The sequence below is a fragment of the Achroia grisella genome, unplaced genomic scaffold, assembly GCF_030625045.1.
Source record: "Achroia grisella isolate CSIRO2021 unplaced genomic scaffold, CSIRO_AGI_Agris_v1 utg516, whole genome shotgun sequence".
In the NCBI taxonomy this organism is placed as follows: domain Eukaryota; kingdom Metazoa; phylum Arthropoda; class Insecta; order Lepidoptera; family Pyralidae; genus Achroia; species Achroia grisella.
Genome location: NW_026712909.1, coordinates 468,962 through 541,050, shown reverse-complemented (window position 1 = coordinate 541,050; position 72,089 = coordinate 468,962). Strand labels below are relative to the sequence as shown.

At 31.9% G+C, this 72,089-nt stretch overlaps 1 protein-coding gene across 1 annotated transcript; it reads right to left on the bottom strand.

Moving 5' to 3' along the window:
- Window positions 1-35,719: 35,719 nt before the first annotated feature.
- Window positions 35,720-61,466, bottom strand: LOC131847185 (runt-related transcription factor 3). The gene is made up of 5 exons (XM_059196667.1): window positions 60,707-61,466; window positions 50,447-50,560; window positions 41,672-41,788; window positions 38,040-38,225; window positions 35,720-36,609 (listed from the first exon to the last, which is right to left on the bottom strand). Exons 1-5 carry the CDS (start codon window positions 61,122-61,124, stop codon window positions 35,987-35,989), a joined length of 1,458 nt encoding a protein of 485 aa, XP_059052650.1. The 5' UTR covers window positions 61,125-61,466; the 3' UTR covers window positions 35,720-35,986.
- Between the last annotated feature and the right edge of the window lie 10,623 nt (window positions 61,467-72,089).

Sequence of the window (72,089 nt, the reverse complement as noted above, 5' to 3'; positions counted from 1 at the left end):
ATCGATTTTTTCAACCCATCACATAGGAAGACCCCCTTAAACTTCTCTAAATGCAGGCATTTTTTTAAAGACTGCAGATTTTGATTACGGTTTGAATATATTAATTAGTAGTTTTTGTTCTCTTTATTTTGCTGATAATGATGATGGTAGTTTTTGTTCTCTTTATTTATTAAGTAATAATTGGTTAATTTTTGGAATAATTACAATTTTAATTATGTTATTTTTAATTATGTTTTAACTCATATTGAAAAATTAGGCGACTACTGGGTTAAAATGTCTTAAATGCAAGTAATTATAAAATATCAATGCCGTACTCTTTTTTTTTTTAAGTTCAAATGACAGACAACCACGTTTTTTCTAATGCCCACAAAATTATTAGGCTCTGGCCTCTGACATTCCGTTTCAGTTTACTCTAAATGCCTTAGATAACGAAACATGAATCAATGATGTGTATTAACTTTACCATTTTAATAGATGTTGCCTCACACGATAGTTAATAGTAGCACAGATAACATAATATTACATAATAGTAGTTACTGCGTGAAAGAGTAACAAACATCCATCCGTTCATCCAAACAAACTTCCACGTTTATAATATGAATAGGATAGTAGGATTCATATACCACCTAAGATACGGGAAACATCCCTCACTAATCATAAACGACAAGGCCCTCGAAGTGCCCAAACTTGTCTCCAAGTTAGCAAGTTGGAGTTCTCGGATATATTGGCAATGTAAATATCCTGCACCGCCCCCAGCCCTTTCTCAGCCACTTAAGACATCCGCCGTGGTCCCTTGTCCTGCAACTACCTAAAGGGCACGCAACATCTATTTTGAGTTACAAGTTACTACTCGCGATAACCCCTTGAGAATTGATACGTGATAGAAATCTGTACCGTTTTATGGACGAGATAAATAAGGAATTCAAAATGATACCTTTATACAACCGTACCTGTTTATACTTGTAATCCGTGATGGATAATGTATGGAGCCAAATAGTAATAATTTATGTTGTCTCTGTTTATAATTTATAATTAATTTATTGTGTAAGGAGCAGTATCACCGTAATCCTGAGATATAGGCCTCGTGCTCAGTTTAGTTCCCAGGCTCAATCATAATTTTTTTACGAAAATGACTGAGACCGGTATACATGATTATGGCTTAATGAATTTATTATTAATTAATTACATATTAATCCTTTGTAATTTGAATAAATTACTAATCTTATAATTAGGTAAATTAATAACTTTTTCAGCCAAAATATAACATTAAATACAATATAGTTTTGATTTTGATAATAGTCTGTTAAAATAAAATAATTTAGATGAATGATTATTATTAGATATTTATAAAACAAAAATCTAAAACTGCGATTTGTTACAATTTTTGGTTTATGTGTTTGTATGTGCTAATCTCAGAAACGGCCTTATCGATTTCTTTACGCTTTCCGCTAACATATTCTGGTAAACTTTGCTGAAAATATTGAGTTTGTTTTATACCAAATAAACAAGTTATATAGGTATGAAGTCACGTGCTGAGCTTGTATATAATATTACGGTAATAAAAGAAGACAACGCGCATAACCTAGTTATACGTAACGTTATTTCTTATTTGCGCCATTGCATTTTCTAGTGATAGACATTAATTCTTTTATTCTTTTAGCTTCGATATTTATGTCCAGAGACCAGCGAAGTATTTAATTCAATAAGATCCATAGAGTAACGAAGAAAACTCCAAACGGTGAGCAAAAGTATTTTCTATAATAAATAGAGCAATTTACATTTTAGATACAATTCTTTTTTGTTTAGTTTCTGTTAATACTAATATGACATATTATTCTTAAGGGTTAATCATTATTATTCTTCAGTTTCCTGTATTATATCTGAGTAATCAATTAACAACATAACTTACAATTCATGTATGCTGAACATTGTCTAAAGTAATTATACGTTATTTTATAATGTAAACTATTCTACTTATTTATAATTGCTAATGAAATGATCACAAGATAAGTTCTGTGATGTATTTGTATGAAATTATAACAAATAGTATATGTACTATGTACTCCATTACGACGCAAGTGTAAATTTCTTAATTCAATCATTTTAACCATTCTAAACTACCAAAATATTTTTATAAATATATTCTATGTGACAAGAGTACTGGATTGATTTTTATAATTAACATGGAGACCCTACAGACTTTGTGTTATCTTAGTGAATACATAAACTGACACACTCGCGAAATTAAAATAGACGTAAAATTTTCCGAAATTTTCTAATTTACTGCACCATTTCTCGTTTCGTAAGAACCATTTACAAAGTATTAGAAAACGATAAAAAAAGATGAATGGAATGGGTTAAGTCATTTTCGAGTTATGGCGTGATCAATGAAAATATGGATGCTTTTTTATGTTGTTACATAGATTTATAATGGAATGAGTTTATTGCGTACCGTATTACTCCCAGATTATTTTTCTTATCAGTTTAGAACAACTAAATTACAATATGTTTTAACGAATTGGTACGATACCGTATCCAAATAATTTTCGTATAATTTTATTCTATTTGAGTGCGTGTGGAGTCCGGCCGGGAAATCGCTACTTACACTGATTGAACAAGTTTTTCCCATAACTCGAGGGGTCGTTGACGTGCGCTCTTGTGTGAAATTAGCAACGTCTGATGAGCGAATATCTTGAAGATTACTCATACTAACATACTTACGTATACTTATTAGAATATACCTACTCATTCATTACCAGAACATACCTATTATTACGGAACCTGATCAATATTAAGGTAATAAGAAAATATGATAATAATATAAAAATAATAAAATCAAAGCAAAATATAAAGTTACTTACAATTTTTTTTTTGTATTCATACTTTTGAATTTGACAATTATGACAGTTGTAAATACAAAAGTTGTAATACAACATAATGTATGTAAGTATAATAACTGCTTAACAAATAGGTATATACAAATATGATAGAAGGACCTAACGTGAATAAGTTCATTAATATAAAAAGGATAGTGATTACAACAATAATAATCACTCATGTTTATGTCTTTTTGAAATCGCATAGATAATACGCAACGCAAAATACGGATCAGTTGGCAACCTTCAATAAGCAGTGGGTTGTATAATAAGGCTTCATATATAATAGCAAGTTACATCCAACTATACTCTGAGGCTTCATAATATCGATTTCGGTATAAAGCACGAATTTGCGAAGCGTTCGACAGTCAATAATCGGGTGTAGGGGCGCACGTGTTTGGAATGCGAAGCGCCTGTGGAACTGTGACATATTTGTATATCACCTGTCGGATAGGGTTCGATGATGATGTTTGGGGTTAGCTTCCTGTCACTCATGTATTTATACGCATGTTATATATACGTAATATAAATATTGTATGGTAGTATTATTGTGTAACAAATAAATGTAGACGCCACGTCGATCGGAAGTGTTATTTTTTTATTAATTTTGAATTTTATAAAATGTAGATACTACATCAGTTAGACTATTCGACTCCTCAATCCTTAGTCAAAAATCTATAGATATTAAAAATAGATTTACTTGTATATCGATATGCTTGTTACTGGTATATATTAGCTATATTGCTCAAACTGTTCTTATTGAAGCTGGTTAACATATTATAGAGCATATAATTTTTTTTTTCCCATATTCGTCCATCTCCTTTTCAGTGATGGAACAGGCAAAGATCCTTAGAATCTGTCTAAACAATATTTTTTACTTCTGTAATTGTTTTAACGTCAGACGCAAAAACGGAATGTCATAAGTTTGATGTGTCCGTGTACCTATACGTGTGTCAGTCTGTGGCAGCATATCTTCTGAATTATTTCATGCGGTTTTTGTGTTAAAAAGCTGACGTAATCGATAGAAACCTACCTACCATTCACTACAGGTTTTTTATTCAAGAGTTACTTAACCTTTTTATTTTATAATTACATATTCTTAAATCTTATGGTTAATCAGAAAATCAATTCATGTATTATGTATGTTAATATACACATCACACGTCTATTGGACAACCGGATACGTGGAAGTTTTTGGCTGGTATCTTGTCGTATGTCGGACTCGTCGGCGAACTTTAGCTGTCGCCGCGTGACAAACTAGTGATCACGCTAATATAAATGCCCCTTCATCTTTATACGCATCCACAAGCTATATACGACCTTATTTCTTTAGATTTAAGAGCACAACAATGTGTGTGGTATTTGTTATATTACGAATGACGTGGTATTTGAAGGAGTGGACACAGGACAGCAAATTTTTAATGGCTTTGAATATATTTTCAACTAGCTGTATTCGCCACTTCGTTCGCGTGGAAATTAACTTTATTTTTCTAAAATAAAAGCATTTTTCAAAGATAAAAGTAACCTAAGTTACTTCTTATTACATCAGCTACCTGCCAAAAAAAAGGCATGTCGGTCCAACCATTTCAGAGATTAGCCAGAACAAACAGACAGACAGACACACAAACACTTTAAAAATGTTAATATTACGCATTTATATTCATATGCATGTAGTAAAAAATGGTTATTTCAATATTACATACACACACTCCAATTTTTAAATTAACGCTATCCAACTGACCTGCAATCAGGGCGCAGATGTCCGGATGGCAGAAAAACAGAGGAAATCTCTTGCGGAGTAGTTTATATACAGTAAGCACAGACGGTTTCTCCGTCTAGGAGTAATTTTCCGGAGCTGTTCTATAACCCGTGTAGGTATAAAGAAATATTTAATGTAGAAAAGCAAAGAACAAAAAGTCTGCTCTTGTAAATTTTTTTATTAAATAAGCCAAAAGAAAGTGTATATTTTCTTTTATTATTTAAAAAAATATTTAGTAGTTTTATCGTGAAATAGTAACAAAACTTCATCCATCCGCCTATCCATCACAAACATTCGTGTTTGTAATATTAATAATAAGTAAGATACCACATGTACGAAGACACAGGTTTGGATAGTGTTTAATGTAATATTAATGGTATATTAGTAAGTAAGCACGTATATAAGTAGGTAATATACATATTTCTGTGTAAAATAACAGAACTGAGTATCAGATATATCAAGATTGTGGACGGTAGATGTGTAATTATGTTTGCATAGCATTGCATGGTAATCGCTTCTGATGCCTTGTAATGCCGGTTAATGCTAGCTAAATACTACATCAATTAGGCGTAGCTAATTTATTCGAGTCAAGGTATAGTGTGTAATATGTAAACGCATTAGTAGTTTGTCGTATTATTAGTGGCTACTACAAAATTATTCAAACACGTCAATTTTTAGAGGTATGAAATGAAATGAAAACACTTTATTGTTCCTCTCACATAAAGATATAACAATTACATAAATTAATATGTACATTAAATATAAAGAAAAGAAAAAAAACATAATTATAATATAAGATGTAACAATAGGCGGCCTTATCGCTAAATAGCGATTTCTTCCAGGCAACCTTAGGATGGAGAGGAGTGATTAGACTGTGTCTGGGCAAGATATAACAATTAGTTATTGTTGTTGTTGTATATTACTTAATATACCATCCTGGTTATTAGGGTAACAGACGGTCCTCCATTTTTTGTTAAATGTAAGTATGCATTTATTGTTATTTTTTTTTTATTTGTCATGTTTTGTTTATGCAATTGCACATTACGCATATGTAGTATAGGTAACTACATACCAAATTCAATTAATATACCTAATAATCAACACATAAGGTGTCTGTGAACGGTAATCGGAACAGGACTGTTTGGATAGAAAAAATGTTTTGTGTTTCACAATCATGAAGGACCGCAGTGGTGTATCGGCGCTACCGTGGCAGTTAGCCGTCATCGGTGCCGTGAACACAGAGAAAATTGATTTTAGCCTGAAATAAATAAATTAAAAATATGTTTGTTTCAGTATCTGTCTTTATATTATGTATAAGTATTGGTACCTAAACCTTAGGAGCTATACGTATATAACTCTATGGTTACAATATTGGAATGTAATAATATTAATTGATGCAGCGGTGGTGCTGCAATTCGCACTGACCACGTGCCTTGCGTGCCTGAGTGACAGACACAAACATTTTAGTTATGCGCACCAGAGGTCAGTACTGCCGATGGAATGCATTTACTGGCTACTTAAATACAAATTTGGGATGTATGTATGTTATTCCTTAGACTAATTAAGTATATTAAGTCACTTTAAAGATAAAACAGAAAAGGAGTACGTACATGATTCGTTTTTTTTTATATTGCTGAAGTCTTCATTAAAATATAAACAGTTTTTGATACTTAGTATTTTTTATTCATAGAGTAGTTTGGTCAAGGCGGTTCCATAGGTGGGAAATATAAATTACAATTTTTTGTTTATTTCTTTTTAAATTTAGGGTTAAATTTGAAATAAGATTAAATTTTTAAATTTGAAATAAATAAACAATCCTATAGTAATTATAAAATGTGAAATAAAGTGGATTTTACTAATAGTCTCAATATATTGATGATGGTCATCATCAGGCTGACTATCAACATTACTGAAGAGAAAAAAGGAACAAAAATACCTAAAATATTGCCTTTTCGTGAATTATTTGAAACATCGTTATTTAAGACGAGAACATGTAACAAATAAGGCAGTCTAATCACGACAGCAGCCCCCCAGCCCTCGTCATGTCAAAGAAACCAAGTTTCACTCAAAAAGACGTTTTATACAACTTCGCTTATTAGCAAACTTGGACGGAGGTACTTTCATATCATCCCTAGTAATTAATCAGAAGACGGAATCGAACAACAAAGTATTAAATTAACAACCAAAACTCTCTTTTAATAGTATTAATTAAAAGACAAAGTTTGAGGTAATTTTGTACATGGGAAGTATAGCTGAAAGAAAATTACATAAGTATCTAATGGTGATTTAAACATATGATAGTTTTAAAGTAAACCATTTGGAAATAGCAAGTATAAAAAAAAGCGAATAAGAAAAAAAATGTTAAAATGGTAAAAACTTATAACTCTAAAAAATACACAGGTACAAAAGTGACGTACTGTTTAAAAATGATCAAGAGATATTCCTTAGATACCTATATTCCTTGATAGCTAGCATTATACTTTCAAAACACTATATTATGAAATAGTAGATATTCTTTCGTTTTTCATCACATCATCAAGTATGTATCTTCGACCAATTATTCTCATACTGTATACGTAAATAATAATTGGTTTATGAGTAGGTAAGTAGTTATAATAAATTTATTTCATTGTCTACTACTGATTAGCGGTTAGAAATATTATCTATACCTACATATAAATAAAATTGGAGTGTCTGTTTGTAATATTGAAATAACCGTTTTTTACTACATGCATATGAATATAAATACGGTACATACACAAAAAAACACTTTTTATAATTTTTGTCTGTCTGTTTGTTCCGGACTTTTATTGGCAGGTAGCTGATGTAATAAGGAGTAACTTAGGACAGTTAAATTCCAAGCGGATGAAGTCGCGGGTGTAGCTAGTTTTATATAAAAATAATTACACAACAAGTAAGTAGTTACTACCTATTTGTAATTAGTGTTTTTGGATATAAAATTTATTATATACTGAAAAATCTAATATTCATATACCGTATAGAGTTTTATAGAAAGAACATAAACAATACATACAATTGTTTTTATTTTATTCCTAGAGACAAGAAAAGTAATCATTGCAAAATAAAACATCTAAAGAATAGTAGATATATAATATACATAGTTCACAAATATTGGTGAGTACCATAGTGTGTATGTACCTACATACACACTATGGGTACCTCGGTAACAGGTATACCTATACCTGTTACCGACTTCGTAAAATGTTGTCTGTAGGTACCTACCCCTACCTCAGTCTCAATAGTATTTCGGTCACCAAGCAGCTTGCTCTATAAGTTGTGTTCAATAGAAAAATAGAGTGAGATAAGACAGTGAAATTTCCGTATAAGAGGCACAACCTCTTAGCCGTCCGAAATGGCAATGCCTGAGCAGTATCGCAGGTGCCACTTGATAACGACATGTCCATAGCGCTATCCATATATATAGATATCGGTTACCAATTCAAACGGGGAATAAAATTACGGCCTGAACAGAGTTTCGAACCCCCAGCGGTGCCCTCAGATTAAAGTCATACCCGTTAGGCGGGAGTTTGCTTTCAGACGCTCTATAAGTCCCTCCGCGAGTGCCATCTGCACTTGCGCCTATCGTCCGGTGAACTGTAACGGCCAGCTGCAGCCAACAGCATTTTTTTTTATTACGGATGATAATGTTATGGTGCACCCGCCTGCGCTAACGGTTTACGCTGGCGGGACACCAGTGGAGGATGATAAGATAAGCATGAGGTCAGGTTAGTTAGCCCGTCGTGACAAATTCACCAGGAATTTATCACGATAGTTTCCAAGGGGACCCGCGTGGAGGTCGACCTGATATGGTACATTGCTAGTAATGGGTCAATAGTCCACATTACTTGCAATCCCCTTCCCCCTAGCCAACAGCATTAGAGTAGTCCGAAAAAAAACTTTGTTGGGCCGTCAGCTTTTATTAGAAATAAAAATGTTGAACATCAATTATTTGAAGTTGGTTAAAAATAAGAAAATATTTACCTCGGAAAAGTGAAAAGTGTGTCTATGATTTGGCGAACTTCCCCGTGATGTGAGGGCAGGGTTCGCCCCCACCGCGCACTAAATCATACCACGCACATAACTCATACGCACACGAGGGCGTATATTTATCATTTCTTTGTCCACCCCGGAGATTTATGAAGTCACTACACATTGACGCGATCTGGCCTTTGGGAGTTATTTCAACAAGTTATTTATATCGTAGAGTATATTTTCAATTAGCGGATGAAGCCTATTATTGTATACAAGCATCTACACGCGAATTTGTCCGCGGAAACTAGCTGCTTTTATAATGGTTCGTTAAAAACTTTCTTTTTACATAATTTGAAAAATATTATTAAATAAATTGTAAGTTGTAAAGTTGGCGGCCCCTATTATGGTAACTGATAACCGTCGCCTATATATGTGAATAGCATGACGAACATTATGTTATCATGTGATGTCCGTGATACTACTTTTGCGTTGCCATTCCAAAAAAACACCGCGACTATCGGAAGTAAAGCGGTGTGCTAAGCCGTCAAAATTTTATTACATGTAATTTATATTGAATAACAATATAATAATAATCATTATCTCAGGGCGATTTATACATACAGTGCCATCTAGACCCAAGTTAAGCTAGCTAAAGCTTGTGTTATGAATACGAGAAGACTGATACAAATACATCGATATAGATATTTTTTGTAAATATGTACATACGTATTATACCTACTTACATAGAAAACAACCAGACTGATATACACAATCATACTCATCAATACAAATGTTTGTGCCGTTCGAGGAATCGAACCTGCGACCATCGGAAGAAAGGCGGTATGCTAAACCGCTGACCACCGAGGCCGCCAAATGAAAATGTTATTTACAATTGGTATCTAAAACAATCCTTAGTAAAGCTCAGATACCTATCTATTTATTATTATTACAACGTAACAACCTACCTATGTAAGTCCAGTTCTAAGGAGGGATTCTCTACCTAGTATCGCATGTAACATTAAGTTGCACTGCTGTCTCGATTGCTATTAAAGGATTAACGTCGCGTACAAAGCGTTGGCATTTTGTTCCCTTGCCCCTTGTCCAGCCGCCCTCTCCCGCCCCCTTGTTCACCCCTGACCCTTCTAGCCCCCGGCCTTCAAGACTTTCGTACATTTGCATAGCTTTAGAGCTTAGGTTTTTTTTGCTTTCACTAAGTTCTTAAAGGATAAAGGAAAGGAACAATTTCGTTTTTTATTCTCCGGCTTTATGGCAAGTATTGTGCCTATCTATTGTTTTATCTATACTAATATTATAAATGCGTAATATCTGTTTGTTACTATTTCTCATGTAAACGGCTAATAAATATATCTTAATAAAATTTAACGCGAAGATATCCAGACATCAAATACACGTTTTTTTTATATTATGATGATGTCCAAGCGTTCGGTCCATTTGATGGTAAACGGATAACGTAGCCTATAGACGCCGGAAACGCCAGCCTATCTTTAATACAGTCTAACTTCATGACTTTCATTAAAATTTTGTTCAGTCGTTTTGTAGAAAAAAGATAACAAACGGACACACATACTTTCTCATTTATAATATTAATATGGATTAAGAATGTTACAAAATATTATGGCATTAAAGTTTATAGAGAACATAAGACAAAAAAAATTAAACCTTGGTTTCATATCCCTACCATAAAAAATACCATCCACAATAATATTATGTATTGTATGGTTTATAATCATATTTTGGAATCACCTTCCAACAATGGCATTTCCGAACGATATTATATTGAAATCTTTAAGAAAAGAGCTTATTCCTTTATAAAAAGCAGGCAATGTACTTGCAATTCCCCTGGTGTTGCGGGTGCACATGGGCGGCGGAAATCATTCACCATTAGGTGAACTTATTTCTCCTAACTGGACTAAATGATATAACTTCAACCTCATTCTTTCATCCTCATTGATGTCCAACCAGAGTAATATTGGTGCAAACACTGTTTCTTATTCTTTAACCACTAAAATATCAAAACCCAGTTATTGAGTTAGCGGCACTAAACAACTTTCTTTACGAAGCGGGGGTCAAACTATGAAAGAAATTGTATATTAAATGAGTTCAATGGAAAATTCTAGATGCTCTAGAACTTTCCATTGAACTCATTTAGCTGTGGACATGTCTAGGGTAGTCGGGGGATCGTGAGCGCTTAATCCTGCTTGTGCTTTTAATTATTAATTCAGAACAGTTCTCCGTATACCACTCGGACTGCATGTCGTATTCATGTGCATATTAATATACATTTAACTAATGAATACGAGTATTACTATAGAATATAACTATGTATTTATTAGGGTATCATAAAGTTGGTGACAAGTCAACACATGTAAATAATGTCAGTACCCGAATGACATACGAGAAAAACTATTAAAATATATATGTATTGTATATACATATGATACTATATATATAAGAAATAAAGTTTTTGCAAGGTAATGAATTCTGGTAAGATTTATTTAAATATTCGAATAGGGCTACAGTTAAAAAATAAATAATAATAATTCAAAATACGGCAAAATATATTAAATATAGTAACTATTAAATATTCTATAGTTATTTAAGAATTGTTCGTTTTCGTCATGTTGAATGTTTTTTTGTTACATTATTGTATTGTCAATAGTCTATGAAACTAGTACTCTACAGAACGATTAGGTAAAGTAGTAATAACATTTATTTTAGTTATTTCATTTGTTATATCTAAAAATACATAACAATAAAGTGATTTATCAAATTCAGAGAAATTGTAAAGATAAGGCATGTTCACACTGGCATGTCCCGTGTTATCGGCGGCAAGACGAATCGCGCGCGCGACGGCGGCGAGGCTCGATGGTCAGCTGGCATAAATCATACCTTAGTAGGGTAACCATGTTAAAAGATATTTGACAAAGATTAATTTAGTCTTCAAATATCTTCAAAAGAAGAAATATTCTATCAAGACTTTCAAGAATTATTACACAATCACAATAAATCAGCTTTTTAAAACTGCTGTAACAAAGAGGTCGACATAAATAGTTTTTAAAACAAACGTACCTAATTTTAATCAGTGCTAATTAGTTGTGCTAGTAGTCAATATACGATTGATGAGTTAAGTAATATGTTTTGTAGGCTATAAACTACAAATTAAGGAATTTGCAAGAGAATAAAAGTTATCAGGTTGTTTTAACAAAGCGAGTTGAATTATCAGGAAATTGATCAAATTTGATTTAAAAGCAATAGGTAATTGGTGGAAGTAGATATATTATAGGGTATAGCCCATCAATCAACAAAAAAGAAATGCATAAATTATTTTATATGAATGACATAAAATATCATTTATTGGCAATTCGTTAAATTTCCATCAGAACTTTCTGAATAGAAAACAATACATTTCGGTCTGCAGTTTTGTTGTAATAAAAAGTGTTTCTACGTGATTTTAATTAAAAAGCTTAATTTCTAAAATATATTTGTTTTGTACATTACATTACTTTAAGTATATTAAGACAATTTATAAATTATCTACATAATATTTATTCCTGGCGTTAAAAATATTACTGTCTCAAAAATATGTTTACCCTATTTGCAACCCGTGCTTGCTAGGGGAACTTGTTCCGTCTTAATATACTATGGGAAAAAGTAACCCAAACTGAACAGGGAAAATCACTTTACACGGACCCACACACACACACACACACACACACACACACACACACACTTACATCAATATTAGGCTATTATATTCAACTATTTTACTGTATAAAATTATGTTACTGTAGTTTTAGTATTATATTGTATTATATAACTTATACACTATATAATTATTGTTTAATTTTCAGTCTACTGGTTTTAATAGGTAATAATTAGAATTGAAATTAAATTAGAAGCAACTTGTTTAGGGCAACTTGTTAGTAAATAGTAAACTTTGCTTATATACATGAACAGATCGATATCACGTTACCATACGACACCCGCGACACTCATGCGTTTCCTTTCCAGTGGACTAAGAAATATATCATGCCTCTTATTAATAAATAATTGTATGTTTTTTAATTTATATTAATTACAATAATAAAAATAATAAGCTCAAATCCTGAGCATTAAGTTAGTATCTAATTATAAGTAGGTACTAGTGGTCACTCAGTAGTCGAAATTCGACCATAATAAAAAATACAAATAGATCTTTGAACCAGCCATAACAATGAACGACAGAGTATATATACAGGTATGCGTGTGTGAGTCAAATACATGGTATTGTCTGTAACGTTTTTTATTATAAAAGGGTATAAAGTTTTTTTTTCACATTTTAATATTATGATGATGGAAAACAAGTAGTTCTTAAACAAGAAAAACCTAAACAATCCTTTATCGTGCAATGCGTCAAAGGTCGCAGGCGGCACCTCGCGCGGTAGGCGACAATAAATCAACTTGCAAGGAAATTGGCGACGACGTAGGGCTCACCCGTGTGTTGCCAGTACCTATAAATTTACCCATAAATAAATATATTATATTATTGAAATAATAATAAAAAATAAGGAATGTGTGCTGGGACACAGCCGAAGTGGAACCACAACGGACAATGCGATATATCGTCTACCGCCTCCAGGAGACGGTAACGCTTTTTCGTGATCGAAATAAAAGTCTACATTGAAGTTATATACTGTTTTAAACTTGACGCGGTTATTATTTATACGTATAATTAGTAAAAATCACGGGATCTTACCACGTTTTATATTTATTTGCTGACTTCCAGGGAACGTTCCAGGGAAGTTCCAGGGAACTCAGCAAATAAATATAATACGTGGTAAGATCCCGTGATTTTTGCTAATTATACGTATACATTGAAGTTTATATATATAGTAAATACTTAAAATACTTGACGTCCTAATTTTTTTTTTCACTTCAGTATCTAACATAGGGTCTATTTCTCTACAAATCCACAATAGTTTCATCTATGGCTAAAAACCATGTAAAGTAGTGTTATTATTTATGTTAATTGCCAATAATAAATTATATAATGGTATTAGTAGGTAGTATATAGTAGAGTTATTTAGGTTTTATAAGTTTAATTTGTTAATTTTAATTATTTAAGAACTGGTAGAGAACAATGTTAATTGAATATCAGCATTCAGTTTATATACACCCCAACCAGATTCCACCCCAAATCCATAAAAAAAATCTAAACTTGTACATTTAGATTTTTTTTAAATGGATGATTATGGAATGACACATCCGCCTGCGCTAACGGCTTATGCTGGCGTGGCATCAGTGGAGGATGATAATCCTAATGATATCCATGATAATCCTGGTTATCCGAGCATCAAGTCAGATTAGTTAGCCCATCGTGACAAATTCACTAGGAATTTATCATGAAGGTTTCCAGGCAACGGCGTCGAGGTTAAGCTGATATGGTACATCGCTAGCAATGGGGTCATCAGTCCATATCTATTACTAGAGATCCCATTCCCCCCTCCCCCCTTCAACATTCTGAACCTGTAGTGAGTAATATTCCCGCAGATATAATGAATCTCGTTATTTTGAACATATCCTACATAAATTTTGTAGGAAAAAACAGGGAAAGGAACTAAATATAATTTCACATCATGTCACCCTACAGCAAAATTATTACACAAGACTTGCAACACTGCTCTGTGCTCGATGGCGGGGTGCGAGTTGACTTCCCGGGGTGGCGATTTAATTAAATCTTGCATCGAACTCCTGAGGCTTGCCTAACGAACGGCCATTGTATTTAAATAATGTGTATGTCGACTTTTTTAGAGAAATACACGAATATATATAGATTTCATCGGTAGGCAGACAAAATTTATTAAGTCTCTTGTAAAACTTCTGATGTAATGAAGGTATAAATAATACATATAAATAAAAATTGAAGTATAATTAAGTTATGAAACTACTATGATAACTAATAACTAATAGCGTAGGTACCTATTGCAAAATGATGTTCATCCATCCATTAGATTACTTTGCTTTCATAAGTAAACGATCCATCGAATATAAATTTGATCATTATTAATAAAATAATGTCTAGGTATACTACCTAATATTTAATTCTATATCATTCCAAAAATTCTAAAAATAAATGTTTAATATGTACGTATATACCTATCTCGTTGCCTGTCTTCACCTCAAAGTTAACGGGCGTGCTAAGCACTTACTCTCCTCAATTGCTCATATTTCATTTGGGGGGCACTAAATAAGGCTTTATTACGTAAATATTATCCCCCAAAATATTCTTGCTAATTAATATAAGGGCTCTCGGTTAAAGGGGATGTAGAAATTAATGGCGGCTTGTTAACTGTTTAAGGCCTTTACTTTTATATTTATTATTGTAATTAGATGATTTATAGACTTAAAAATGTATTCATTTTCATTCAGTATAAAGCTCCTTTACTACTAGCTAATTATATATTATTATAAGAAATTGATTTGGCTAATAATCTGAAATCTACTCTTCATAAAACACAAACACTGAAACAAAATGACAGAGGTATCTGTATTTATTATATTATTCGTTACAATATTATCAGTGATTTCTTAATACTCACTGACGGCTGATTAAAGATTTCATGAATGATAATAATGTTTTTGTAGAAACAAAACTAACAATGTAAGCGTAACGGTTTTTTGTCGCATGCCTCCTCCTGGTTAATATGTATTCTGTGAATACAACGACTGTCACATAGTATATTAGTTGTGACGTGGTCGAGTGTGATGAGTCAGTCATGACTTAAATGCTCAGATAAGTGGTAGAGTGGGACGGGTCATTGGGCTCCCTAAAATATGGTTCAGCGTAATGATGGTAGCACCCTTCTAGAGACTGCTCCGCTCTGATAACTATGACTGTTTTCTATTTCTATTCACCTAAATGATATGATTTTTTTATATATACTCATTAATGCACTAATAACGTTAAATTGAACAAAGAAAGTTAATAGTAAATGTACATTAACTTCTACAAAAGGCGGTCTTATCGCTAAGCAATCTCTTCCTACCTTTGGGTGGATAGAGAGAGTAAAAATTATAAAATGGAAATGTGGACGCTAATTGTATTCACATTTTAAATAGTAATCTGTTTTATTAATGTATAAATATATATAAGATGTGATTCATTTGATACGAAAAGGCATAGAGCTGAGTTTCTTGTCAGTTTCGACTCAAATTACATTCTGATCTAAAGACGGCTTATCATTCACTGTCTGTAATAGACGTTGATTATGAAATTAATTAAAAACGAAATATTTATGATGAAATACATTCGGTATTTGGAATAAGGCAGATAATTCTACGACTAATTACACGGTATCTAAATACTACAAAGAATTTATTCGAACTGACGACAACAAACGTAAGAAATATCTTGATTGTATAATTTCCTTAGTTATAGACATACCTACCTGTAGGTATGTGAGTATATATTAAGTACTTCCATCCCCAGCCTCTGTTGACATGTCCTCTGATGAATTGTTAATGTGCACTCAAATCACAATAAGAATACGAGTTTCAAAGGAAATACTCCTGAATATAACATGAGGAGGTAAAACGTCATATTTAACAATACATAACAAATTGTTCCTTAGCTGTTAATGTATCGACAAAATATATAAAGTAGCCCGCTTGACGTCACAATATGCCATGGATGATCATTATCAGTAATATAAATATAAATGCAACATTTGTACACGAGTATGACTACAGAAACTTTGTTTCGCTACTTTGTTGTCCGATTTAATATTTGACATTATTTCAAATTACAGTTAGTTTCATAATGTATAGATTGATGGTGGTGGATGGTGGATGGTGATTATTAGTAGGAAATGGAATGGAAAATATGTTCCAGTTGAGTTTCTCTCTCAATTGAAATAGCTTGACAAATTGAACAGTAGTGATAATGATAAAAACATGTGCGGAAGTGTCAAAAATATCTTATATGAATAAATAACTTATAATTTGATTTTAAATCTTGTCATACCTCTATATGATATAGGAACTTAATATACCTAAGTGTAGTTATTTTCACTGAGTTAATACTCATCCTAACATCTTATTATAAGTGTCCCACTAATGCAATAGGTGTACATACATAGTGCAGGCGGGAGTACCACTCCATCATTATCCATAAGAATCAACTATGTCAATAGATTGGTCTTATAATTACGAAATAAGTCAGCCTGTAGGTTGTTACCTATTACAAATGAACAGCTAAAGGGATCTTAATGATATTTGTCTTTAAGACATATTGTACTATGAAGATGGTACATAGGCTACCGTTTATCTGGAACAAGTAGACGAAGTCGCGGATAACAGCAAGTTTCTCTATTTTATAATAAGTATCTAGTATTAACATCGATGTTAAGGATTAAATTAAATATCAAATTTATACAATAACTATTAGCAATTTTATTTAGCGTTTATATTATTAATCCACTTAGGATTATTAAATAAATATTGTCTACTTATTGAGATTGTCCTCATTATGAGAAAACTAAACAATGGGTGTAATCAGGATTTACACTGTCTGCAGATTTTTTATCAGGTGGCCAAGTTCCATCGATCCACTGCGGTTTCAGGCGCGCCACCTAATGAAATAGAAATTGGCGACCTCTCGAAGACAAACTCCTAACCCTCACCCGTCCCTCTCCCTCGGGGGGGAATAGCTCGCTCAAGTGCCGCAGGAAAGGGACAAAATATATTTATACAAAGTCAAAGACGAGCGGCGAGTGGGATAGCTGTATTCATTATGAATATAATGCGGTCGCGGTTGTGTCCGTGCGTCTGAACGTGGTGTTGCGCGTGTGTGCGTAATGCCTTTCTCAACAAACGCGGTGAATCAATAAATTCATCTTTGTGATGAACGGCGATGACCAGTTTAGGGTTAAGTTGTTATCTCCAGTAATAAGTTAATCCTACTCAAAAGTGATGGATGATCATTTAGTAATCTTTGTTGCAGATTCTTTTAACAGTTTCACGCTACTGCACGAGGGTTGAATATATGAATAAATCAAGTACTGTGTAGCTGGCCGTAAATAAGCAACCGAGAGTCGTAATTCGAAAAAAGAACGTCGCCGTTACTTTGATCGATAACGAGACGTCTATCTCGCGTTGTGGTTGGTTTGCGGTTAAATGGGCGTGGCTTGTGGTTATATTTACGGTGTCCTATTGGCCGATAACCTGACCTTTGCGGTTAGCCCTGCGGTTTCTAAGATTTTCACCCCTGGAAAAATAGATAGATGGAAAATATATGGCGGGGAAAGCTGTGATTGGCTGGATGAGGTAATTTTGCGGTTAACCGCGAAATGCTATTCGTTAAGATGATAATGTGGACGCAATTGGAAGGATTTGTCACGGGGTGTCGTTTCCCGCGAACTCGTAACTGGATGTTGCGGTTAACTACGGGTTTGATTCGTGTTTCGACGATCGACTAATCGACAGTGGGGCTTTTAATGTCCCGTCAATTTCATTATATACCTACCTAATCAGTTACAATAGATATTTGAGGGTTACTATCTAGAGTGCATATGTTGCGGTATATATGTTAATATTAACTCTTGTTTTATAATCTCTCATTCTCAATATATGATATTACTAATGACATCAGACATGTAGAGTTTATGTAACAAATATCTAATTGACAAAGAGTAATAATTAGAAGATCTTAACCTGTTAAGTACATATATAATTTAACATATGTACTTGCCAATATGCAAGTAATAACTTGCATATTGGCAAGTACATATGTTAATCTTTAGTTAGAGCCTATCTACCATTGATTAAAATAGCTCTACCTACTCTATGTCACCTGTTTTGTAATGGTTGTTATATTTCTATCTACTTAATGTTTAATCAATAAATACTTAATATTAAAAACGAAAGTTATTTGTTTTTAAAATGTGTACAGTGCGCCCTCTCTTGGCGCTACAGTGAATCGCTTCGCCAGTATTTTTACAAAACGCCCTCAAGTGCAAACCTTTCCGTTTTCTTCGCGTTCATAAGAAAGCAAACTCCTTGTAAGAAAGTTCACGACACTCGCCTAACGCACACAGCCATCCACTAACCCTATTCTACAAGAATGGGGGACCTCTTTGGACTTAGCTTGTAAGTAAAAGTCTTATACGACACTTAACTCTACTAAACATAAGCCGTTCTGCTCCTGTTTTCTAAATCAGAAGGTTTAAATTTTGAAACTGTTGCAAGAATATCGGTTGAATATTGTACTTACGCTATTTCGTTTTGCAACTCTGACTTTGCCTCTTTTCACTACCAACGAAAACAGTCTATGTTATTGGTTGCAATAAACAAAAATGAACTCTATTTGTTGGGGTATAGTATTGAATTTCGTTTACTCTGTTGCAAGTGACTTCCAATAATGCCTTGTTCCAATATTTTTGATGACTTTTTCATTCTCATGTGTGGGTGAATGTGCGTACAAAGGTATAAAAATGTGTGTTGTCATTGGCGCTAGTGTGCTGTTGGTTTGGGGAAACTCCAACAGATGGCGGTAAGTGTAGTTGTGGTTTTGATGTGAAGAAGGTACCTACCTACCTATCTATTGCTCTTGAAAACTTATTAGAAAGACGAGCTTAGAATCGCTTTTAGAAGATTACACTAGTTTGTGAATGGGTTTAAGTTACCCAAATATATAGACAGTTATTGGTATGTATAAACACATCGGTAAACTTATAGAAATAGAAGTATACAAGCACTTTTGAATAGGCATAATACTTAATAATATTTTTTATTTTGTTACTATATCATTTTTATTACACTCATATTATTTATAAATCATAATACTTTGCCCATTACATTTAAACAGGACATAAGACAACTGAAAATTAATAATTAAAAAAATAATAATGAGATATAAAGTCGCTTATTACCTTCTATGATTAATCATAGTAGAGATGATTTTAAAAAAGAAGTCTACTCTTAAAAAACACAAAATCTCAAACCATTTAATACCAGCCAGCTGTCATCGAGACTTAGTTAGGTTTATTTTGAGATAAGGTAGGCGAGTAGTAAGGCCTAGAGTGATTTGAAAAATAAATAAAAACAGACACATACTCTAAAATTTATAATATTAGTATGGATGTTGACAATATTAATATTAATATTGACAGTTTCGGTCGTCTAGCGGTTTGGCACACCGCCTTAATTCCGATGGTCGTGGGTTTGATTCCTGGCACGGCACAAACATTTGTATTCATAAGTATGATTGTTTGTATCAATCTAGATGTTTTCTATATATAATATGTATGTATTTACGAAAAAAAATCTATGCATTTGTATCAGTTATCTAGTACCCATACATAATCTTTAGCTAGCTTAACTTGGGTTTAGATGGCGCTGTGTGATTTGTTCTGAGATTAAAAAAAAAATATTGTGCTATTAAATTCTGCTCTACCTATAGTTTGATTAAAGCTATGAAAATGTAAAGTCTATTCAAATAATTATTCTTAAAAGGAAACCACCCCTAATAAGACTCGCCTCATAATTGTAATAGTGCAGGAAATGGCAATCAAACTACACGTACCCACACGGTTTTTGATGTGCTTTCATTTGTCCGCATTTAGGGTGACTACACACAGACGACTTTATTTATTTTAATTTGCTTATGTCAAAATAAAGTTTTGATTTGTCATTAATATCCATGTTTGATAAAATGATACTATCAAACATTACACAACAAAGGGTTGTAAAATTATAACTTTACCCTTATTTTAGGCTGTAGAATGTTTATAGTACCTAAAACAAATTGTTGTTTCATTTAATTATAGCAATATCGAAGAAACACAGCTAGCTAATCATGCAAATTAAGTACTGTATATGTCTGTATAAATCTTTGGGAATTTCGTTATATGTCAACATACGAGAAAAAAGACAAAAAGTTTTTTTTTTAAATAATTAAGTACTTAGTTCAAATTACTATTACTATTGGCACCTTCCCCAGTAGTTATACCTATACCTATGTATAACTTTCTTTTTAAGATTTATTTTGACATACGTGCTGTCATTTTTATTACCTATTGTAATTTTGGTGTTGTGTAGGGAAATTTATTCCTGAATACATATTTGTAATATTAATTTCAAACTATCATGATTGACTGAATATTGAATTATGAAGAATGATGACGCGCTAATTGAGCTTTAAACTTATAAAGAACAGCGACTAGAATATATTTGAGAAGAGAGTTTAACTATTTAAACTTTAGATATACTATTATATCTAGTGTAAAAAAAGAAATTTAGTGAAATGAAATAGTATAATATCACTATAATATTACTATGAAATAGTCTAAAATCACTAGTCTGTGGCTACCTTAATATTTAACTGGCTACATAGGGCACTACGTATAACAAAGTACGTGCGAGGCTAGGGCGGGGGCGTTTGTAATTTTCTGCACTATTTATTTCCTGGTCACATTACGTACCTACACCTTCATTTGATAACCACAATACTAGCACGTATTTACGATTAATAACACTTAATTTCGCTTGAACGATGTAATGGTATATATTTTATTCATGCAATTTTTCGCATTTCTTGTTTTATCAATATTTATTGACCATAAGAGTCAATATAGTTAGTTTGTTTTAGAAATAACAAATTTATTGTTACTCTACTTATTTAATGAATATTGTATCGAGAAAAACAGTCAGAGATTAGCTTTTAGAAGTACGTATATGTATGTTTACGACCAAATAGCAAACGGTGTTTTCTAAGTACCACGTATTACAGACTAAACTTTTAACTATCTCAACTGAGGTAACTGAAGAAAATACAACCAAATACAATACAAAGACCATTCTATTTCCTATACCTACACTACCATAAGTTACATGCTTAATTTACCACTGTAAAGCTGTTATGTTAATCATTAGTAGTACCTACTTGAGCGAATGAGATATTGCACACATCATCTAGTAATAAACTTACCTTGGGTAACTATTGAACACCGGATAGAATTAAATACTTTTTTTACATAAAAAACATCCAGACATATATAAAAATATACAATAATACAAATAAACATTCATGTTACAAATATAAATTATATAAATGTTTGTACTCTGCGAGAATTGAAACTGCAACCATCGGAATGCGGTTTACTAAACCGCTGGACTATCGGAGCCGAACAAGTAGTAACAAACAATATAATTATATGTATCTACATATAATTATATTGTTTGTTCCGACCCACCTTCTTCTGTTAAAAGCTTCATAAAACGAGTCGTTGAAACTATAATAATTTTAAGCGCGGGTGCTGAAATCCGGCGTCGTAAGGGTTGAAATCAAGACGGGACGGTAATCAGCCAGTGACCGCCTAATAGCTCCCTTGAGACAGCAGACACTCTTGAACCGTTGCAGAATAGGGATGCCAAAAGGGATTTGAAGATTTTCGTGAAATAAAATTATTATTATTACAGGTTAAGTACGAATATAAAACGTTCATGGTTTTCAAACAATAATAACAAAGTTTTACTTTTTATTTATATGAAGATTCGAAACTTGAAATTTAAAAATTAATAATGATATAAGTTGGATACCATAATATGTCGTGTTAAGAATACATTTGTAAAATTACTTATTATAAACATTAGTGAACAAGAAACTGGTAATACTTTTTGGGTTCATTATTCAATTACAATATATTATTATGTATTGTGTATGTATTGTATTTTTGAAAGATCTATTTACCTCAGGTAAAAGTATAGGTTTGTCCTATCCCACTACTGGTCATAATAAACTAGACGAGCTTAATACATTCGAGCATAATTACGCTCGCCAAATTGTACAAATTTATAAGAGCCGTAAAAGGAAAAAAATATATAGAGTCAGTTTATTGACAAAATGCTATGATCAAATTTTTATATTATTGAGTAGTAAAATATTTTTAAATGATAAAATAATAATACTAATAATGATATATAATATTAATATGAAACGTGTAAATATCCATTGTGTAATAATAATAATAATAATAATAATAAATATATATATATATATATATGTAATAATAATAACATGATTTATTTATTTCTCCTCACAATCCTGATGGCAACAATACATGTTGTATTCTTTATAGTAAAATACTTAAATTTATTATTTGAATCGATTTGCTGTGAGGAGCTGGTGTCTGAAATAGGCATAACCTGTAATACAGATCACCAGGTCATCAAAAATGATTTCAGTATGGGGAAATATATTTCGTAAAAGACACTCATAAAGTACACCTACAGTAAATTATCATATTTTTAATTAATTATCTTTTGATAATTTTGTAATTGTAATTTATTTATTATTTATTTGACAAAATATAATTTATTACATTACAGTTAGGATTGTTAAAGGTGTTTAGTAGAATCATAAAATATATTAAAATTAAATTCATACATTAATGTTAGGGTTAGCCCTATTAGTACTATTACTATTAATTTCATAGATACTATCAATGAAAAATAGTCCATAAAACCACGTTTGGCATGTAATGACGATTGTATATAAATAAAAATCAATCATCAAATTAAAACTAAAGGGACTAGCGGTTTAGGACACCACTACAGTTACGGATTCGATTCCCAATACGATGAAAACATTTGCATGATTGCGTGTTTATACTGGTCTGGGTGATTTTCTATGCCTTATAATGTATATGTAAACAAAAAATTGTAATTTAGTATTTCTATCAGTTATTTCGTACCCATAGTTCGGGTTAGTTTGGGAAATGATGAGTATTAAATTGGATTCCTAAAAATGTATTTTTTTATTGTTAATTGCAAGGTGATAATTTAAGAAATACAAAGAACATAAACTGTGTTGCATTTTATTGGCGTAGGCTTTGTAAGAAGGGTTGAAATCAAGGCGGGGCGGTAATCAGTCGGTGACCGCGTAATGGCTCTCGCGAGACGACCGGCTCCATCTTGAGTAATTTGGCCAAGGATGTCCAATACTACATTTAATATATAATTTATTTTTTATCAATAAATACGAAGGTTTTAATGATATTATTTAATTCTGATATCTATGTAATTGTAGTATCTGTGCAATAACCTGTGATAGTTTTTACATTTTTATTTTTTTATCACATTGATTTTATAGTACTTACTCTACTCGTATAAGTATTACTAGTACTAAAAAATATCGTGTACTGAGTATATCGTTGGTAAATCTATTAAATAAATAAATACCTAAATATATTTTCTATCAATTCACATCGTATGATATTTTGTATTACAACAATATTAATAATGTATTTAATAAAAAAACAATTTTCTTTAATAGTTCATATATATTATTTAATATTCTGATAATACAAAACTATTCAAGGTTGACTAATTATTTTGTCAATAGTTTTTATTGTTATTTCCATTAAATAAAAATATTTATTATATATATAATAATATATTATGTATTTTTGACAACCCTGATTTATTTAGCAATAATTCTTAGCAAGGTTTTAAGACAATGCCGATGTTTATTCTTTATCGCAGCCGTGGGAAATTTACGCTCCAGGGTTGGTGGTAATTAAAATATTTCCATTCACAGTAGTAGCTCAGACTAGCAGCCCCATTTTAATTAAATGCCAGATCACTAATCAGTATTCATAGATTCTTATTATTTTAATTTATTTTTATTTTATTTAAAGTTATATTTTTATTTAAATAGGTACTTAATATAGGGTAAAAGCCGGATAGATGTCCCACTTTTCGAAAAAGCTTCATATTTGAAAAATATGAAATTTCTGGAAAATATTCAGTATGTATCTCAAAACATAGGTTTTTTGTCTTCTATAAAAGCCTATTTTTGTATACTTATTTAGCACTGGTTTTGAATAAATACTGTTTTATTTTATCTCTCAGAAAAGGCATAGTTGCCTACTATGGCGGATAGTAGCCTAGCGTGGAAAATGCTTCGGAGGATACTTGCCTCGAGCGGGGATAGTAACCTCGGTATGATTTTTAGTTTGGATAGAAAGAAATTTATATCAATTAGAGTAATCTTTATTATTTATTTAACAGTATATATAATATACTGAGATTGAAGAGAGGAAAACTGGCGTCTCCGATTTTCGATATATGAGCTACCAGTCTTTTTTAATTCTCAAAGCCAAGTGCTAAGCAGTTGATGTTGCGTGGCACCACCCCAGGTTTTCGCTTATATTTGCGAGGGATTATTGTATCTAGAATAAATATATACCTAAAACAGTGAAGTACATATTTATTTGATTTAAAACAAGTTAAAGAGAATTCGAAAAAACAATAAAAAAATTTAATCCATCTTTGCTTGTTAAGAAATTTTCAATCATTCTAGGGCGACTATCCTTTTTGATGCGTATACTTGACCTTTTTATTTGCAAAATAAATAAAAATTATTTTATAATAAAACATAATAAACAATGTAATTTAAACTCTAATGCATGCAAAGAAATAAAAAATTGACTGAAACCACGATCAGTTATAAAAATATTCAATAGCAATTACTTACCAATATAATTATAATGCACGTCAAAGTTTCGCCGCGGTACATTTTGGCTCATTCTGACAAAACACAAACGGCTATTCCGATGACTTGTGTGGCATTGAGGCCTACGGAGCGGTCACTACTTATAGTAGTAAAGCGCCATAACAAACATAGATTTTTAAAAACCGGGGCATGTATCCCACCGAGGCAAGTATCCGGCTTTTACCCTATTTGTAATAGCCAGAAAAAATATTATATTAACATAAATAAATGTTGATAACAATTTAGCAGAATATGCCTTTATATATCTAAAAAATTTAGAAGCGGTTACTTTTAAGTATTGATTGTTATTTTGGTGTATATTATAGACATAGCAATGAGTAAAACTAAATCTTTGTATTAACAGTCTATAGGCAGCGATATCTAAATTACCCGAACTTAATTGACCGAGACACAGCTATATCAAGCAGATCAAGGAAAAGTTGGAGTCGTGTCGTACCTATAATGAACTAAAAAGATGAAGCTCTTAAATTATAAATAAAAGAAATTTGATTGCCTTGCTGTTAGCTTACCAGTTGCAATAATCATGGAAGAAATATCGTATAATTATTTCTTAATGTATTACATATGGAAGCTACTGTTTCATGCTTCAATGTTCATAAGTACAGTGTTAATTTTCCATACAATTCTACACCTTAAACAATGACTTACTGCTGTCATTATTAGGTACCCATAATACAACATCTCGAAACAAACAATGCGCTCACTTATTGCAATAATTGGTATTCACAAACGAAAGTAAGCACAAAGGAGTTCACAGTCTGTAATTAAAGGGAGAGTATGGAACAGGAGGTAGGTTCCTAATTACGCGTACGTTTCTACCGATGTCTTGGTAATGTCCTTACACTGACAATTAGAATACAATGGCTTTTTCAACTGTTCACAGCTTGAAAGCTGTCTATTTATTTTGTGGAAGGATTGGATGGATTGTTTTTCGAGTGTTCAAATGATGTTTTCTTTGAAGATCATAAATATATTTTCTTTATAACTACAACATACGTGTTTTAATTTTTTATTTAAATTGTAATTTGCCTTATAACAAAAAAACATACATACAATATACGTGAGTTAAAAAAAAATATGTATTTTGTAGAGTATATTGAGTACTACTATTATGTAAATACTTTAGTATTTTATCATAATAATATTATAAAAGTCCAAAATATTTTTAACTGATTTTTTAAGTTGCAATGAAAATGATACTTTATAATCTGCAAATGAATATTTAGTTTCTGTGGATAGGTAATGTTGTAGACTTTGTACAAAGACGACTCCTATTCTTCTCACCATCTCTCTCTACAGATAATTTGTAAGCTGCATTTAATTTTAAGGATAATTCAGTATACCTTATATATACCTCATATATATAGTCCTTCTTCATATAGTTAAGAACCAAATACCCAAAAATAATTAGTTAACGTTTTCAGGCTGTAATGATTTCAAATACAATCCAATTCTAATTTAGTTGCTTTCTCCAACCTACATACTTACATGTAAAGACTCGTTACAAATGGAGCTTCACAATTAAGGCGGGTACATACTGGCAGGCACGGCGCATTTGCCGGTGTCACGTACCGACCGACTCGCACTTAATTTTCGCAAGGGGGCGCGGGTGGCGGTGCGGTTTTAAATTACACCCTGCCTCCACGATTGCAGTTCGACAGCACTCGTCTAGTGGCGGATAGTTTGCTGATGATTGGAATTTGAATTGGAAGTTGTGAACTCGGCTTTATATCATGTCGTGGGTATAAAGGTACCATCAGATGTAACTAGATTTCTAATTAATTGTCAATTATTTTTGTTATGTATAACCTACATATAACATGATATTGTCATTAATTTGGAATGCCCTAGAAAATTAATAGAAATCAAATACTTTAGAATCTATAGCATTATAAATACTGTTTCAACGTAAAAAATAAATATAATATTAGTGTAACTTGTAGTAAACGGTGTTGGTTACAATGTTATAAATACTTTTTTCTTTTTATTAATTTTCAGGCAGGCAGAAAAATAATTTTAATTTAAAGTTCTAATACATTCAAATACAAAATCTAAAGTATGATTGCAAGAGATTTTAACTCATTAGTTTAAAAAAAACACCAATTCTTTACTATAACATAAACAGATGTTGATCATATGTTTTTTTCTTGCATGTTACACCAAATCATTATCTACACAGCACAAATATAAACCAATAGGTAAAGTGTATCTCAAATATCTATGATTACATACTTGCGGTCACTTTGGGGACACCGTTGGTACAATAATAATTGCCTAAGCGCCTCGTCGTCCTGTTTGGTTAGACGAGACGACAAGTCAATTAGATGCGTAATTAAAAGCGTTTCGTATCGTAACACTGGCAACATCTACATTATGCTTCTCAAATTTCAAAAACAATGACATTGCCGAGTACCTATAGAAGCATGACATCTAAGTACTCAAACGTGAACGTCAAATGGTTCTAATAGTACCTAACTGTTTGTTTACTAAACGATTAGGTACATAAAAAAACTTGCATGGCAGGAGTTGTTCATGTGCGGTATTTTATTTTAATCTACACAAACTAAAAAAAAATTATATCTTTCTGTACATTCACTAAATGCATATGAAAATATATACGGTACTTAAGCTCAAGAAATTAATTTAAACAATTTTTGTTTACCTCTGATTGTTCTATCTGAAACGGCTGGACCGACAGGTCTTTTTCTCGCTGATATATAATGTTATAAGTAACTTAGGCTTTTTCATTTTTTATTTAATTTATTTAAAAAATGTTTAATTCCACGCGGATGAAGTCTTGAGTGTGAGGTAGTCTCAAATAAGTATACAAATAAAAGCACTTTAAAACAAATTCAGTTAAGTTGCCAGTTCTTCTCAAAAGAATTAGTATACTGGACTGATGTTAGGGTAAAAATTATAACATAAAAACCTTGACTAGTGTAAGTGACTAAAATATCCTACATGAAAAAATTATAGTTAAATTTATAAGAGGCATACAATATATGTCAATAGAAATCAAAATTTGTCATATGTGTTAATTGTGACTGTCACGTATATTAATTTCCACCAGTCGGTATTATAATTCACAATTATATTCTACCATTTTTCTTCTACTCTTCTATTAACCACGTTCTGCCCTCTCATTCTTCTAGAACAAATTGTTTATGTTCATTATAACTGTCTTTTATACTAACCACAAACTTTAGTAGTTTTCTTAAAGTTATCAATTTACTCTAGACAAAGATTGCTTATTGTCGAAGGAATGGAGATGGAGATTCCTTCGACACAGGTTCCTTCCAGATTTCGGAAATCAGAAATCGGGCAAAATAAAGAGTTAAAAAATATATTAAAATTCAAATACTGAAATTGGTGATATTTAGTTTTTCAACTTACCTGATGTTTGGTCGGAATTGTTGTGTTTTATACTTTTTTCAAGCCAAAGGTTGAGTGATTGCTATTAAGTTAAATGATATATATGCATTTTAAAAATAACTATAATACAAATTATAAATAATTTACGTAGCCCGCGGATGAACATAACTCTAGCAGCGGCGGTCGGGGTCGAATGTTCGTGTATTTAATACTAAAATCAATAATTAAGCGATGTATGTAATTAATACGTTGTGTCCGCTGGTAGCGTAGTGCATGCATTATGCGTCGTGCATTATGGAAGAGTGTTGAGAGTCTGTGCACCGGCTGCATTATGAAAATGACGATGATAAGCCGTAATGTCATTTGGGATTGTTGTTTTGACACAGAATTAGTTATGTTTGGTTATGTTATAGGCACATATAATAATAGTAACTTATGACTAATGTATTACACTCATAAATACAAATGTTTGTGCCGTGTCCTCACAGGACTCGAATCCGCGGCCATCAGAAGTAAGGCTAAACCGCCGATGCCGTCACATATAATTATAAATCAAATAGAATGGTTTTAATTTCAAAATGTTTAGTTTTATTCTATAGGTATTTATGTGGCTGAAATATATGGCCCCGTGACCTACTGATAAAAAAGTGCTACAGACAAAACAAAAATATTGTTATTGCCTAAGTATTGCCATTTCTGCGGATTACATTTCTATGCCATTTTGAAACAGCCTCTGTTCTGAAATCTGTTCGATTCGATTCCATATAAATTACGTTGCAATTATATTAAATACCATACCTATGACACAAGCTCTGCTTACCTTGGGACCGAATGATGCAGTTTGGATTGTCTAGTTTATTACTATAGTATATTGAGCGATGACAATATTATCTGCCTGCACGAAGGTTTCTATATTGATTATCGCATTAATTGTTAATGTTTGTATATTTAAAACAACATTTAAGAGCAGCACTCTGTAGTTTAGCGGCTTAGTACAGCGCTTTATTTGCTATGGTCACGGGTTTGATTCCTCGCACGGTGCTAACATTTGTATAAATGAGTATACCTAATTGTTTTTATCGGTGTGGGTATTTTCTATGTGCATTATGTACATATTTATGAAAAAAATATCTGAGTGTTTATATCAGTCTAGTAGCCATAACACAAGTTCTTGGGATTGGATGCAGCTGTGTGAATTATCCAGGGTTATCAATATTAGTGTATAATATTATCTTATCTGTGGTATAGATATTCGTAGCCGACCCACTACCGCCACTATTCTTTATTATGTAGGGATACTTCTTACCGTGGAACTAGATAGCGTTGAGATAATTGTCCAGGGTTATTTACCAGGGTTTTTACGTATTATATTATAAATGTGAAAGTGTGTGGGCCCGATTGTAATGCCCTTATTCCTTAATAAACGGCTGAGCGAAACTTAATGTGACGTGAATATACAATTGTAACATTAGGACGGATTTAAGCTAATTTTTACCTCAGATATCTTTTTCTCTCTGTATTAATTAAAAAGATATTATTAACATACCTACACACACAGTAATAATTAATATTGAACAATATGTGTGTAGGTACGTTAATGACATCATAGTATTTGCAATGAATGTGTTTGTGAACGTCATACGTGTAGCTATCCCGGGTTATCTGGACGCTTTCAGTTCGCATTATAGTTTTCACTCGACGAAGCGCGAAAATATTGATTGTAATTAATTGCAAACATGAAACTGTTAAAATGAAACTGGACTTTAAACAAAAGCCCACTGTTCAGTTTAGGATTAAGCAAAATTGAATACCTATTGCTTTGTATTTTGTATCAAGTTTTTTTTATGATAGGTAATTAATAGTATCGGTTCTTTAATATACGTGATACTTCGTGATAAACTACTAATGTATGCAATATTAAAGTCATTCAGTTTATCCATACCTACTTTTATTATTAATCTATACATCTATACATGTAAATAAAATTGGAGTGTCTGTTTGTCATATTGAAATAACCGTTTTTTACTACATGCATATGAATATAAATACGGCATATACACCAAAGTAACATTTTTTACAATTGTTGTCTATCTGTTTATTCCGGCTAATCTCTAAAATGACTGGATCGATTTTGACAGGACTTTTATTGACAGGTAGTTGATATAATAAGTAACTTAGGCTACTTTTTTTTAGTAATATCTTTTTTTTTAGAAAAATAAAGTTAATGCTGACGAAGTCGCGAGTACAGATAAAATAGCAACAGTGCTAAAATATGTAAAATATGTTTGGCTTTCTGTTAGTCACTTTATTACGACTAAACAGCTGAATCGATTTGATTGTTTTCAGTGATGATAGAGTGTGTTCGGAGACGAATATAGACTATATTATATCTTAAAAAAAGTAGACGAAACCGCGGGCAGTTGCTAGTTCATTCAAAAATTTATCTTGTCTTATCCTTATCTAATTTGAATTTAGCACAATATTAATCAGAATAAAAGGCTTACATATAATATCCACATAACTATTTAAAAATATATTGATGTTTGTTACTCTTTTTACACTTGCTAAACTACCTAGCTAACTCGAGACGGTTGGACCAATTGGCTGATTTTGATTTCGAAATATTTCTAGTCCAATTATTCTAGTCTTCTATTAAAAGTCCAAAGAACATTCAAACGGAAAAAAAGATGAAGATGAAGAAGTAATGTAAAAGTATTAAAAAACACAATTTTAATTTCTTATACAAACTGGTTAAACAGAACATGTTTGGGTACTGTTAAAAATAAAATCTACCTACAACCAAATATATGGAACATAATTCTTTACAATTAATTAATAGAATTAGTCAGCTAATATGATTTCGATAAACTCAAAAAAAAAAGAAATTAATATAAATAATATACCTATTGAATTAATAGGTATATTACAAAGTGTTAATTTTATTTATCAACTTAAAAAAACAGTAATGTATACTTACTTCTGTGATACATATATCTACAAATTGTTGTTTCATATCCCTCAAAGTTTTATAGTATTTTTAATTATCTCTACCTATGTATAATTTGTGTGCCATGCATTTATCTCTGACGCGAACGGCACTAATCCTCATTAATTTGGTACTTGACAATTTTAAATCTCATTATTGGCATACAAATCCGTCTGGCATCGATTTTTACCAGTGTACGTACTAGCGACACGCTCGAATTGCATATAATTATCGACTATCCTCGGATGACTATACATTACTATTTGTTAATGGACTTTAAACTGTCTAGTAGGAACTTTTTTTATTTAAATGTAAGCGAAAACACTAACAATAAGATTGGAGAAGTACTATAGTTCTTCAATCTTATTCTTACTTTTTCATGACTAAATGAGATTTTCTAGAAATGATTGAATATTTGATATGAAGATTTTCTTACAAGAACGGAATAATGTTACCTTTTATACTAAAAATTTGATGTAGTTACAGATAACAGCTAATTATCTATTTCTTTCGTAATCAATAATGAATCTGTAGTTCTGAATGACTTCCATATATCAACGGAAGTGAATAGTGCCGCAGATATCAGGCTACAGTGTCAATTCCATGGTATTGCGGTGCTATTGTAGAGGACTAAGGTGACATGCCTCCGTAATGTCACTGCCGTAACCCCCTTTTACAAAGCATGCTGAAACTGGTGAAATAGAAGTGACCATGCAAGTGACTTAGAACAAAGTGCACCTTGGGAAATTTTCACTTTCACATTTCGATGACCAAATTTTCTTAAGCTTTTTCGCCACTCTACAACAGTATATTTTTATTGTATAAGTTGCAATACATAATTACGATGAATTACATCTGCACCTGCAAGTTAAGTGCCAACATAAATCATACATTTTGGTAGGTATACTAATGTAAAAGAGATACAGACATTATACCAGTTTAATTATAAAACGTTTGTCCGAATTTATATTAAATGATGGTGTCACTACACACCGGCAATGGGCGTATGTTGGTCTATCCATCGCATTGGCGCAAATTAATGAGGGTGGGTTATTTATTTCGGTTTCGTTTGCCGACACCAAAATAACAGAGCGGCAGGTAATATGGAAATGTGTGCCTGATGTGATGATGACCTCATTAGGGTTACTGGTTACTATCCATTTTTGTTAAATTTTATTTTTTTAATATTTTTCTTTTTTATTTAACTCATAGGTATAATTACATTTATTAGGATTTTGTTGCGAATTGACACAAGTTTATAATTTATATTATAAATATGAAAATGTATTTATTTACATTAGAGCATTTTAATATTTTAATCGTTTATAAATTGTGTTCACGGCTATTAAGGATATAGCTAGTTTTAACGTGGTTAATAAATCACTGATAAAATCTACTACGTGTATCAAATACCCGTATTTAATTGGCATAATTGATTATACTTATTTTATTTTTAAATATAACAAAACTGAGGCTACCTGTAATGATATATATGTTTATTGTTATTTTATGTCCGAGTTTTACAAGTGTATTTTCTGTTTTCCTCTCACTTTCGTGTACTAGAAACTTATCAAAGTCAATAGTGTTAAGTATTACAGTCACCATGATGAAATGTTGCAACTATGCTTACTAATCCATTCGTCGGTATTTTAGTGTATAGGATAAGAGGATGGAAGGTTATATAAAACATCAAAACTTTATTAAATTTATTTAATGTAAAATTTATTTCTCTACTTGTAGTGAACATAAATACAACAACAAGCAGAAATGAAATTAGAATTGCTATGCAAGTTAAATTTAATTGTAAAACAATATAATATTGCACAAAATGTAAGTGGCGACATTTGTAGTGGTCACATATAATATTTTGGTATATTAAATCAAATATAAGACGTAGGTATGTACCAAAAGAAATTGTTGTAATTTAATTCTATGTTTATATACTTAGAAATTGTTAACATCATTTTGGGATTTGTAATAATTTTGTTGATTGTTATTGTGATGTGCCGCGAAGACTATGTGTTGTCAGATTTATATTATGAATTATTATGAAAATTAAAAATATTTTTATATGTTTTTATAAATTTTAATAGCCTGTATACAATGCAATATTGTAAAGAAGTTTCCAATAACTAATACTGAAAACAGACGTGATCTTTATTATTTGTATTATTATACTCACAATACTCTCAAAGTACATATGTCTACATATGTACTTTGATATTGCTCAATTTCGTGACACATCCCACTGGTTATAACAATTAGTAGATAGGTAAGTATTTACGATGTTTCTTTTCAAAATTCAAATATAAAATTCTATCGAATTTTGATTGTATATATAATTCATACTGAATGAAATAATGTTACATAGATTATATATTCTTGTCAGTTTCAGAAATTATATTTTTACCTCAAAATTATTGTTTTTATACAATTAATCTTACTTTGAATATTTTAGAGCTAACATATAAAAAACTATCGAGATGTACTGAAATCATTACTATTTACATATTTGGCACATGTACCTAAATAACGACAGATTGATAAACATAGCAAATAAAAATTTACGATACAACATAATATTGAACAGAATCTAAATAGGTATCTACATATGGACATAGTTCACATAATCAACAGATAGTGTATCTTACACTAATTAAACCAGTATATATCTACTCAACTTTATTAATTGCACATCTATTGCACTTTACAAGATGCGTTACAACAATTTATTCACAGTTTATTTACAATCTTACGGATCTGTTTAACAGGTTCTGATAAAGTTTATGATATTTCATAGTTTAAGTAAAATTGGTGAACGATATACCGTATATTTCGCCTCGTAAAAGGCCTCAACATTGATATTAAACCTAAGTATAAAAATAAGTAGTTTATCCACGGCTAAACATAAATCGTGTATATTTATGTGATTAATAGTTATGCCCTATAAAATGACAATCATGAACTTTATACCACAAACTGTTAAAACAGACTCTCTAATAAAAACAAAACAATATTGCAAATTTATTTTATTCTGCACACGGATCGGAAAAATCAGGACCACGACGGGAACTGACAAATATCGCATTTTTGCTTCGTTTTTTAGTTATGTGCCTCTCTACACACCATTACATGATATGGTAATTTTAACAATGTGATAGCATTTCCATAAGTATCATTTGAACATGCACTAATAATGTAAAAGCCTCTTTACATTGTCTAAGGTGTGGTCAACATTATTTTACTCAGTTATTAGCTTCATTTTCTTATAGTGAAAATACAATAAAGGCCCATATATGGTAAAATTGAAATTTATTTATACTGTAAAATAATGTTGTAAATGTAACGAGAAATTCGTTATATTCAAATTTAAAACTTTCATATGTTTTTCATTAATTATTATCAATATGTATATTGCATTAATTTCATTATTAATAAATTGTAATTAATTGAAGAGACCCATAATTAAATTCCGAAGTAATTTCGGTACTAAAATAAACATGGACAATATTATGATATTCTATTAAACAAAGTCGTATAATTTCAGGACGGGACCGAACTTCGAGAACTATATAAATTTTTCTATATAAATTAAAAGGCTCATCTTGCTGAGAATTGCATCTCCTGTACGTATTATAATTCAAAAAAATATTTTAGAACGTATAAGTTCTATAAATAAAAGTACATATCATCATCATCTGCTTCTTCCTTATCCCATTTATTTGGGGTCGGCGTAATATGTTTTTTTTCTTCCATTCATCCCTGTTCGCAGTCATCGCGTTGTTTACTTCCTTTCTTACCATATCATCTTTTACACAGTCCATCCATCTCTTTTTCGCCCTTATAATCCATCCACATTCATATGTAAGACCTTTCTTAAAATATGTTTCCTATTTATTTACCTTCATCTTCAAAGAGGCTAAAGTGGGTAAAATAGCTAATATAAAATTAAGCAAAATACATGCAAAATTACCTCAGTTAATAATTATCACAAAATCATATCAGTACATCAGAGTGGATCGCAGAAATTCGTATGGATGTACCATATGAATTTCTACTCTGAAAGACATTATATTCTGAAATAATTATAATTCTATAGATAAGTGAAATTAAAAATATAAATTAAAAATTGAAGGAGATTCAAGAAATGAAATTCTTAGCAAGAATTGCCTAATAAACGTATCTTATAGTATATTACATATACTTACAGTGATATCGTAGATATCAGCTATTTCGTTGCACTATCGTTTTAAGACTTACTCTATATTGACAACTTCTTTCTTTTTCACAATTACCTAATTTACAATGTACAATAATTTTCCGTCAATTATCCCTCTAAGCACTAGCAATATTCTAGTAATGAGGTAAAGAATTTGAAACTAACCTTGACTATATCACATTGCAAAGAAAGAAGTGTCACATTGATTTTAGTATGGTCTCCATACAGTGTTACTATCAGGCTGTGGGTTTCCCCGTTGTCCAAGATTATTGACTCTACCGTCCTCTCCTCTTGCCGCCGCCGCGGCACACGAGTTCCCCGCTCCTAATAACAAATCACCTTGTCCATGGTTCGCGTGTTGTCTATGATTACTTGTGGTCGATGATATTTGATCCATCATCGTCTGCAATTCATTATGATGATTCTGCGTCGAATGTATGGAGTTTGAATGCAGTGGATGAAAGTTGTGCGTTTGGTTCGCAGCTGTATACAATTGACTGTACAACAAACTTGCGGGGAGGACTGGATACAACGAATTGTTGCAATTACTACTACCGTACGACGAGTTCTGAGATCCCATTAGGGATGTAAAATTTGAACTATTTGTATGATTATGTCCTATATTTGTTGTAGTGTTAGAGGTGAGTAAATCATCTTGTACTGGTGATTCTGGTTGGGAACTGTTATCGCTTAATGATCGAGGACCTGTTGAGAGACTATAGTCCGCGTTGTTGTTGTACCGTGGTAGAAGACTTCCGTGATGTGAGGGCGAGGATCCGACCAGTCCTGACAGCTGTTGGTCTAAGTCCACACCAGTCGTATCCGGTAGAACTGCTCAAAATAAAACAAATAAATATATGAAATAAGTAAATATATATTTATTAAATATTTTAGTTAAGAACTTCGGGGCCTAGTGGTTTACAATATAAATTTAGATCCCTAAATTCGTATAGATACTTGTCGATACCAAAAAACATTATCATTTTATATTTATGGATAAGTGCTAGATGGAATGAATATGAGCCAATATATAAGATATAGTGAGCTATTTAACATGTTAGCTTCAAATAACGTGACAGCTAGTAACTACTCACAGCACAGTTATAACAGTGGAAAGATCAGAAGTAGACTGTAAAGTCTGCAAGGGTAGTAATGGGTACCTTAGTCTCAACTATTTCATTCGCCAAGCAGTTTGCTCTACACTATAAGTTTCAGTTATGGGATGCAAAAAGCCGGAAATTATAGGATAATGAGTTCGAAATGAGGTAGCGCATGAATGGTAAGACCGATGTCACATAATAATGTGATGTCTGCAGTGCTGTTCATATATAGCAGTACCGTCAGTCTGTTTGCCATTCCAATTACATAAATGAAACCCTATTTGTGATGACAATCATGAAGGTATACTAAAAATAACAGTTATTGATAAACGCGGGTACGGCTAGTTTAATACGGAGCTATATTTTTCATGGCAAGCGGCGGGCACGCATCGGCAATAAATTCATCGCCGGATCGGTCGCATCCGAACCGTTGTAAATTATAATGAGAGCCAGTTTAATGTCCGATGCGCGTCTCCGCCATCCACGCCATCCACGCCATTTTAAGGAGGATGTTGATCGTAAAACATGTTGGTGGATTTAATTTCACCCTACTGGTTTAATGAGTTATAGTTATAAATCTCCTACCATAAATCGATCACTGTTTTAATAACTTTCCAAAATAACAGAAATCTTGTTAATGTAGCACGTGTTTAGTTTCATACTAGTTTGAGTACATGTGTGTTATTTAAAGATACATTTGTAGTTAAGAGATATAAATCTAATCAGATCATACCTTTAATATTATAAGATATCAACAGACTGGACTTTAGTTTAACAAAACTAAAATATGTTTCTGAGGTAGTTATCTACTCTCAAGATGCTGCTGCTCTGCAAGTTTTGCAGTTGCAAATGTATCATATTTCATATAAGATGTATGGTTATTTTTTCAATTTAATTTATACATTTTAAGTATACACACTTGATAATAACAGTATAGTACTAAAGAGCAACTTTTTTTTATAAATTATATCACTTTCAAGAGGTGTAACATTTATTTAAAATGGTTAAGTATTGTTTTTACTTTCTTTATAACAAAACATACATAAACATTCATTTTGTATTAAAATATTACCATGTTTTAAAAAACTGACTCATACTCACTAATTGTGTTTATTTGGATAAATAATTTTGTATTATATTCTAATGCTGTATATTTCTTACCCGTATTATTAGCAGAGAAATCCTGCGAAGGCGTCTGGTCGGGTACGGACCCCGCAAATCCAAGGGCGGGAGGGTTGAACTGCGTGGCTGCTGGCGCGGCACAAGACGGCAGGTACGCTGGGTATGCACCCGCACCACCGTATCCCCAATGCGAGTTGCTCGAACTAAGCCCAAATTGGCTCATATCTATACAAATAAAAAGGTTAACAATAAGAATAACTATAGACAGTTCACACAGTATCACCTAGTGCCAAGCTAATCAGAGTTTGTGTTATGGGTACTTGACAACTAATAGAAATATTTAAATATATATCTTTCTTGTTTGTTTCTAGTTTATGTGTTTACAACACATAAACAATGCATTCTGAGCAAAAAATATAATACTCGTGAATACAAATGTTTACATAATGCGAGGAATCGAACTCGAGACTCTTGGAAGTAACGTGGTGTGCTGAATTACTAGACTGCTGAGGTTGTTATCAGAAGATTTGTTATCGACAAATAGAGTGTTATGGAGTCAATAACAAAAGATAGAAACATTTTTCCTACAGTTAAAAAAAAATTAAAAAGTATTTTTATATGTATTCTTATTTTTTTTATATTACGATGTAATTTTTTTTCTTAAATATAAAACTACTTAAACTTTACCAAATAAACATCATATCAAAGTAATATAAACCAAAACGGAACTATTAATTTAAATAGTCTCCTAAATAAGATACTTTCTACCACTTCTGCAAACTTTGGCAGTAGTTCTCTAGCACATTTTATGTGATCTATAAAATTGCAAACGAAAATATCAGTGCTATAAACTCTAGACATCTTAAATGTAGACTAGTATCTTGTTTCATTTTAATGAAGATCAGGAGAAAATCGTCCAACAAAATCAGTCGAGAGTGTGCACATAGATAACAGGACTAGATATATTTTAGTTTATAATAAATTTTAGTTTATTACAGGATTATATGTCTGCGTAATAAGGGACGACAATGTTTGGTATATATATATCCATATTTTATTTTAATTGTTGTAGAAAAAGATCAATAGATTTTAATAAATTTTGTCTTATAGAATTGCTTAATTATAATATGCGAAAAATAATACGAGTAGTGTTCTTATCGCGTTTTTATGTATGTAGTAGGTATTTTTGCCCTCTTCACATTTTTATGTAAATGTAAATATAATGAACATAAGAATATTTATATGTCCAACATTAAGTACTTACTACCAAATTTAAAAATGAAAATCACATTGTTCCAAACATTTCGTTATAGTCTTGTTTTAGATTAATTTCTAATAAAAATACTTAATTAAGATTTTCAAGAAAATAAAAATGTTCTTATTCATTTGTAATTATTAATTTGATGTACATTAATAATGATAAAAAAGACAAAATTCGCAATTATTATTCTTCATTCGGACCGTAAAATAATATAGGTAGTGGTATCATTACATCGTATTAAATTTTCTCTTTTCAAATAGAAAGGAGAAAATGTAAAATCTAAGTTATTAAAGTTCTATAAACAAACAACACAAGTATAAAAATACAATGAGTGAACAAAACGCGTCGATAGCCGTTCATGCTTTGCGTGCTCTCTATTTTTTCAGAGTATTACGGGCTTTTATTTTTCGGTATCACGGTTCCGTTTTTGGCCGGCGATCGGCGCAGTCGGGTTTTTATACGCTATCTGCGCGTTTGCTGCGTCGATTTGTGATTCTTTTTTCGTTTTGAGCCGCACGGGTTGTTTTGGGGTAGCCGTGGATTTTACCGGGCTCTGTGGATACTTGTTCGTTTGTGCCCACAGTCAGCTTTCAGTTCGATAGTCTTTTTGCTAACTTGATTGAATCCGCGCTCTAGTGAACGTAGTTTAGCGTATCTGCCGCGTGATTTGGTGAATCGTTCGCTTTTCAACTGCTGTTTGGTTTGGTTGTCTTCATTTTTAGATCATTGTATGATGCTGATTTTTATCATTAATATATTAAATATTACTGTTGTGTTATTAATAAATTCAATTTTATGTTTTAAAACATTTGATATACATAAAGTTAAATTTTATTTATTTTTATTTATTTATTATTAATATCACAAAAATTTGCATCACATAACATTCTTACATTTGTAAAATAAAAATAAAAATACACTTTTATTTAAAACTATATACATATGTGTAGTTGGTAATGAACAAGTGCATTTTAATATAATACTACTCATGATTCAGAACGCAATAGTTGACTAAGTACCTACTTATTTACAATATTAACACGAATTCACGTTACATAGGCTTTTTATGTGGGCACCTGCAGCGAATGTTAATATTGAGTTATCATAGGTGGTTTTTAAACGGATGTTATATAGAATTTATTTACGCAATATGTATCTATACTTTACAAGGTTTTCACTATACTTCACAACACAAGACTATGGAGAATTCATCAGTTAGCACAAAGACAAGTAAATAGTACAAAAACTTGTTTTATAAAAGGTGGATGTAAAAATGATACTTAGCGGACATTACTATAAAGTATTATTGTATCTATCCCAAGACTACAATAGACACAATCCTATACAAGTACGTGAAACGAGATTAGCTATAATTATTATGTTAGAATATTATGTAAGATAAATCATTGGTTTAAATTTATTAGTGCCACTGGCATCTAAACTAGGCCGTGCCTGTGTCTTAGATGGCAATTCTCCCAATGACATTTATATATATTTTCTTAAATTCGTGAATCAACTTAGTAATTACTAGTGTACCATATATATAGTATTATGTATACTAGTGTATATATACACACACATATATCATTATGACAAAAAATGTTAAATCCAAAATTAGTGTTTTTTCCAACGTACACATTACTACCAATAATATCAACTTATTGTGGGTAGTACTAATATTGTGTGTACAGTGAATGAACATAAAGTAAATCACTACTATGACTGTGGACTTGCGAAATTATTCCTTGATGAATATTCATTAATGATTCACGGTACACACAATAAAATTAGTCTGTTAATACAAATACTAATACACATTTGCTATTTATTTAGAACCGCTAATATTACTTATATACTAAGTTATATAAGTATAAGCACGTTATGTACATTATGAATGTACAAACTGTTTATAAGTTAAACATGATTTATGATATTATTATATATATGTGTATTTACTGTATTATTGTAAACAAGTCTTCAATACTATGATAACTTTGCGGTTTTAGCCAGGAGCTTAATATACATAATAAATAAATGTAAGACCATGAAACAATGTTACCAGCATATCAGCAACAGCGACTAGATATACTATAGGTAAGTTAAGTGTTTTTACAGAAATTTTATGAAATAGAAATGATAACCGTTTGTTTTCCAAAATTTTAATAACAAACATGCATAGTCACAAATAAACTGAAATGTCAAATATTCTCAACTGAAACTGTCGTTGACGTAGTAAATTAAAAAAATTATATAAAAAAGTGACATTCCAAAATAGCTATTATTATTATTATTATATAACTACTATATGTGATAAATCTTTGCCATTTCGTAATATCTTATAAAAGTACTTATGCGACAGAATTATAACCCATTTTCAGTAGGATATCTAAATGCAACTGGGTATACTCACTTTGACACGTAGTGATGGGCGGCATACGGAACCCGCCGAGAGGATCCGGCGGGAACGGGAACGGCCGCTGCCCAAACGCGAAGTGGAACTGCTGTTGTTGCCCTAATAGAGACAACACTACATCAGTACGATATTGGCTGCTCTTCACCAGTAGCACTCTTATAATAATATTTATATCTATAACTAGTTGACCAGATCTATATGTAGAAGTGAAGTCGTGTGTTAGATAGATATATCTTACGTCAAGAATGTAAGTTACGCGTAGGTATTATAGAGTATAATATATATCACAAACATAATCGATTACTTACGACAGTTCTGCAGCAATTTAGGTACTAGCCACCAGAGCTAGATTGTGAGAAGTAGTTTGTGTAGGTACCTTATTCTTATTACAGCAGCATTCTTATTCTATTACAGCAGCCAAGCAGCTTGCTTTAAATTGTATTTCGGTTGTAGGGTCAGATTAGGTAGTGAAAATACAGGATTAGAGTAAATGATTTTAGTAAGGTGACACATTATAACGGGATGTCGGTTGGGGATGATGGTTACCAGGCGTTCCGTCAGTATGTCTGCCATTCAAACTATATAAAAAAAAATAATAGCTTCTATACATATAATAATATAATATAAATAAGTAAGTAATTAAGTACAGACTATATAAACGATATAGTTACTGTGATAAAATTACTTGAATAAATATCCAATAAATAGAGTAGGTATATGTTTTTGATATGAATGTTTTGTATGCGCCAAATAAATTTATTTTTCTTTCTTCTTAAGTAATATACCTACAGTAAAACAAAGAGATAAACGATATATTACAGAACACATCTATAATTACAATAGAGCGGCCTTATTGCCGAAATCTAACAATTGTTTATTCGAATATACTTAAATTTAAACACTTTTTAATAGCCATATATATTTTTTAATCTACCACCAATTCGAGTATCTGTTTCATCACAAGAAGAATGAGGAAGAAACTTTCATGTTGCCCTTTTAAACAAATGTTGTAACATTATATTTAAAATTAAAAAAACAACGACCAAATAGCATTGATACTTATTTCTGGACATATCATGTCATTGAACAAAATTCTCTTAGGAAGTTCAACCCTCCTTCCCCCGATTTGTCTGATACTCGATAATTCATTGACTCTTGTGACACCCTCAATAGCAACTGTACATCTATCTGGGAGATATACGTACCTCTAGAGGGATTTTCTGTACTGTAATAAATTAAACGTCTTGCACTTACTTGAAGCTAGGAACCGATTTGACAGCAGCATTGGTGTTAGAATGTAGGATAAAATTATCGAGCATTCAAATGAACAAAATAAATGTATCGTATACCTATTTCAAACTAGAAAATAAAAAAAAAATCTTTCGTGCTAAATTAATAGCAGGTAGTGTGGTAGGTACCTACTTAGTGACCGGTAGTGGAACTTTTACTTTCATTTTAGTTTTCTGTAGTCTGGTAAGATTGCATATTTTTTTATGTTTAATACGATACACATTTTAAAAGAACATAATTTTTATCTTCCAAAAATAAACTTTATAAATATTAATTACTAACCCGAGATTATTGAGGACACACAGTTACAGGATATTTATTTTATATATTATTATATTTCGCCCAATTTACGTAATATCTTTTAAAATTATAGCCTATGTGTTATTCTGATGTATAAGTTTAATCTAAATCTAATCTAAATTAAGCAAAATCCGTTCAGTAGTTTTTGCGTGAAAGAGCAACAAACTTCATTAAGTTTACATGTTAGCATTTAAATGAAAATAATATTTAAAAAACTATTAAACACAAACACGTTAAATTAAATCAGTTTAGTTTTGTAGCACAACATACTCACAAAAGAATAGAATGATTTGAAACCCTACTCTTTTCAATGGGAGTTGGAAATGCACATAATTATTGGTTGATTTCAATGAATCAGTAACATGTATACTGCTAAAATTTATCTAATAAATGAATGCGCACTAATTCTCTATTCCCATTCACAACTCAGCACTTCCGAATCGTGTTGCTTTACAACTGACGTCACTAATTAAATTGCCTATGTCTAGGCAATGTTACATCAATGGGTTAGTTAATTGTATGTTGACGGTTCAAAACATAAGTAATAACTTTCATAAATTACGATAATAGAACCTCATTTATTTTGAGTTTAAAAAACAACTTCCCTCTAAATTTAAACGATTCCACTTAATTTCTGCTTTAGCAATATACATATACCTAATACGATTTTAATTGTAAGTATATTTGTTTAAGATATGAAATAAGTTTTCTAGCAGGTATAGAGGACGGAACACTTTAAGTACTCGGTATAGATGTAAATGTGTTATGCTTAATTACTAACCTATAAATAATAATCCTGGAATGATTTACCCCTTGACATAAAATCCAGCACTACCAAATTCATATTTAAATCTAAATTACGCCAATATCTATCCCTAAATCAGTCTAATCAGTTAAATAAAAATTTTCTTACTTACGCATCTAAACATTCACTGTTGATTTGTATAGGTATATATTTAATTGTATGTCTATGTATGTATATGTACGAATATATTTTTCATATTTATAAATATTGAGTATATGTGTAATTATTTATTTCAATATTATGTATTATATATAATTATGGACTAGTTTATAATCTTTGTTATTATTATTATTAATTATTTAATGCACTGCCCACATAGATCTCTGTTTGCCCAATGGTTGACTGGGAGAAAATGCCTCATGGTGTTAAGTCCACCATATGCATCTATATTTGTGTATTTGTACATAAAAGATTTAATAAATAAATAATCCTTCATATTTTTCAGAACTAAGCCAGATATTTTCAGCTATCCCGGTGATACAATATCATCAACATCCACACATCGTTAGTTGTGTAATAAACAAATATCGCATTTATAACATAACGTACAAGTTAATTAAAACCGATATAAAAATAATACCATAAATATTTTGTTTATTGGAACACACGCGACATAATTCAATTCTGTTCACGAGAGAAAACAGAAGACACAGGAGGGTTGTTTATGGAATATAAATTATTTCGTCGCATTGATTTATTCCATCAAGTTATACGTGTTTAACGTGAAAACAATTGCTTTAATATTATGTCCAAAAAAGATTGAATTTATCTGTCAGCCTGTTTGACACTTTTTATAACTACATGGATAAATAGATCCTAATGAAATTTAATGTAAACATAGACCGTGTTACTAGGATTGACATGACACACAAGAAGGACGAAGACGAGTGATACAGCATGTAATTTATAAACGTTTTATTTATTTAGTAGAAAATTAAAAAAAAGTAATTTTAAGAAGAAAGTTTTAAAAAATTATTAAAGCAATTAAATGGGCACTATAAACATTTGGGACTGCAGAACTAAATAAATACTATATTAGAGATTAAAGACTTGTGTCCTTCGTCGTCACAAATATAATTAGTGTACTCAATATTATTGATTCACGGAAACGCTTGACATAACGCTGGACATATTTAAATCTAACGTGGTAAACAACTAAACTTTATCGCCCCCTCTCGTATTAATTTTTGTTATTGTTAATAGTATTCCTTTACCGGACTGACTTTGTCAGAAATATTAATTATCACACATATTTTTTTAATCAGTATCTGCCAGATTTGAACTCACGACCTTTTGGATGTAAGTCGAGGTAATATGCTATAATAGGCCACGATGATTTCTACTGAGAAATACGTAAACATATAAGTGTCTAAGTAAATTTATGTCGCATGGAATCGCATTTATCGTTCACCTACGACATGGGGCACACATGCTCAATTCCCGTGCAAAGGTTCCAGTATATAAATCAACAGCGCAACAATTACACACTTTCATGGCAAGTTGGAATTAGAAACTGTCATTTGCACCGTTCGAGGGGTCGTGGGTGGAAGGGGGGAGATGGGAGGGAAAAATAGGGTGCGGCAAGGGCTACTGTGGACCTGATTAAAGGATTACACAGGGGTGGTGTCCGGTCTAGTTAGATTTATTATGCCAAGTATTTCTACTAGTTATCCCAGCTTTTCTGATTATAAGCATAGTATTAAGAGCCAATTTAAATTAGTTTCATCTTGTTTAATTACAATAATGCATTTAAATTGAGAATTTAATTAAAACTCGGACTACTCATATTCTACTGTTACTCTACTATTTGCTATCAGCACATACGTAAGATAATATTGTATCAGTAACTATAGAATAATGTCAAAATTAATATTTCTTTCCAAAGAAAAAAAGCCGTTGGACGTGGATAATAGCTCTATCTATAAAAACGAAAAACAAAATATCTTTATTCATGTTGATCTATTACAGACACATATAATATTGAAAGATGTTCTACCCTCAGTCTTCAAATGACATTGTAGATTACTATAATTATTATGCTATGAATACAACTAAATCAAAAATATCTTCCTTTTTGATGTTAGTTGAAAAATATTTACTAGATACTTAACTTTACTGCATTCAAATAGTAAAGTACTAATAAAATATTGAAACGTATGTTTTCATATGTAGTCGTGTGAAGTAAACAAAAGTTAACCCGTAAACTGCAATAGCGCCGCCCGCGGGTGGTCTGCCCCGTCATACCCAAAATAGCCGACTATTGCTGCCTTAAGAAAAACATCGTTAATAGTCCGGCGATTAATAAATCGTAGGCGGCTACTGCGCAGCGCGGCTGTAAAACCAGCCACCCACCCGGAGTGTAAAAATAGGTGTAAGGTGTAGGGGGTAACATCCGTGCTTACTATGTTATCCTATTATTCAGCTTTCATTAAAATAGATAATAATAATATACATAAAAAGTCAAATTAAAGTATTGCATTGTTTATTATACTGAATTGTTTTTAATTGTTTCATTTTTTTAAGTGTAAGAATCTATAGATAAAGAATTTATTTGGAGATGTTAAGCATGAAGGCTCAGGTAGCGAGACAGCTAGTATTTTATTATGTAGTATCTGTTCCGATTAGTGTAGGATAAAAGATAAGAATGTCTTAAATATGAGACAAAATATTGTTAATTTTATAATAATTTAATAATAAACCAAAAGAATAGATATGTCTTAGTGTCAAATCTTTAGCGCACATTATAACAAAAAATCTTAAGTACTCGTGCAAAATTGCAGATATTTATTATGGAAGCCTTGGTTGTAAATTGATCGCCATATATTGCTTCATGGTACATGAGGTAAATATCTCTAGATCTAAGAGTTCACATGAGACGACTTATACCAGTAAGGACGTAAACCAATGCCACTAGAATGAATCTTTCTGCCTATCCCATCAACAATTTCAGGCGAGAACAGACACCAGAAAACAATATATATTTAAAAATGTTGTCATATATTTTATCCAATTTTTTTTTATTATAAAAAAATACCTTCTGTAAAGAAACAATTGCATTCCTTGAGTTGACATGCTGTGCATATTCCCCGCCTTGACCAATGACGCCGTTTAAAGTGATACAAACGTACCTATATAACAATATTTCGACTAAGCCACCAAGTCTATCGATTAACAACGCAATTTAAATAGTTAAGAGGACACTGACGGTAACAAATGACAGGACAAGCGTCTCTCTCGACGCTCCTCCAAATCACACCTAATGCTCGATCAATCCTTCACGTGGAGAAATTAAAATAATTGCGAGCGCGGCGGGATAGTGCCGGCCTTTCAGACCCCTGCCGGCGATAAAGGGTTGAGTAGCGTCCGCTATTCAGTCGTTATCCAATGGATTCATTTTTAATAAGGTATAATGAATACGAAATAGAATGAAGATGTTGCTGTACCGATATATAAATTATTATTTAAATATAGTTTTAGAAGGTTAACAATAAGTTAAGTATAACTATTATATTATATTCAATATTTATTTTCTGCCAATTACGCAAAACGAATTTTCGCAAAATAATAATTTAACACACAATAATTACGCATTACTACTATAATATAATCATAAATATAATAAAAAAAATTTTAATAAATAAAATTATCTCACATGAAAATGTAATCTAAAGGACGAAAGTTCTGGATTTCAGCGGATTTTTCTATAATATTTATTCAGAATTAATTTTAATGATTTTTTACCAATATATAGAATTATCTGACATATGATATTTTATTAATTATATTATGTAGATATATATAAAAGGGACTAACTACTATACCTAGTCGTCACCCACCTTTCTATAGCTGTGTTAAGATGTGTTGTTTTGAAGCGGATTTTGGCGTGTTCATAATTAATCAATATTATGATTTTATTAGCATAGATATATTACAATAAATAAATTTAAATGTACATAAAGAATTTTTATGAATTAATTTTATTTTAGAATTGTTCTGCTGTCTGTACACTAGCTCGCTAGACGAATGTGAGGGCACAAAGGAGGCTGCTGTAATGAATCGGTTGTTTAATTAATTAGTCAAGAAAGGGCCAAAGGGCGCGGGGTGGGACGTAACCCCTCACCGCGTGTGTGCATGTGCCCTGCATATTGATTTATTATGCCTCCAGCCTCTATACTGTGCGATAAATTATTTAATTCTAGTAAGTTCCGAGGCGTGTTAACATGGAAATCTGAACGCTTCCACGTGATCGAATATTAGAGTGCTTGGTACAAGAGATTGTAGCATTAGCAATATGTATGTGAATAATTTAATATTACGTACCCACCAAAAAAAGATTTATATTACAATAAATTGTTTTCAGTGTTTTGAATTCGGTTAAATTAAACAAATAAATATTTATATAAATAACTTATAGTATATTTCAAAGGAGGTCATAATGCTAGCAGCTTAGTCCATCTATAGAATATTTCTTTTCTTCTATAAATTCCAAAAGTTAATTTAACATTATTATTTTGAGTTTTTATTATTTAATATCTCATAAGATCACAAAACCAAGACTTTTAAAAATAATTGCTACAGATCTCGCGCATTTAGGCTGGCATTGATTAGAAGTAAAACATAATATTAAAAATAAATGTAGAGGATCTTACATCCGACAGTAGCCCGGATGTAAGGACTTCCGCTGGCACGATACTTCCTATATTTAAATATTTATATTTTTGTTAATATAGTCTTGTTTATAATATTTTTTTCTGTACCGTGGATTCCCTTATTTTTTCTGCATACATACATATATTACCCATTATATTTTACAATATGTCTACTATATACAGTCTAAATAAGATTTTGTGCTCATACACTTTTACACACCGTTTTATGTTTTTTAATTTAAGTAATTAAGTTTAATATAATATAGTTTATTCTTTAAACATTAGAGGACATCCCGTATCTTATTGTTAAATTCACGCGATGCGCATTTGAAAAGGTAAATTCTACTAACAACCTGCTGGCAAATTATTAATAAATTACCTTCATTAGGGCGGTTGTTTTCAATGTTTTGTGGTTACACTTGTTTGTGTTTTGGAGTGTTTTGAAATTCGACCTTTGATGTTGTTAGTGTTACGTAAATTATTACTAACACAGAAATATATTAGTTATAAACAAATTTTGAATTGAAGTATACATTTCCTGATCATAAAAATTATACATGTTATTTATCTAATTTCATAGATAGATTTTCGAAACAAATAATATAAATCAAATAGGCTGAACTATTAAAAAATATATGTATAATTGAAATTATCTCTAAAACAGTTGATTGTTTTTTTAAATAAACGTTTAGAGAATGATATTTGAGAATCACCACATGAACTTCATTCAGGTAAGTTGCTGAACTAGATAAATTAGATATTTTTTGTATTAGGAGATTTCCTACTTTATTGACTGCGCTACAGCCACCCAGGGCGAGTCTATTCGTACTCGTACAACCACGAGTGTAAATTTAATAAACTATAGTCCAGCTGTTTAAAGAAATCAACAAAGCTTGTCCTAAAGAAATCTACATTTTTCTTTAGGTGAAGGGTTTTTTAATTGACTAAGTATTTCTTTTGGTCTATACATTATAAAACAAAACATATCTTTCCTCTTTATTACATTAAACTAATGTTACATTAATCTACTAGCTCTCTCTTATCTTATATATAGTACCAATATAAAAATTAATTTATTTAAATTTCATAATAATAAGCTATGGCGACAATTATTACAAAATAGTAAATATTTTATGGCGTTGTTAATTGATATCAACTAATCAACGCTATAGTGCATATAGCAAACTTGACATGTCCACATTTTGTTGGGTATATTTGAATCTAACGTGGTACGGGCTGTGCCAATTGCCCGCCATCTCTCAAAATTTTTTTTTTAAAGAAACGCTGTTGGCAAGCATTTCATTCACTCGACAGTTAAACAAAAATATAAATCTACATATTTAAAGTAACAACCGTTGGTTATAAGTCGTCAATAGAAATGAAATTAATATTTATTACTAAAATGTGGTGGTGTAACACATGCAATGTGAATGTGTTTTTTTAAGTCATTATTGTTGGTTTCACACATTTTGTCATTTCTAACATGCAAGAGACGAAACAAATTACATATAAAATAATGATTATAGGCATAATTTATAATTTTATTTGTACGGTCAATATCGGGAATCTAGATTATTTATAAACTCATTTTATAAATATCAATCAATTATTTTAATTTTGTAAATACGCCAGAACACTATAGTAAATTTGCTTGCTAGTCCAAGAAACTCATAAGATTTTTGATGTACTTATATTAATATTAAGATAAAATAGAGCAGCAATACTAACTGGTCTTGGAGCGTGGTTCCCGGGGTCCATCTACCGTCACCTTGATGGCCTTGTTGTACGTGGTGACCTGCGGCGGTGTCGTCGATATTGTTATCGTCAACGTAAATGATTTTCCTGCAACAATTACAATAATTTAACAAACTTACTAATTGTGTCCTCTGCTTGCGTAAATTTGCATATGCATTAGTCTAGGATATGCTTTATGAGTGTTTTAATTTTTAATATAAACTGTTTAGTACTTTTTGCTTGAAAGATCTAATATCTAAAGCTGCACTAGCAGGCTTTATTAACATTATTTACATGTAATCGCCATGATATGCTCTGGTCAATTATAAGACCAAGGTACTTATAGTGAGAAACAAATTCTATCTGAGGGCAGCTACAGTCGTTACCTTCAACATGTAAACAATTGTAACTATGTCCTATAATGTTAAATGTACAATCTTCTAATTTAAGGTACGGGGAACGCAAATGCATACATTTAGTTAATACAGTTAATCGCATCTTAACCATAGCTAGTGTAACCTAGTCGAAACGTCGAAGGAGCTTTTAGTCTTTAAGAACTTTTTTTTTAATAAAACATACAGAGACAGTTCGTCTTGCTTATTTACTGTAAGGATATACGACTCTACGGTATTGTTCTCAAAATTGTAATTCATCTTAACTCGAGACCGTTTGTGAAAACATGAATGCAGAATTATTAATGAAATCCAAAAATATTTGCACAAACTTTTCACTTAAAGTGAACGTAAGCTATAAATTCGTTCTGTGGTCGCAACACTTTTCAGCTGCGTTTTTTGTAGTTTGATTTTGATCGCTTGTTCGAAAAGTTAAAAATTTATTGCCCGGTTTGTTTTCAATTTGGGTGTCCAATGAAATTTGTTCTGGTCCGCGGTATACAATCTATTCACCAACGCGACAGAAATAATTGTCTATGAAAATTGATATTTCATTTCCTCCCTCGCCAGTTCGATATAAGTACGTCCAAATTAAAATAAAACTATACCTTCCTTTTTCGATGGGATATTAATTACTGTTGCAATATTACAAAAGCATAAAACGATTGTTTGTTAACTGGCATGAAAACAAGTACTCGAAATGAAACAATCTCATTCAAATGTGGAGAGCATAAAAGAGCATCCCAACCCGCAACATATCAGAGCGCGTCACAAACAACGAGAGCGACCACTTCATCACAGCGTAACGCCAATAAAAAAAAAACATTTCCATCTGCGGAAAAACCACAGTTAATATTAAATGACCGTCCGTCAAAGCTGTATTGTAGAGAGCTTTGCCGACCACTCGCTGTGGGTTGCAGCCAATACCGATTTCGCGATTTTTCCAGCGTCCCCCTCGCCCACACCAACGGGGAGTCGGGAGAGTGACATGTAAGCTTTAATGGGGCCTGGACGCTGGCTACACGCGAAAAAACTGAAAAAAGGTCTCATTCATACGTGATTTCATGTATAGGCTACTTTGGGCCCGGCGGTGAGGCTCGTTAAAAATGGAGGGCGAACACGCGGCCGGCTTGTTGTGGCCTATCCGAGTTTATTAACGTGGCCGGAGAAGCGCTTACAGCGTTCACACTTGTTTTCGCTTTTGGGGTTCACTTCATGTCACTCAGATAATCATTACTCAACTTGTACAATGTTTGATTAATGTGCTAAATTATTTTTTAAAATTTTATACAATTGTTGACAATTTTATAAAATTGTCAACGATTGCAGGGATAATATTGCTTTCTTTGTTTAGAATAAATATGTACATGTACAAGTTTTTATTATAAATGGCGACTGATTAAAACTTATGAAACTAATTGCAAATAAATCAATTGGTATATTCGAAATTCTAAATCATTAATAATGTAATTTAGTACAATATTAATATTTTAATTCAAATTGAGAAAAAAATATCTAGACAAGGGATTTTTAATTTTTGTCCTGATCTGTTTTGTATATAAAAAATAATACCAAATTCATTCTGCGTCTGGGCTCCACTAGACTGCGAAAGCATTTCCATGGGATGTAAATCCCACAGGAACACGCTCGCCTTAGGTAGTCGATTCTCTTTTGAAGATTTTTCTACTTTTTACCAAAAATAAATAAGATACAACTACAACTCTCGTGAGTTTTTATAAAAGTCATCTTATATGTTGAATATAAAGTAGTCGGTTACATGAACAAATTAAAATAAAATATTGGTTACAAAATATTTAATACCTCCGTCAAGAGAGCTGTTAGATTGTCATATTCCACTTAAAAACAAAATAGATTATATAGGTATGGTAGGTTTTTGGTATAGGTTGAACAAATTTAAAACTGATTAAAAACTCAGTTTTGGAATAAGGTGAGTCAAAGGTGAGTGATGTACTGATTTGGTGCCAGTCGCGGCGCGCCGCGGCTCATGGAGCTCCGCGCCTAAATAAATAACCCCTACTTAATGCCCCCGGCTCACGATACGTTTTTATGAGCTCACAATTTCCGCACTCACCGTGACAAGGCAAATGAATGACGTGAACGCTTTGATAGCTTCGTAGACTATTACACGATAAACAAGATTTTTTTTATGGACTTACAAAAATCTCAAGACGGAACATTACGTACCTACAATAGAACTGAAGCTGTGAACCATATTTACCCAAGTAAGAAGGGATTATTAGTAATACACATTAGAAATCCTCAGGTCTGTTAGTCTTTCCTGAATTCCCCACGATGGGCTAACTGACCTGACTTTATGTTTATCCTATTATCCTCCACTGGTGGCTAGACTGCCCATGTGATTTTTCATGTGATTATGCAAACACATTGTTTTGGAGTTAGGAAAACAGATTTATCTTATTTGTTTTCTCTTGAAATAGTTTTTAAGCCTTATCATCAAAATAAATATCGCTAATGTATATAATGAATGGAATGGCTAATGTTATACGTTAATAAAGTACTAAAATGTACACATATACAAGCTGGTGTAGCTGGTGACTCTGCAAAAATTAACATAAAGAGGAATATGGTTTAATAGATCTAAAAATATTCATTTTGAAATTCTAAATATAGAACGTCAATAAGAGTACAGTATAGTTGGTAATGTAACGCTTTGCATAACAGCAAACTGTTTAGTCTCTCTATTCCATTAATTGATGTAATAGAAATAGGTTTATATACTGCAGTCTAGTGCTCGTTCCACTTCACTACACATCTCAATTTCTATTGTGTAGAGCAATATCAAATATGGATAAGCCCAAAATATTTTTTTATTCTGTGTGTCTTTTCAGTTAGCATCATTCCTGGGGTCTAGAACGTCGTATCGAATCGAAAATTCAAATTCAAAACCCGTATCAAGACATCTGTCGATTCTTGAAACTATTTCCGGTCTATTGATATTGCATTACGCTGTTACGCTCCACATTTTTATACTCATGAATTATCATTTTATACTTATGACTTATACATACCAACGTCTTATACATACCAACGTCTCATACGTGCAATATTTAATGTTAAAAGAAAAAAATAACAGATATTTTTAATCGGTATATTCTTTGACATTCAAAAGTGACCTTAAGTTACATTTTTTTAAATGTCCTACAATATAGCTATCATTTTAGATTTTTATGACATGGAATCAAAATTATCAATATTAGTGAAAATTCTTTGTTTTAAAACAAAAACATTAATTGTTCACTTAGCAAAAATTCCTAATATAATTAGATACATTACATAGGATATTCACCGTTATAATAATATATATAAATAAAGAGTTAATAAAATAATTTTGTCATGTTAAATATACCGTTTACATAATTTACAATGTCTCAACACTACAATCAATAGTATTTTTAATACAAAGTATTAAATTAGTAATTTTAATAAAAATGTACAATAATTAAAAATTATACATTAGTATTACAATATTTTTTAAAATATTGTAATACTAATATATGTATAATTTTTTTTAATACTAATGTACTAAAACAAATATTGTGGTTTTGAAAATAGGTTTAATTTTAATTATTACAAAAATATATCATATTGAAAGCGCCATATCCACTACATCCTAACAGCGCGAGAACTCGTAGACGACATTCCCTTAATAGCTGGATGCAATCCAATTTGACAGGTGTCAAATACAGTCGTCGCCTTGTCAGCAATCGCTGCGATTAGTACGCGATGTCGAGGTAACGACGTGCTAATGCCCTGAGCGCTAATTGACTGAATTAATATACAGATGTAAGGTGTTCTATTGCCTGTGATGTGGTCTGGTATGTACTTCTATATGTTAGTATCTCTGTCTCAACTATGTTTTGCCGTAATGTTTGCTTGTTATAATGAAGACTACAACTTTTTTTTTATTATTTGGAATAGCAATTGCAGTGGCTCATGCCATACTTCATGCTAAGTATTAACCATCGCCTATATATATCAACAGCAGTATTTATTTATTCATTTTTTTCGGATTTTCGCCCATACTGTGTTAGTAAACAACTTATAAATATTGTTAGTAAATTACGGTAGATATATATCTTTATTAGTTCCTTATTATAGACATCACATTTTTTATTTAATTCTAAGGTAAAATATCTGACGGTCCACTTGATGGTAAGTGGTCACTGTCACTAATTTACATGAATGTTGGCATGTGACGTCCGTGTTACCAGTCTTGCGTTTTCTTTGAGGAAGACTGAGGTATCATATATCTGTACGGTGTAATTTTATTGCATTATACTCTTCAACCGAAACATCTTGCAAAGGAAGGTGATTGACGGCAGAAATAGATGGACTCAGGTAGACGATTTTATAAAATGTCTACTTCAGTAAAAGTTTCTATGGACAGAAACAGAATAAAATGCTGGAGTAAACCGCAAACCGTTGACATATTAGTTAAAAACAATAGCGTCAGTGCCAAACCGACAAAAGGCCACAGCACTATCTAATGAAGTGTATGAAAACGCAGACGGTTGTTACGCAACTTGTGGGTTTCGCTTATTTAGCGCCACCCGAAACGGTAACCGTAAATGAAATAGTAGTTTTCCATCGTGGCTAACCTCGCTTACCCGGCTAACCGGGCCGGCGACCCGGGCGTCGTCGGTCGACGGTTAACCGTGTGGCCACGTTATGGTTGACAAGGGCTTGTTATGGGTGACGGGTAGCGTGCCGCGCGCACACGATGTTTGCGTGTGACCTCGCCGACGTTTCGACCATTTAACTGTCTGTTACTTTTTCATTTTTCTTGACTTTTCCAAGCAAATATATGTCTATGCGTAAACGTGGATATTCACATGAATAATTAAGCCTTGTAACGTCACAAGAAAATGCCTTTTTCTATGAGTAATATTGAGATACACGCGTCGTATAACTTTTCATTAATCACCAATATTTTTTTAAACTGAATGCAATTGCCGTACACTATTAGGAAAAGTTAAGGCTGCTTTTTATGTCGTGTAGGGAAATAAATATTGTAGGATGTAGTAGGCTAAAATTTAAGGTAGTTACATTATATACCAGACTTTTCCCTACTAAAAATATAGTATGAAATACGATAGACTCTATAATCTATACTATATAGCTAGGAGGAGTAAGTAGATGATAAAGAACAAAAAAAAAATCTTTTATCTTTATTCTCGTTACTGAGGATAAAAAATCAGCGAAATTTTGTCTTTAGGTATTTAGATATACTTTTAAAATAAACTTACAGTAATATTAACATCAAATTATCTTATATTAGGACAACTGTGTTTTAAGTAGATCTACAATAAGCTAATTATAGCTGCAATTCAGTAGTGTAATTGATAGTTTCTGTAATGTGATTAGATCCAGTTGATTATTGGTTTTCATTATGTTATTATCAATCTCCTTATTAGTACGTAATTGTTATATTTGTTCAAGAAATTACTAATTTATAAATGTATATTTTTATTATAATATGATGTGGCCTGTAGACTGTTATTGTTACTACCGCGACTTAGACCTTAAAGGTCGTGAGTTCGAATCTGACTTACACCAAAAATAATTAAGTATATTTGCCTATCTATACTTTCGGCTCACTCTCCCGTAATGGCTACATCTAAACAACACCAAAAGTAATCCTAGTAACAATAGTAGCACCACCACGTTCGATTGAAAGAGTCTCATCGAAATGTGATAATGTTAGGTATTGCGTTTACCACGACTGACAATATAATTACCTATGACTATTCTAGAGAATAACAGTCGAAAATATATTTTTATTATTACTGAAACATTCCGGAAGCAATATAAAGTATACCAAGAACTGGATCTGCAGCCTGAGCCAATAAACGGGCCGTAATTAAAACACCACGGACATCTCGCCCGACCGCAATATATTCAAATAAAGAATGCTTCAAAGGCGAATTTTTATTCAACTGAGACCGCAGGCTGCGCGGCCCCGCCTCCCACGAAGACGTTATTTCCCGACTTTTCCATTGGCTGCCGTGGTCGGAAGGCGGCGCCTTCTTCAAGTCTCAGACGCTAACTTTTCATTTGCACGGTTTAAATAACGCCAGATTAAAAGCGCAACGGAACTTCCGGCCGCGGTTTGCTCGAGACGTATTTTTTACGTTTAGTAATATCGGTAATGCTTTGGTTGTTAGTTACAATATTAGCTAATGTAAGATATTAATATATGTAATAAAATTATAACTAATAGCTGTCTGTACATGTAAGATGTCTGAGGAAAATATTGCAATAAAAAAAAATTTAAAAGTACCTATCTAAACTAATATTAGAAACTTTGTCAACGAAATAGAATAAAATTATTAACATATTTGTCGGTTTGTCTGTGTGTTTGTGCGAGATAATCCCAGAAAATAATTAACGGGTTTTGAGAGATGTTTCTAATATAAAAAAATATGTTTCTTTAATACGTGCAGATATGATGCCACATAGGTATACTGTACACCCGTGCGATGAACTTTTTGTATTAATTAAGAATACAAAGTAATTTTTAGAATAGAAGAGTCGAACTTAACATTCCATGGATTCAACATGTGGCAGCGATGGAATCTCCGAGCAGTTCCGGTATTTGTGGCCGGGTGTAGGTTTAGGGCCCTTTGCCAACGTCCGTCAACACTCATCTTCACTGCTTGTGGTTCTCACCCTGCCCAACCAAATCTGGTAGGAGCCACGTTCTAGTATAGAACTAACTACAGCTAGACAGACCAAGATATTTTAGAAGAATTTCTATATTAGAAAGTATTTCCCCGTCCCGTTTAGTTTTTTTCGAAAATAAATGGAAAAGAAAGACAGAATCAAATGAAAGTTTAAAGTTTGTACAACTATAGTATATCCAAACAAATATTATTTAATTAGCTACAAATCTTCAATGCGGTAGACAGAGGCACTGTTTGTCAGTGTTGTTATGAATGCAAAACTTTATATGCCCCCTTTTAAATGAGAGTATTTGAATTCAACGTCGCCATCGTATCTTCGTTTTAATCAATAATATGATGTATAGACACCAGTATTTTTACTACTTGTAAGTTTGATATGTTTAAATTGCTATTTGGAGTCGGACAAAAGCGACTTCTGGATTTTGAAGTTTATAAGCAGTGTTAATAAACCTTAATCTATGCTAATGTCATAAAGTGAAGGATTTCATTATTTGTTTGCGTTGAATATAATCCATAACTTTATGAAAAAATTATATGTTTTGGTTCATTACAATTAAATAAGCTAATCGTTTGATAATTATATTGATCCTAAAATTACATTTGAGTCATAATAAAAGAAACAGACTCTGTCAGCAATAATATAAGTGTAAAAATGGTATCTGTTAGGAAATAAACTTCTGTACAGTTCTTTGTCATTTATTGGATTAAAAAATGACAAATTATAAAAAGCAATAACTGCTATAATATTTAAAAAGTATACCTAGTATCAACAACAGCATTAGTAGAAAAAACTAAGCCGTCTAATACTAGTACATTAAAAGAAATACAGGTTTTGACCTAGTTAAGACTCCAGACTCTCACAAGGAATAAATAAATATAATTTATTTACATGTAAATTTCCTTGTAAGCAGTAAAATTATTAAAATCAACGGACAATGATATTGAAAACTGCCATGTAACCCCTACACTGTAAAATAGTTACTCTTATGAGAAAAGATGCATGCGTGTAGTAAGGGTTACTTAAGGTATTATAATGATGACTATGTTAACATTATCGAACCCTTTCCCATGTTATAGAATGAGTAAATAATGTTTGAGATAACAATGTTTAAATATTTTAATTTGGAACTAACGCATTTTGAATAACGTAATTTAGTTTGGCGAGACATAATTTTCTATTTATATTTCGAATACATAGAGTACTCTTTTGTTTTTAGAACCGGAACCATAACACTCTTGAGAACCTTATTAAAATAAAAGTTAGCAAAATAGAACTCCACTAAATTTTGGTCTGTTTAGTCTAGAAACTTTTGCCTACCTATATTAGAATAGGAAAAACAACAATTATTTGTTTTTGGAATAAATTATAATTGCAATGTAACTAATGACGCTATATTTCATTGTTTTCGTATTTTCTTCAAGTCAATGTTATATTTATTGGTGTCGATGACAAATGTATTCTATTAAAAAACAAAATTAGAAAATTTTCTCGAAAATGAGATAAACTTTGATAAGCTGAAGGGAAAGTAAAACTCTCTCTTTATCTCATGTTCGATAAAATTAAAAAAATATAATATTTTCAACAGAATATGTGTGTCGTCGACAGACACCAATATATATTACATGGTAAGATAACGAAAGTTATATATTTATATCTAAGTTATAAAAAAATAATATGACTAAATTAATGATCAAAACAAAATGAACATAATTTTGTTTACCTACTTATATCTATAGGAATTAATAATTGACTGTAATATTAATGTATTTTATAGATTGTTTAAATAGATAATATACTACTTAACCTATGTATTATAAATTGTAATAAATTATTAAATTTTAATATAAATAATTTTCTTTGAAGATGTAGGTAATCGATGTATTTTATAATTTAATATTTTACAACGAAATACAATAAATATAAATAGTCTTCTAATTTTAAAAAATAATGGATATACTAAAAAAGGTTTAAAAAAGTTTTACAATTTGATATCGAGCAAGAGCCTGTTCAATTTATACATACAAACACAAACAAATTATTTATGTACAAATTAATTATTTAATATGTAAAATATATTATTTTCACCACTTATCATGCTTAAAGACGAGAATAGACGCTATAAGAGACACATATTACGAAATTACAGAGAAGTGAGCCGTTTTTAGTCTAACATACTAAACAGTCCAAATTAAAAAAAAAATGCTCTCATTTATAAAATATGTCTCAACTCCTAACGAATACATTTTTCGAAGCAACCAGAAATGAAACAAATATATAGCCCACATGATGGAAAATGATAACAGATGACTGAATATAAACAGTGTTCCGAACGTTTTACACAATTTCTCACAAATCACTTCCTATTTCGTATTTGTAAAAAGTTTACTTTCTTAAAGAAAGGGCGGGCGGCGTATCGTTGGGCGGAAATGGCCGCCCAAGTCTGCCGCCCTATTATTTGACATTCACGTAACTTCTTAAGTTGTTCCGAAAAAGTTTCTAACGCTTTTCAATGTCACAAAGTTCGCTAACTTAAAACTTTGTTAAGTATTTACCTTTAATAGATTTTTTTCATTCTAAATACTTATGCAAGTTATTTTAGTGATCACCGTAATTTTTTTAATGTATTTAAATGTATATATAAAGAAAGAATATAAAGATGAAGATTTGTTAATAAATTGTATTTTATTTTGTATCGTGCTAAGTGCATTTTATTCCTTGTTATTTCTTTGATCAAAATTAGACCAATATACTGTCAACATATTAATAGAATAAAATATTGTTTGCTTTAATTATTATGTAATGATAAGTAGGCTAACTCTATATCTAAAGTATATACTGGTACCGGCTAATAACAAATTTAACAGATACTGGTAGTAGAAAATAATGTCAAATATGTGTTAATATGTTTTAAGAATTCTTTAGTTGATTTTCTTTGAAATATTCCTCTACTCGTATTATACGAGTTAAAATATGTATTAGAATATATATTTTAAATAAATTAAAACATAATGAATAAGATTTTTACATAAGATATGTTGTAATAACTATTGAAATAGTATAAAATTTATATGTGTTTTCTTTCAGATCAATAAATAAAACTCATTGTGTATGACATAACTGCACCTTCATCACTCACCGCGCCCGCTGCGGCCGACAAATCTCAAGTCGTTGAACTTTGCCACTTGGTTCTTCATCACTGCTGAGCTGTTCCTCAGCTCCGCGCAGCAGTTCTCGTCGTTGCCAGCCCTAACTGTTACCAGAGTGCCGTCCCCAACGTCGCCTAGTGCCACCACTTTGAACGCCACCGGTAACGTCTTATTCGACCGCCAGTGAGGCGGTAACACCGTACACACGAAGTGAGGACTGCCTGTCCGAACCAACTCCCCTGGGTGTTCGGACAGGAAGTCCCCAAGAGTTCGTTCTGCGAGGATGTCTGACGTCATCTTCGTGTACGTCTCATGCAGCAATGTAGAACTGGTGTCGGGCGACACGGCGCCGCTGCTCGCGCCCGTCAGGTGCATCCTCGACACCCGTGCGCGCTGCGTGCTACACATATAGTTCACTGTGCTCGCACCCTTCGCTACATGTCACTCTTCCCTCCACGCCGGCGACAGCCATCGCGCCGATACCACATTTTCATTCACAAGTACCATTTTTCACCCGCTCTTCTCTACACACGAGCTAAACTTTATGAAGATGAGGTAACGAGATTCGTTGCTAGGAAACGCGCGCGTGGCCACTTGACGCTGTGACGTCACGGCGGCCTTGCCACACTTTTTTCCCCGGTGAATGAAAAGTTCGGCGGCAGGCGGGCGAGGGACGCGAGGGGCCGATTTTTTTCCGGCGCAGAGGGTGGCTCCCCCGCGCGCGGCGAAAAACTTTTCACTAGTTTCACTGACGGCACTTTTTTCGTAGCGCGTATTTACGGTCGTCGCACGCACGTCCCTCTCACTTTCGGTGTTCGTTTTTGACTATTTGGAATAACGTGTTTAGTTTCACTTTTGCTTCGTACGTGTCTACGTGCCGGTGTATTTATGCTTTACGTGTTAGTCGCGTGTTATGCGTGCGTCTGGGCGCGCGGTTGTGGTGCGACTCGCGGCATGTGTGCCCGCCCTCGGTTGCGGTGACCGTTCACGGTGGCTATTAATACGCGGCGTACGTCCGTGCCCGTCGACTTCGGACAAAGTTTCGCGGGCGAGTCGGTGCGGCTCCGCGGCAGCGGCAGCGGTGAGCGAGAGGCGGCGACGGCGCGGGCGCGGCGGGCGGCGGAGCGCACTTTGCGGTCGGAGTGGGTTGGGTTTAAAGCCGCCGAAGGATAAAACATACAAATAAACACGTGTTCGCGCCGGCGCGAGCGAGAGGTGCGCCGAATGTGGCGGTGCAAGCGGGACGTAGCACCGCACTTGCGGCATTTAGCAGCCACTACTCTTGGTGTGCGACCGGCCGCGACGTCGGGAGACAGTGTAGCCGTCGCTGACACCACTAGTGTAGCACACTATTTACATGACCGCACTTTCCCCAATATTTTCATAGTGACATGCCAATGTGAAAAGTGGAAGTCATAGTCGTTATATTGTATGTATGAGTGTTTCTTCATTAAACCATATACAACTTGTTTATAAAGTTTATAATACAAAAACTATATTTAGCCCTATATATAATAGCTTGTATATTTTCACTTCAAGCCTAAGTTATGTAAATTGTATCTTGACGTATAATTATATATTAATTATATTATCGTATAAAGTTATTCATCACTATGTGAGTATTTGTAACACATGTATAATTCTTTTATAATATATAAAAAAACACATGAAAATAAGTAACTATAAAGTAGCTATTTTCAATGTAGAATTTGTAAAAATAGAGTCATTTAAGATTCTATGGGTAAAGTAGTGCTTCAGAATTCTAGGTATCTACTATATCTAAATAATAACTAAAATAAAGTTAAGAAGTATTGGTCACACCAATATACACATAGTCTACTAGGGTATGGTATTTTTTATATATCTTATCTACAACCTTTCAAGTAATTCAATGATAACCAACCTTCGATGGTATGTTGTTAAGTATATATACTTATAATATACGTTATAAAAATAATTATTTTCTAACCTTTTTTTTCAGTAATATGTGATTAAATCTATCCTAACTTACAATGAAGTATCATTTCATTATCAGTTCATTATAATTATTTATTTCACTAACCTCAGTCACTACACTTCCAATAAAATAGACTTTTTGTTTAACTTTACACAAAAACAAAGCACTCACATATATGTATATACGTCCAATATCTCAATTGATACAGTTTAGGACACAAAATTGAAAGACGAGTTGAGCAGTTCACATGCGAAAATGTCAGCTGCACCCAGCCACGCTAATGGTCATCTGAGTGGTCCTAGAGACAGAGTACAATTTATAATATATGTTAACATTGTTTCACGTGTCTTATGTGGTGGGTATGTGAGGTTCGTATAATTTAGAATACGCATAACAGATAAATTACATGCAGACAAACTAATGCGAATAATATATTAGAAATACATTACAAATAATAATGTCGCCACTTCTTTTTGATGTCGAAAACCCGAATAGACAAATTAAGAGTGGCTATAATTGTATAGTTATAATCTGTAGTGTCGTTGTCTGTCACAATTTTTATTCGACACTGAAGTTCTATACAAGAATATACAATACAATTCTTAATAGTAAAAAATACGATTTATATATGCGATATAAAACCATATGGCCAGTACGACAGCAACACGTAGTATGGATTAATGTTATGGAATTACAAAAGTAAAATATATATTTGGTACAAAGCTCAAATTGTCAAGTCCACAAAAACCAATGAAACAATAGAAAACACTTTTTTACTATTCTCCTAACCTACTAAGAAATTGTAAATAATACAAAGTTTAATATTGAAGTTTTAAGAATAATAATCTCGTATGTGAAGACACCCGTGCCCTGCAGTGGGACTTTTTAGTAGATTATTATACCATGCATGATATAAATTCTAGAAATGTATATGAAAATTTACTTCTATAATATCTATAAATTTAATAGTATGAATTACAGATAACGGCGTTACTACTATACAGGATAAGGAAGAAGATGTAACAGCACTGTGAAATTATTATCATAATTGTATAGTTCAAAATTGACAATTGTATTCGATGACTTTGCAAAATTAAAATTGTGACAGAAAGATAAAACTACTAAACTACATATCTATTATAGAATACAACGAGTTCATAAATCATAAGAGCATATATATATATATATATTCAATGAACAGATTATTTGTAGATTTTATATGTAAGCATCACTTCAAAACGGCTGCAGTTATTTTGTGACTTTTACGATTTATAGGGACAAAGTTTGTATACAGGAACATATTAAAAAATATGCGAAAAACTGAATATTTTTCATTAAATATTCTAATAATTGACAGAACAATTGATATAATGTCTTTTACTAGTACCTACTTCAGTGAACGGGCAGTGTTTAAGTCAACAATTGAATATGGCTCTAACTCTTAACTAAATTGTCCCGGGTTTTGGCACCAATTTTGTTAGAGTTGAAGTGAAAAGAAGTTGTCATTATAGATAAATTATATTATTTAATTTTACGTGCACATACATTACAATGCACTTGTTGCAGATCAGTAATGGCCGCAGGAAATCCTAGTGTAGTCATATTTGTATGCAGCGGTGCGGGTAGATAGATTTCAAGCCATAATGCGTAAAAGAGCTGCATCACTGATGACTGTGAATTTGGGAGAGCACAAACAGCATCCTAACAACTGTTGCGAGTATACCTGATTGTCCGCTCCAGATGCACTGGATATCGTTGCATTGTGGACCCAGTGCTTCTGGACGTGGACACAGATATATGAATTATATGTGTCTCTGTATCTGTATATTATAAGTTACTAACATAGTTTTATAAGTTTTTACTAACACAATATGGATGTAATCTGAATTAAAATAAATAATACTAATATAAAAATTGTCATATTTAATTGTTGAATTATAACAGACGGACATTAATAGTGTATAATTAAAATTAAATATAAAATATTCTGATGTGCCTATGTCCCTTAAACTATTCGTTTCATGCAGTACCAGACACCCATATTACTCAATAGTTATAACTTACAATCGCCCCTGTTACAAAGCAATAAGAGTGTCCTTACTCGTTCATAAAGGACATTCGGGAGGCTACAGATAGGGGTGCAAACTCTGTCAATGCATTGTTGTGCGAAATTTATTACGTGTAGACTGTACCCGGGTAGATGCGTAGTATAGTGCTACGAAAGGGGAGGTTTTAAGTAATGGTTAATTTCTTTTTACAAAATATTGTCTTAATATTCTTAAATATATTATTTTTACCGTTAAGTTCTATTGGTACTTTTCTCTTAACATGGTGATCTGTAACACAAAGGTTGCCTAGTTACATCATGAGCCTTCAGTGAACACTGCAAATTGAATAAACACATGGCAAACTTCGGCCTATACTCAACAAAAATTTATAGTTTTTGTCAAGCTGAAGAGGAAACGTTATTATACATACTATGTGGTTGTAGCCCACTCAAGTATTAACGAAATATCTCCTTTTAAAAGTACACGCTATATTGTGAGGAAATAAAAACCATCACTCCTAAGAATCTAGTCTCTGACGGATCTAAAGCGAACTTTGAAAGAGGGTGAGCACAATAGACTAAATATAGCTCGCAGTCCTACAGCTCTAAAATACACAATAATAGGCCCTTAATAAAAAAAATTGTTCAATCTTCTGATAGACAAAAAATATTCAAAAAGTTTTCACCTATTATTACAACAAAAATATAATTATGTTTGTTATAATATATATTATTAAATCTTACATTAATTCATAGAATAACCCCTATCTACTTTTTAAATATAATAAATAGAGCCATACCATTCCCTACAAATTATATTGAATAATTGAGTACTCGAAAATTATGTATTATTATTATCATCATATGGCTATTTATAAAATGGTAAGAGAAAATAGTATTTATTACCCTTAACTATAAGTCTAATTTGTATGTTAATGTTCTGGGAATTAAACAATGTGATGTTCATGAAAATTACCTCTATTTGTTTGTATTGTCAAACAATATTTGCTAAGAAATAGTAATCAAATATGTCTATATGCCCACATGGAGTTAATGGATGAGTAGGTATTTTGTTTATAATATAACATAATATAGTGCAGTTGACTATTTTATAGTTGGTCCGTAATATTGTTGTCTGATTTATGATAATCATAAAAGTATTCACACGACGTGGGAGGCATAGTTAATAGCTGCACTGTTTTCTCATTGGACGCAATAATAGCATACATACCTTCCGAATCTATTTCTAGATAATAGCGGTTGTTACTGTAGATCTTTGAGAAAATATTTTTTTGTAGAGCAACAATGCTTGATTGTATGTACCTATGAAAATATATGTAGGTATTTTAAAGAAAAAGTATATTTATTTATATAATTTCGTAACTTATATACATAGATATGATGATGATATATATAAGTAGTAGGTATCTATAATATATTAAACAATTTTTTTTACTACCTACTACAACTTTCTTTCTGACTACCGAACACAGAATTATATTTAATACTTCTAAAAAATATATTGAATAACTAAGAAGAAGGATAAATGAGGAGGATTGTATTATTGTAGTATACAAAATCATTATAAATTATGACTTTTACTATAATAATAATAACGAATACCATATAATAAAAATAAAACATAAATATATAATCATCATGCATCCGATCGTGAATAATACAAAAGTTGTGTATGAGGACTAATGAATGGAGTCAATGATATGGAATTCTCTCTACCTAAACTTTAAATAAGCCTAAGAATAAATAAACGTCTGCTGTATACAATATTCTCCACTATGCAACAATATAAGTATATGTATAGTAAAACTTGAAGAAACCCTTTTAAAATCGCATGCTCATATTTTACACAAAATCTATTATAAAATATTTCCACGTATATTAATATCACAAGATTTAAGCTCTAAGATAAGTGACAGTGGCCACATTTAACAAAGCTTATTAACACAGTAGCTCCTATCTCGATGTATCTACTTAAAAGCTAAGTCTAGGCTTTAGAGATTTAACCGTTCATCCGGAAGGGTGGATAGTAAACTTAAATATAAGTACATTATAGTCTGATAGGTATATGTGTTTTACGCAGTTTCAAAAATTGATTCAAATATATTTGAATATTTATTTAAATGCATATTATTCGACTTCTAAAACAACAAATTCGATTTGTAGACAGTTAAATTTATTTATATTATTATATATGTATGTTAAATTGAAATAATTAATTATAATATTAATGTCCCTGGACAATTCAGCGCTTTCTAGTGGCAAGCTAAATAGACCTTGCGTTATGGGTAATATATAACTGATAGACATACCTAGATACATTTGTTTATAATAAATACATACATAATATACATAGATAATACCTAGACCATCATAAATAATCAGACTCGTGAATACCGTTCAGGAATCGAAACCATGACGAAGTAAACCGGTGGATCACCGACGCCGTCGATTAGCTACGTGATAAAAAAGATTAAATTCTAAATAGAGTAGTACTTACATTGGTTAGACTGTAAGTAGGTACTATGTGTTTGTTATATACACGTACTATAATTCCATTAAAAGGCATATCTGGCAATAAACTGCAGTAAGAAAATAATGTAAATATATGAATTAGTGAAGTGAGTTATGTTAGACATTACTAGCCTCCTAAACAGATGACACACGGATGTTGTTTTGATTTTGTTATCGGTGTTTACTTCACCAGATAACCAGATTACTAATCAAGTCAGAATAATAAACTGACACAGTTTTTTTCGACCTGTTTTATACTTACGACCTCGTAGTAATAGAGTTATTACTCTACTACAGAACGCTCTAAACAATTAATATATGCAGTAAAATCCATCAATCGTTAGAATGTACGCAATTTTGCTATTATAATCATTAGCAGACCTCAAAGCAACTGTCGAGATAATAAAGGTATGCGATACCGTCGGACCGCTCAACAAATATTGGGTGAGGCTCCCTTACAACACAAAATCAAACCTTTTATTTAAGTCCGTGCACACAGCGCATTGTTTGCGAGGGCCCAAGGGCCGGAGGGCCGAAGGGCCGTCGAGGGAGATAGTTCAACAACCCTTTCAGTTGACCAGAGGTCAGGTTTGAACGATTAGAAAATTATATTACGCTTTGTGCGCATAATTTAAATTGTTTTTAAATCGTAAACTTTTAAATATTTTGATATATAAGAGAGAGATTACTGGGTACGGAGGCATAGTAGCTTAGTCCTTAGAAATGACACCACGTAAGGATAATACAAGAAACGCGTATTTTTTTTAATGTAAATAGTAGTGCAAGCAAGCTGCATGTCGCCTATATATTATCATGTGATCCCTCTGATAGCACTCAGCGTTGACATTCTGGAGGATTATAACCTCCTCTTTTCCTGAAGTTTCACCCTAACATCTAAATGTTTAATCTAAACAACTTAAAGAAAAAGGAGATACAATAGACTGAGGTCCACGTAGTCTTTTTACTGAGTCTACATCGGTGTTTACTGTTTTATTAATAATTTATTGCTTTCATTACTGTACTTATTGAACTTTAGGTCGCTACTGGTCCGCCCCGGCTTCACCGGAGCCACACATGTTATGTAAATAATAAATTTTATTTTTAATTATCTTTAAAATAAATTAATTTACTATTAACAACAAAATGGCGATGTGAATAGGGTAAGCCGACGGCAGTTAGCCGCCAGATTGCAATAAACATAGTCTGTGGACGCGTAGCACGCTGCTACGCCGGACACAGCTTGACTACGAACGAACAACAACAGATGTGGAGTCTCTTCTAACTATAAACATTTTTAGATGAATAATAATACTATTATGTGAATGTGTATCTTCATTAAGTCACTCTATATTATATTACAAAAATAACTTCTATTTTAATTACGTAAGTATACACGACTAATATCAAGTACTACTATTATATACAAAACATATATTTGTAATATTTATTGTTGCGTGGTGATGCTAATGGGATGTCAAAACGTTAAAAATATCAAACAATTAAGTACTTGATAAATTTAAAATACGACAAAATAGGTTCTTTAGAATTTGTGTCGCATTTAAATATATTTGAATGGCCACAGTGCAAGTGATCAAATATAAGTAATATAAAACTGAACCATTTTCTCAAATTAGTCAAACTCAAAACTAGTGTTCAAAACCATCTTACAAATAGCGGGGTCATATGATCAATTTGTCTTATAAATTTCAAAATTTATGTTCTGATTTCATTTTTGTTCTGACGAAAATGGTTCCGTAGGTATAATCCTGGCTTACAGCCTTTACCATAATTTCGACTAACCATGTATATATATTTCTAATAAGAAAATTAAATGATAAGTCTATTTTAATTATAATTTTAAACCAAGCCAACTCTATTCCCTGTCATGTCATAAGGTCCCAGTCGGTCCGACCGTCCGTCGCCCTCGTTAGAGAAGCTCAAATTAATGCTGGCCATTCTCCCAGTGACGCCGCCCAGTTGTTCTTAAATCTAATTACCCTGCCCGCTCACGCTCCCGCGCCTTCGTCCGCTCCGCTCTACACACTGATTAATTGGACTACCTAAAGCATAGAGTTACTTCGACAATAATATATGTGCTATTGAAATTAGTGTCTAGGTTTAACAGACGCGGATCACGATAAATACCAAAGAATTTCGAATGATATTTTATATTTATAAAAACTATGATAAGATTATAAAAACAATAATATCATTCAATTACAAATTGTAATAGAAATCAGATAAGAAGTAATTGATTTATTACTTTTCGTCATAACCGCAGTAATTAGAAGACGTGTATATATATGAATAATAATCACTATTCTGAAAGATCAAACTTATAATTTACGTAGATGTAATCTACGAAAACTTTTACTTACGTTTTTAACGTCAATTTTATATTTTCATTGATTTTAGGGTTTTTGTCACAAAACATGTCAACGTCATTTTATCTAACCTGATTATCATAAACTTAAAATAAAAACCTTAACAAAAACTAAATAACGACCGACTGAAAGGAATATAGTTATAAACTAACTTTTATCAATGCACATACGACGCAATCTTAAGAGTTTAAAGTCCTAATAAGCTTTTTTATAATTACTGTTGATTCCATCCGGAATTTTCGTCATAGGTACATATAAGTCATAATTGATTATAAATATATAGTATTAAATACAGAGATAATAAAATGAAAAAATGCAATTTTTTTATTTTTATTATCTCTGTTAATGTGAAAAAATAAATTTTACATAAATTGTTGTTACTTAAATATCTGTATAAATGTGTATTTATGAGTATGTATTTAGGTAGGTAAGTGTTTGCATTAAGAAAATTGTGCAATATTTTCCCAATAAAGTGGCGAGTAATTGTGTGAAAATAAATGTACCTATCTTTAAATAAATTAAAAAAAGAAAAGAAAATTATTTAATAATACATATGTTATAGAATCTTTTCCAGCTTACTACTAATTAAAATAATAAAACATTCTGTAAGGCATGTGTATATAAATTGAAACGAATTGTCGGACTGAAGTGAGTGAACGTCGAATTGGAAGTTCCACAAACATGTGAGGGCGCAGCTAAAATAGAAGTTGTTTGCGAGTTTAGAATTGTTTCAACGAAAAAAGAAACTTTAATTTTCTACGTTTTAAAACAAAAGTCGGGATACGCGAGGGGATAATGGCTTGAGCGTGTTCGCACTTCAAACGAACCTATACCACAGATAAGAGAATTACATACTTGTACATACATATACGAAGTGCTTTAACGTAAAGATTGAAGTGCCACAGAAGGAACTACAATTGATTGACATTATATATGCAATCTTGGTAGACTGGTGAATTTGCATGGCAACTGATTTTTCTATACATATATTGATGAGTAAGTCTATTTATTTTTTTCTACCTGTGTATGTATTTAAGTATAGTTTGTCAATTGTCTAGTATTTATAGTTAAAGCTGTGTTTTGGTTTGGGACTAAACAGCGTGGTGTGATTTGCGTTTACTGTTATTTTATTAATAATCTACTATAATTTCAGAACATTCACATTGATAGTAACAATTTCATACCGTACCACTGAAAAGCCGATACTGATTACAATACCTAAACAGCCATTCAGCTATTCACCCATTCAAACGTGGATAAAGAATATCTTTACAAACTTTTACAGCAATACTTTATTTCATTATGTAGACGGTGTAGTGTATGTTACAGACATCAAACACCAAATTCATCACAGTGCAAGAATGCTTTGCATGGTTCCTTACTCTGCAAAATGTTCGCAGACAAAAATACCTCTCGTCTCTGACGGCGTTTTAAAGGCAAGGGTTACTGGACTCTCAGTACCCACACTCGTTAATGTGGCCAGTGGCTCTAAAACATTCGTACAATGTGGAATAATAAACAGGCTTCTTTAATATTAAATGTTTCATACTGTACATAGCTTTCTTAAATGTACATATACAACTAATAATAGGATGTAAATAGATGTAATATAGATGTAAATAAAATGTAACTAGCAACTATCAGCGATTTTGTCTACTGTTTTGAAAAAAAAACATAGGATTTGACTGGACGAGACAATTTAGTATTATATTAACATTAAGTTATGAGAAGATAACAAAAGGGCAAACGGACAGACAGACTTATGCACTTTCTCATTTAATAATATTATTATTAAAAGATATAAAACCATTTTTTACTACATGCATATGAATATAAATAGGGTACATACATCAAAATAACATTTTTTACAATTTTGACAGAACTTTTTTTAGCAAGTAGCTGATGTAATAAGGAGTAACTTAGGCTACTTTTATTGTAGAAAAATAAAGTTAAATCCGCAAGTCGCAAGTATAGCTAGTATTAAATATAAATAAAAATATGTGAGGTACTGAGTAAAGTTTGAGAACATGTATTTGAATACCACGCATATATTTATCAACATACATTTCTGACGCTTACTAGCCTAATGAAAATGAGCCCTTTCTTCTGCCGGAGTGTACCAACTGACCCTCGGACCTAAGGATCCCTAATGTATGCCCGGTGTTTTAAATGGAAATCGGACGTGCAATTTATATGAAGGGGCGTTGTCTGCTACCGCCGACCGTGCATGTTTACACTTGCTAATTTCCTACAATTTGGATAGGTGGTGTTATTTGAGACTGGTTCTTTAGTTTTTTTTGTTAACACATTTCAATCGCTAGTATTTAATCGCGTCTTGGAACACGTAAATTCATTATATCTTATTCTTGTGGTGGTGCATTTGTTATTGTATTCAATAACAAATAAATACAATAACTGCGTACAATAACTTAATGCGTCTATAGAAATTATAC

Bases quoted from the DNA above. Each gene is read 5' to 3' on its own strand.
- LOC131847185 (XM_059196667.1), bottom strand. From the start codon at position 61,124: ATGTGTAGCACGCAGCGCGCACGGGTGTCGAGGATGCACCTGACGGGC. The intron at 50,561-60,706 runs GTGAGTGATGAA...TAATTGTTGCAG, and splicing joins TGTCGGCCGCAGCGGGCGCG to GAAAATCATTTACGTTGACG. The intron at 36,610-38,039 runs GTAAGAAATATA...TATTTTGAGCAG, and splicing joins TTTCTCTGCTAATAATACGG to TTCTACCGGATACGACTGGT.